The sequence below is a fragment of the Oncorhynchus masou genome, unplaced genomic scaffold (genome assembly GCF_036934945.1).
Source record: "Oncorhynchus masou masou isolate Uvic2021 unplaced genomic scaffold, UVic_Omas_1.1 unplaced_scaffold_808, whole genome shotgun sequence".
Classification (NCBI taxonomy): Eukaryota; Metazoa; Chordata; class Actinopteri; order Salmoniformes; family Salmonidae; genus Oncorhynchus; species Oncorhynchus masou.
The window spans coordinates 220430-292518 of record NW_027014552.1 but is presented as its reverse complement, the minus strand read 5'-3'; the positions used below and the strand labels follow the sequence as shown (position 1 = coordinate 292518).

Sequence of the window (72089 nt, the reverse complement as noted above, 5' to 3'; positions counted from 1 at the left end):
TAACAGCCTTGAGTCTTCTTGGGTATGATGCTACAAGCTTGGCACATTTGTATTTGAGGAGTTTCTCCCATTCTTCTCTGCAGATCCTCTCCAGCTCTCTGTCACATTGGATGGGGAGCATTGCTGCACAGCTATTTACAGGTTTCTCCAGATATGTTCGATCGGGTTCAAGTCCGGTCTCTGGCTGGGCCACTCAAGGACATTCAGAGACTTGTCCCGAAGCCACTCCTGCGTTGCCTTGGCTGTGTGCTTAGGGTCGCTGTCCTGTTGGAAGGTGAACCTTGACCCCAGTCTGAGGTCCGTTGTTCCGTGAGAGAGAGGGGCCAGAGCCCGTTGTCCCCGATAGAGAGGGAGGGGCCAGAGCCCGTTGTCCCCGATAGAGAGGGAGGGGCCAGAGCCCGTTGTCCCCGATAGAGAGGGAGGGGCCAGAGCCCGTTGTCCCCGATAGAGAGGGAGGGGCCAGAGCCCGTTGTCCCCGATAGAGAGGGAGGGGCCAGAGCCCGTTGTCCCCGATAGAGAGGGAGGGGCCAGAGCCCGTTGTCCCCGATAGAGAGGGAGGGGCCAGAGCCCGTTGTCCCCGATAGAGAGGGAGGGGCCAGAGCCCGTTGTCCCCGATAGAGAGGGAGGGGCCAGAGCCCGTTGTCCCCGATAGAGGGGAGGGGCCAGAGCCCGTTGTCCCCGATAGAGAGGGAGGGGCCAGAGCCCGTTGTCCCCGATAGAGAGGGAGGGGCCAGAGCCAGTTGTCCCCGATAGAGAGGGAGGGGCCAGAGCCAGTTGTCCCCGATAGAGAGGGGGGCCAGAGCCCGTTGTTCCCGATAGAGAGAGGGGCCAGAGCCCGTTGTTCCCGATAGAGAGAGAGAGGCCAGAGCCCGTTGTTCCCGATAGAGAGAGAGAGGCCAGAGCCCGTTGTGCCGATAGAGAGAGAGAGGCCAGAGCCCGTTGTTCCGATAGAGAGAGAGAGGCCAGAGCCCGTTGTTCCGATAGAGAGAGAGAGGCCAGAGCCCGTTGTGCCGATAGAGGGGCCAGAACCCGTTGTGCCGATAGAGGGGCCAGAACCCGTTGTGCCGATAGAGGGGCCAGAACCCGTTGTGCCGATAGAGGGGCCAGAACCCGTTGTGCCGATAGAGGGCCAGCACCCGTTGTTGCCGATAGAGGGGCCAGCACCCGTTGTGCCGATAGAGGGGCCAGCACCGTTGTGCCGATAGAGGGCCAGCACCCGTTGTGCCGATAGAGGGGCCAGCACCCGTTGTGCCGATAGAGGGGCCAGCACCCGTTGTGCCGATAGAGGGCCAGCACCCGTTGTGCCGATAGAGGGGCCAGAACCCGTTGTGCCGATAGAGGGGCCAGAACCCGTTGTGCCGATAGAGGGGCCAGAACCCGTTGTGCCGATAGAGGGGCCAGAACCCGTTGTGCCGATAGAGGGGCCAGAACCCGTTGTGCCGATAGAGGGGCCAGAACCCGTTGTGCCGATAGAGGGGCCAGAACCCGTTGTGCCGATAGAGGGGCCAGAACCCGTTGTGCCGATAGAGGGGCCAGAACCCGTTGTGCCGATAGAGGGGCCAGAACCCGTTGTGCCGATAGAGGGGCCAGAACCCGTTGTGCCGATAGAGGGGCCAGAACCCGTTGTGCCGATAGAGGGGCCAGAACCCGTTGTGCCGATAGAGGGGCCAGAACCCGTTGTGCCGATAGAGGGGCCAGAACCCGTTGTGCCGATAGAGGGGCCAGAACCCGTTGTGCCGATAGAGGGGCCAGAACCCGTTGTGCCGATAGAGGGGCCAGAACCCGTTGTGCCGATAGAGGGGCCAGAACCCGTTGTGCCGATAGAGGGGCCAGAACCCGTTGTGCCGATAGAGGGGCCAGAACCCGTTGTGCCGATAGAGGGGCCAGAACCCGTTGTGCCGATAGAGGGGCCAGAACCAGTATTTCTCATGTTCTATAATTGTCCAGCAGTCAAAGACACAATACTACACATATTAACAACCCACAGCAACAACCCATAGCAACAACCCATAGCAACAACCCGTGCTTGTTGTTGCATCTTCAGATCTTCCGTCTTTCTGCATTGGTGAAGGATATTTTCATCTCTTGTCAAATGAACCCCTGGAATTTGCAGTGCACTTTTGAGAACAGTGTTTTCCGGTAATTGAATTTTATAACATTTGCGTTTATAGCCTATTGCCGTGTGCACATCGCTGTGCTTAAGCTCAATGTCATGCTGCATGAATCTCATTGCTTTTAAAAGTTATTTGATATATAGTGGTTGCATTAGTTTGGGGTCTATCGTTACCACAACTCCCTGACTATTTTTGCAATATGTATTTCTCACACAGAAGGACAAGCTGACCAATAGACGAGGTCAACTGTTGTACTCTGATGAATAGTAAATCGACAGTGTTCATTACTCATCTTGTCGGCTGACGAAAAGTAAAATGTGGACAGTTCCAGCTTCCTCAATAGGCGCCTCTGAATTCAATGAGGACGTGTGTGGTCTCCCCGGTGAGTCAGTCTTCACGTGAAACCTACTCCCAAGCTGCAATGCCTGTGACAAGGACCTGATCAAGTGCCGGCATTGGCTAATAAGAATTGCGATATCTGAGCGAGCCTGGTGAGTGAGAGGAGCACGGGCGATTGAGAGCAGGAAATTATTATTATACTCACCCCAAGGGCACAACGGCCACAAGACATGGATTTGTTTATGAGGCATGACGACCAAACGGTTCTATGTGTGTGTGTACCTGGCTGGCCAGTTCCCTGGTGGGAGAGATGACCAGAGCTCTGATGCCGAGGTTAGCAGGCTGTTTCAGGTGTGTGAGGAGAGGGAGACAGAACGCTAGAGTCTTCCCCGATCCTGTCGGAGCACACGCCAACAACTCACGACCCTGGGAGAGGGGTGAGAGAGATGCATACAATGATATTATTTAGGGTTCCATTCTATATATCCACACACTCATCAGTCCCTGTGTTCCATTCTATATATCCACACTCATCAGTCTGTGTTCCATTCTATATATCCACACACTCATCAGTCTGTGTTCCATTCAATATATCCACACACTCATCAGTCTGTGTTCCATTCTATATATCCACACACTCATCAGTCCCTGTGTTCCATTCTATATATCCACACTCATCAGTCTGTGTTCCATTCTATATATCCACACACTCATCAGTCTGTGTTCCATTCTATATATCCACACACTCATCAGTCTGTGTTCCATTCTATATATCCATACACTCATCAGTCTGTGTTCCATTCTATATATCCACACACTCATCAGTCTGTGTTCCATTCTATATATCCACACACTCATCAGTCCCTGTGTTCCATTCTATATATCCACACACTCATCAGTCTGTGTTCCATTCTATATATCCACACACTCATCAGTCCCTGTGTTCCATTCTATATATCCATACACTCATCAGTCCCTGTGTTCCATTCTATATATCCACACTCATCAGTCTGTGTTCCATTCTATATATCCACACTCATCAGTCTGTGTTCCATTCTATATATCCACACACTCATCAGTCTGTGTTCCATTCTATATATCCACACTCATCAGTCTGTGTTCCATTCTATATATCCACACACTCATCAGTCCCTGTGTTCCATTCTATATATCCACACACTCATCAGTCTGTGTTCCATTCTATATATCCACACACTCATCAGTCCCTGTGTTCCATTCTATATATCCATACACTCATCAGTCCCTGTGTTCCATTCTATATATCCACACACTCATCAGTCTGTGTTCCATTCTATATATCCATACACTCATCAGTCCCTGTGTTCCATTCTATATATCCACACACTCATCAGTCTGTGTTCCATTCTATATATCCATACACTCATCAGTCCCTGTGTTCCATTCTATATATCCACACTCAGTCCCTGTGTTCCATTCTATATATCCACACTCATCAGTCTGTGTTCCATTCTATATATCCATACACTCATCAGTCCCTGTGTTCCATTCTATATATCCACACACTCATCAGTCCCTGTGTTCCATTCTATATATCCACACACTCATCAGTCTGTGTTCCATTCTATATATCCACACTCAGTCCCTGTGTTCCATTCTATATATCCACACACTCATCAGTCCCTGTGTTCCATTCTATATATCCACACACTCATCAGTCTGTGTTCCATTCTATATATCCACACTCATCAGTCCCTGTGTTCCATTCTATATATCCACACACTCATCAGTCTGTGTTCCATTCTATATATCCACACACTCATCAGTCTGTGTTCCATTCTATATATCCACACACTCATCAGTCTGTGTTCCATTCTATATATCCACACTCATCAGTCTGTGTTCCATTCTATATATCCACACACTCATCAGTCCCTGTGTTCCATTCTATATATCCACACACTCATCAGTCCCTGTGTTCCATTCTATATATCCACACTCATCAGTCCCTGTGTTCCATTCTATATATCCACACTCATCAGTCTGTGTTCCATTCTATATATCCACACACTCATCAGTCTGTGTTCCATTCTATATATCCACACTCATCAGTCTGTGTTCCATTCTATATATCCACACACTCATCAGTCTGTGTTCCATTCTATATATCCACACACTCATCAGTCCCTGTGTTCCATTCTATATATCCACACACTCATCAGTCTGTGTTCCATTCTATATATCCACACACTCATCAGTCCCTGTGTTCCATTCTATATATCCACACACTCAGTCTGTGTTCCATTCTATATATCCACACACTCATCAGTCTGTGTTCCATTCTATATATCCACACACTCATCAGTCTGTGTTCCATTCTATATATCCACACACTCATCAGTCCCTGTGTTCCATTCTATATATCCACACACTCATCAGTCTGTGTTCCATTCTATATATCCACACACTCATCAGTCTGTGTTCCATTCTATATATCCACACACTCATCAGTCTGTGTTCCATTCTATATATCCACACACTCATCAGTCCCTGTGTTCCATTCTATATATCCACACACTCATCAGTCTGTGTTCCATTCTATATATCCACACACTCATCAGTCTGTGTTCCATTCTATATATCCACACACTCATCAGTCTGTGTTCCATTCTATATATTCATACACTCATCAGTCCCTGTGTTCCATTCTATATATCCACACACTCATCAGTCCCTGTGTTCCATTCTATATATCCACACACTCATCAGTCTGTGTTCCATTCTATATATCCACACACTCATCAGTCTGTGTTCCATTCTATATATCCACACACTCATCAGTCTGTGTTCCATTCTATATATTCATACACTCATCAGTCTGTGTTCCATTCTATATATCCACACACTCATCAGTCTGTGTTCCATTCTATATATCCACACACTCATCAGTCTGTGTTCCATTCTATATATCCACACTCATCAGTCTGTGTTCCATTCTATATATCCATACACTCATCAGTCTGTGTTCCATTCTATATATCCACACACTCATCAGTCTGTGTTCCATTCTATATATCCATACACTCATCAGTCCCTGTGTTCCATTCTATATATCCACACTCATCAGTCCCTATGTTCCATTCTATATATCCACACTCATCAGTCTGTGTTCCATTCTATATATCCATACACTCATCAGTCCCTGTGTTCCATTCTATATATCCACACACTCATCAGTCCCTGTTCCATTCTATATATCCACACACTCATCAGTCTGTGTTCCATTCTATATATCCACACTCATCAGTCCGTGTTCCATTCTATATATCCACACACTCATCAGTCCGTGTTCCATTCTATATATCCACACTCATCAGTCTGTGTTCCATTCTATATATCCACACTCATCAGTCTGTGTTCCATTCTATATATCCACACTCATCAGTCTGTGTTCCATTCTATATATCCACACTCATCAGTCTGTGTTCCATTCTATATATCCACACACTCATCAGTCCCTGTTCCATTCTATATATCCACACACTCATCAGTCCGTGTTCCATTCTATATATCCACACACTCATCAGTCTGTGTTCCATTCTATATATCCACACACTCATCAGTCCCTGTGTTCCATTCTATATATCCACACACTCATCAGTCTGTGTTCCATTCTATATATCCACACACTCATCAGTCTGTGTTCCATTCTACATATCCACACTCATCCATCTCTGCGTACTCACATGCATCATCAGGGGTATAGCCTGCATCTGGATGGGTGTGGGTATGGTGAGTCCAGCTGCGGACAGGTTCTGGAGGACGCGTGGGTTCAGGTCGTACTCGGACTGCAGCTCGGAGAAGGTGCACACTGGGTCAGGCACGTCACAGCCATGCACGTTGATACGATGTTGCATACGGACACGGTTCACCTGACAACACACAGAGATGAGATTCAACAGGTAGACAGAGCGAAGAGCTGTGTGTGTGTGTGTGTGTGTGTGTGTGTGTGTGTGTACCTTCTCTTGGTGGAGGTGTTGGAGTCTCTTCATAGATGTCTTGTCTCTGTCCCTCCCCTCCCTCAAGCCTTTAGACTTCCTGTCTGCAGAGGAGGTCCACAGGATGCCCTCGGTCTCCTCACACGCCACTACAACAAAACGACAGGGACCATCAGAACGCTGAATTCATTCATGGGTCATTTTAAACAACAATAAGCTGCTCCAGTTGAAACACACAGAACACACATACACACCGCTGTGGAAAGATGCCCAAAAAGCAACACATGAAGTTTGGAAATGGCCAAGTCAAAGTCCAGACCTAATCCCAATGGAGATGTTGTGGCAGGACTTGAAACGAACATTTCAAGCTTGAAAAAGCCAAAATGTCACTGAGTTAAAGCATTTCTGCATGGAAGAGTGGGCCAAAATTCCTCCACATCGATGTGAGAGACTGATCAACTACAGGAAGTGGTTGGTTGGAGTCATTGCAGCTAAAGGTGGACTGATCAACTACAGGAAGTGGTTGGTTGGAGTCACTGCAGTTAAAGGTGGACTGATCAACTACAGGAAGTGGTTGGTTGGAGTCACTGCAGCTAAAGGTGGACTGATCAACTACAGGAAGTGGTTGGTTGGAGTCGTTGCAGCTAAAGGTGGACTGATCAACTACAGGAAGTGGTTGGTTGGAGTCACTGCAGCTAAAGGTGGACTGATCAACTACAGGAAGTGGTTGGTTGGGGTCACTGCAGTTAAAGGTGGACTGATCAACTACAGGAAGTGGTTGGTTGGAGTCGTTGCAGCTAAAGGTGGACTGATCAACTACAGGAAGTGGTTGGTTGGAGTCACTGCAGCTAAAGGTGGACTGATCAACTACAGGAAGTGGTTGGTTGGAGTCACTGCAGCTAAAGGTGGACTGATCAACTACAGGAAGTGGTTGGTTGGAGTCACTGCAGCTAAAGGTGGACTGATCAACTACAGGAAGTGGTTGGTTGGAGTCACTGCAGCTAAAGGTGGACTGATCAACTACAGGAAGTGGTTGGTTGGAGTCACTGCAGCTAAAGGTGGACTGATCAACTACAGGAAGTGGTTGGTTGGAGTCATGGCAGCTAAAGGTGGACTGATCAACTACAGAAAGTGGTTGGTTGGAGTCACTGCAGCTAAAGGTGGCACAACCAGTTAGAGTGTAAGTGGACAATTACTCTTACACACAGGGCCATTTGGGTGTTACATAACTTTGTTCATTGAATAAGTACACTTTTTTGCTATTTGTAAACACAGGTTATCTTTATCTAATATTAGGTTTTGGTTGAAGATTTGATAACACTCAGTACCGAAAATAGAGAATCAGAAAGGGGCAAATACTTTTTCACCGCACTGTAGAACACAAGCCTCCAAATACCACCTTCAGCCTGAGAATCTTTCTTTTTCTTCTTTGCAGTCTTCTCCTCATCCTGTCGTTTCCTTTTCCCTGCAGCAGCATCGACCTCTCCCTCCTCGTCTTGCTTCTCCTCCGCTCTCTGCTCCTGGTTGCCGTGGGTTGTTCCGGTCCCGAAGAAGTCGATTCCATAGTGGTCAGATACATCTTTCTCTTGAGATCTCACCACCTGGAACGCACACACGTACCATAAATAAATATAACTATTGTTAATGACAAGAGTATACTACGAAGACAACTACTAGCAATACCCCAGACCGCTAAATCCTAATGTGATATGTCCTGATACATCTCACTACAAACGTTCAGAATAATGTTTGTTTTGGTTAACTATCGAAAGTTACATAGATAATATCATCCGGGACTTCAATTTATGAGAATAAACGAAACATTGAGTTTGAGATGTATTCATTTTAAACCTGAAACTAGCTAACTTAGCTAGACTGTGTCTCTACAGATCGAAGGCAGACACGCTAACGAACCGGTCAAATCTTTGCAGCGTTCAAATACTACTCGCTGAACACGAATAGATAAATATTGGACATCATCCTCTTTACCTTAAATCGTTCGGCATCTTTACCAAACCTCTTGAAATCAAATTTCGCTCCGGCTCCGAGTTTACGAAACAAGTCGAAGGCGTCCATTGAAACAGCGTGGAGACGAGAAAAAAGGCATGACGACTCGATCCCAGTCTAGTTAAACCAACCGGTGATTCGTCGATTGATTATAAAGCCTGGATATGTTTGTGTGGTTGTACCTCATGTGTCCACATGGTGTCGCCATTGTCTCATCAATGGAATATGGAAACCAAAGGAAGACGTATTTCGTTTGCATGGTTACGTTTGGTGTTTTCCATGTCTCAAACGGCAGTATTTGTAGTGAGGACGTTACTATTATTGAACAACACTGTGATGTGTTTACGTCCTCTTCAGATCCTCTCTAATTAACGAGACAGGAGTTGTGAGTTGAGAGAAAAGGAGTTGACAGGAGTTGAGAGAAAACATTCAGGTAGTGTCATGGAGACAGAATACCTAATAATGATTTAGTTTAAATGTTTTACAATTTACTCAAGAAATGAAATGTATTTATAAAGACCCTTTTTACATCAGCCGATGTCACAAAGTGCTCTACAGAAACCCAGCCTAAAACCCCAAACAGCAAGCAATGCAGGTGTAGAAGCACGGTGGCTAGGAAAAACTCCCTAGAAAGGCCAAAACCTAGGAAGAAAACTAGAGAGGAACCAGGCTTTGAGGGGTAGCCAGTCCTCTTCTGGCTGTGCCGGGTGGAGATTATAACAGAACATGGCCAAGATGTTCAAACGTTCATAAATGACCAGCAGGGTCAAATAATAATAATCACAGTGGTTCTAGAGGGTGCAACAGGTCAGCACCTCAAGAGTAAATGTCAGTTGGCTTTACATAGCTGAGCATTCAGAGTTAGAGACAGCAGGTGCAGTAGATCATCAAAAACAGCAGGTCTGGGACAGGTAGCACGTCCGGTGAACAGGTCAGGGTTCCATAGCCGCAGGCAGAACAGTTAACTGGAGCAGCACGACCAGGTGGACTGGGGACAGGCCAAGTAGTCCTGAGGCATGGCTCAGGGCTCAGCGCCTCCGGAAGGGGAGGGAGAGGAAGAATACCTAATTCATATAGGACACCGGAGACAAGGCTGAGTATAGCCCACGAAGATATCCCCCACAGCACGGATATGTGTTCAAATATTTAAAATTAAAATGTAGGTACCGTGATTCTACTGTAGTTAAAAATGGTACCGTGATGCTACTGTAGTTAAAATGGTACCGTGATGCTACTGTGGTTAAAAATGGTACCGTGATGCTACTGTAGTTAATGGTACTGTGATGCTACTGTGGTTAAACATGGTACTGTGATGCTACTGTGGTTAAACATGGTACTGTGATGCTACTGTGGTTAAACATGGTACCGTGATGCTACTGTAGTTAATGGTACTGTGATGCTACTGTAGTTACAATGGTACCGTGATGCTACTGTAGTTAATGGTACTGTGATGCTACTGTGGTTAAAATGGTACCGTGATGCTACTGTAGTTACAATGGTACCGTGATGCTACTGTAGTTAAAATGGTACCGTGATGCTACTGTAGTTAATGGTACTGTGATGCTACTGTGGTTAAAATGGTACCGTGATGCTACTGTGGTTAATGGTACCGTGATGCTACTGTAGTTAAAATGGTACCGTGATGCTACTGTAGTTAATGGTACCGTGATGCTACTGTAGTTAAAATGGTACCGTGATGCTACTGTAGTTAATGGTACCGTGATGCTACTGTGGTTAATGGTACCGTGATGCTACTGTAGTTAATGGTACTGTGATGCTACTGTAGTTAAAATGGTACCGTGATGCTACTGTAGTTAAAATGGTACCGAGATGCTACTGTAGTTAATGGTACCATGATGCTACTGTAGTTAATGGTACCGTGATGCTACTGTAGTTAAAATGGTACTGTGATGCTACTGTAGTTAATGGTACTGTGATGCTACTGTAGTTAATGGTACCGTGATGCTACTGTGGTTAAAATGGTACCGTGATGCTACTGTAGTTAAAATGGTACTGTGATGCTACTGTGATTAAAAATGGTACCGTGATGCTACTGTAGTTAATGGTACTGTGATGCTACTGTAGTTAATGGTACTGTGATTCTACTGTAGTTAATGGTACCGTGATGCTACTGTGGTTAAAATGGTACCGTGATGCTACTGTAGTTAAAAATGGTACCGTGATGCTACTGTAGTTAATGGTACTGTGATGCTACTGTAGCTAATGGTACCGTGATGCTATTGTGGTTAAAATGGTACCGTGATGCTACTGTAGTTAATGGTACTGTGATGCTACTGTAGTTAATGGTACCGTGATGCTACTGTAGTTAATGGTACCGTGATGCTACTGTAGTTAATGGTACCGTGATGCTACTGTAGTTAAAATGGTACCGTGATGCTACTGTAGTTAAAATGGTACCGTGATGCTACTGTAGTTAATGGTACTGTGATGCTACTGTGGTTAAACATGGTACCGTGATGCTACTGTAGTTAAAATGGTACCGTGATGCTACTGTAGTTAAAATGGTACCGTGATGCTACTGTAGTTAATGGTACCGTGATGCTACTGTAGTTAATGGTACCGTGATGCTACTGTAGTTAATGGTACCGTGATGCTACTGTAGTTACAATGGTACCGTGATGCTACTGTAAATAAAATAGTGAATTTCCTTGTTGTTCGCTCATCTTCGACACACAGACAGTTTCAGTCACTGCTGGAAGAGATGGAACAAATCCACAAAGACTTGCCTCTTCACTGCAGTGTTCGGTGGGTTAAGTTGAAGGAAGGTTCTGGAACGGTTCGTGGAGTGTTTGGATACGGTTATAGCCTTTCTGGCTGAAAAGTGCCAAAACTACCCAGAGCTTGGGGTTCCCTTATAAAACTGATATTTCTCACTGACATAACAGGACACCTCAACATGCTCAACCTGCATCTTCAGGGTGCAGGGGAAACAGTCCTGGAACTGTTACATGCATGGAAGGCATTCGTTGCCAAGCTAAAAAAAAAAAGTCTACTCGCAGGATATTCACGGTGGAACGTTCCTCTACTTCAAGCAACTCAAAGGGCTGTCAACTCCACACACGGTCAGCGCTGACGTTATCAGAGAGTACATGGGGGAACTGAAGTCCGAGTTCTCTGTCAGATTTCAAGCAACATGGCCCAATGTTTTCTTTTTGAATCAAGCCAGACAACTTTGAGGACAGTGACTCGGATCTGTCTGTGTTTCAGTGGATGGGGATTGAGGACTTTGAAATGCAGCTAATCGAGAGCTCAAGGCATCCTTCCTTTGGTCATCAAAATCCACAGAGCTGCGGAAGAAAACTAGAAGGGACTGAGAGATCAGGGACCTCCATCATCCACTGTTGGGAGAGCCTTCCAGTGAAATCTGACAGTTTGGATATAAGACAAAAATGTATTCTGGATTGGCTGGAGCCTGTTTTGTTACTCCAAGTGAATGATCTTTCGGTCAGAAACCTCTCTCCATATATCAGTAAGATCAAACTTCTCAATAAAAAGTATTAAACCCAAATTCTGATTGGTTGGACTACCTGGGGGCCAGCGGTCAGTTGAATTATCTATAGTAATGTTCAAGTCCCCTCCTATCAATAATAACAATTTATTCTCAAATGTTGCATACTTGCACAAATCTTATTGAATTTGTCACTACGCTGTCCTGTACAACGTAATAGGTGCGTTGCAGAGCTCAGACATTGCAGATGCCAGACAGATCTTAACGTCTGGATCGGTATTTTACCTATCGGCCAACCACATAACAGCCAATACCGTAGCATGCAACCATTGGTTGATGCAACATCTGAGCAGGGGAACGCCACCAAATACGGACTCCATTCATAACCATTAAACAGAATCTACATGATCAGTCTCTGTGTGTAAAATAAGTGGTTAATGTGACACTAACTCACAGCTAAAAAACAAAAAGCAATCCAATGTTATTTGTTGCCTTGACTTTACTGCAAATGACACTCAAGTCTTCAGAAGAAAAAAAAATACACTAATATTTCAGTTACCATGAAAGCGTTTATAATAGAACGCTTGTGACCACACACACACACCTACATAATTACACTTGGGGGGGGGGGGGGGGGGAAACATCTTAAAGTAGAAATAGAATATGGCCATTATAGACACAAACCAAGTGCACAAGGCTACATGTGAGCAAAAATAAAGTTCACTGAGAAAGACATGTAATAACCCCCCCTCACTCTCACGTATTACTGTCAAGTTCAACACAACAAGAGCAAACTCTGGGGCTACTCTGAACATATTTACACTGTACACGTTCTGCCTGTGGACATCTGTTGTACAATGTGCCAGCAGAGCATGAGACCCGTTGTTGGTATAATTGATCTCTTTCAGGCAGGTCGTCACCTGGCATAGCCCTTTATACCACTGTATTGAAGTAGAGGGAAAGTGCTGTTTCTTTCACCTCTATAGTTGCATCCAGTTTAAGACAGGCCCAACTCCAGCTACACTTAACGGTTTAACAAACAACGCCTCATTTTCACCTAATTCTCTCATTCTGAAAATAAACCAAACATTAGTTCACATTTCACACAGATTGCCAGGGTCCAGTAAGCACCTAACGCGTTATAACTTGAGGAAAGGCAAGCAGTCGTATAACGTTACAAGTTAATATAGCAAATTTGGTTAGGTTACTAACGTTGGCTCATCTGATGTTGTAACGTTAACCGCCTGACAATCAGACAGCTAATTTTTCACACCATAAACTCAATGATTTGATCAGTTAAATTGGCTAATGTTGCTCAACATTTCTCTGGATAAGTTAACGGAGAAACCGATCCAGCTAACCAGATACTTCACGATGCTAATCATACTTGTTCCACCACTTTCTCCTTCAGCTCAAACTCTCCAAAAGCCGGTTGTTTTTCGGTTACAGCTCATGAAGTTCGCTTCATCACCTTCTCACCCCGGTCTCACCTACCCTATACCTCACCCCGGTCTCACCCACCCTAACCTCACCCAGCGTTACCTCACCCCGGACTCACCTACCCTATACCTCACCCCGGTCTCACCCACCCTAACCTCACCCAGCGTTACCTCACCCCGGTCTCACCTACCCTATACCTCACCCCGGACTCACCTAGCGTTACCTCACCCCGGTCTCACCTAGCATTACCTCACCCCGGACTCACCTAGCGTTACCTCACCTCGGTCTCACCTAGCGTTACCTCACCCCGGTCTCACCTAGCGTTACCTCACCCCGGTCTCACCTAGCGTTACCTCACCCCGGTCTCACCCACCCTAACCTCACCCAGCGTTACCTCACCCCGGTCTCACCTAGCGTTACCTCACCCCGGTCTCACCTAGCGTTACCTCACCCCGGTCTCACCTAGCGTTACCTCACCCCGGTCTCACCTAGCGTTACCTCACCCCGGTCTCACCTAGCGTTACCTCACCCCGGTCTCACCTAGCGTTACCTCACCCCGGTCTCACCCACCCTCACCCAGCGTTACCTCACCCCGGTCTCACCTACCCTATACCTCACCCCGGTCTCACCTACCCTATACCTCACCCCGGTCTCACCTACCCTATACCTCACCCCGGTCTCACCTACCCTATACCTCACCCCGGTCTCACCTAGCGTTACCTCAGTTACCGTTCAGGGAGACTCGCTGCTGTAACTGACAAGTCTCTTCTCTCTTCAGTCGTGCGCTGCGTTCTGTTGTCATGTGAACGACTGGCTGAGCCTTGGAAACAGCCGGGATTGGTCCAAACGCACATCACTCATTCACTGACAGCCAATAGTGATTCAAAGACGCCGCCCCCCCCGTTGAAAACGGCACATTTCGCCCGAAAGGTACAGGAACAAGAATCAGAGGCACACAGACTAGCTACTGTAGAAGACACTTTATTGAAGAGGTGCTGAAACATGAAAAGTTACCAACTAGGGAAACAAACGAATCATAAAATCTACTGAGGAAACAATGCAAACCTTAAAAAAAAAACACACCCTCCCTCCAAACAAACGAAACACATTACCCTCCATCCCTTTAATGAACAAACACATTTAACCCCCCCCAGATTATAATTCCCTTCTAGTTACCAATCTCCTTATGTGCGCCTCCCTCCATCCTGAGCCAGACTCCTGGTTTTGCGTTGAGCTCCACTTAAATAATAAAAGAACGCTGGTCAGGATCCTAGAAGGACGCTGTGGAGTCCACACGGGAAAATAAACTAATTTTGGGTGTTTGAGAGCCATTTGAGTGACTTAGGTCTAGTATTTAGGTTCCAGTGGGCTGGGCTGTGGCCTGGGGGCTGGTCCCGATCCTATGCTCCTGTCCCACTCCGCGTTCTCTCTCCATCCTTAATCCTAATCCCTGCTCTGATCCTGAAGGTCTGATTGGCTCCAGGACGGGGAGACAGAGCCCTCCTCCAATCACAGCCTTCCTTGAGACAGATCCCGTACCCAACAGAGAGAAGGAAGGAGCAACAGGTTAGAATCACTCACAGCCTGCTACAGCCAAACTATCACAACCTGCTATAGTTTGGGCTTGGCGATATGGCCAAAATATTATATCACGGGTTACAAACAATATAAAAAAAATGGTATGCCAGTATTTAATGTTTTTTAATAAAAGTCCTTAATTTCCTTTTAGTATTGTTACATATGTGATTTCAATGAGTCTTTCTCCTTTCTGTTTTATACTGTTCAATTCAACCAAAACCATTTTTTATACATTTCTGCATTTCCTGCACTGGGGATCATTTCCACACTGCCGTAAGACTGGCCACAAATACTAGGGCTTATTTATAACCAAATGTTGCAATTGGACTTGCGATTAAGAGCAAAACACTTATAATAGTGGGCACTTTGAATACTGTGTTGTTTGAGATGAAAATGCCAGGAGGAGTTATTGTGACAGGGTAGGAACCAAAGTGATGGTCAGTGTTTCCTATGGGACTCTAATCTTTGGCTACATTGAAGGTTCTCTTAGTTACTTAATGTAACTAACATTCACATGTTCCTCTGATTTCGAAAATACTGTTGTACCAACATGCCGATTTAGTTCTACACCATCACTGGTATTATCAGGCTGCATAGCTAGTTACATTTGCTCTGACTCGGTACATTTATTAGCGAGCTAGCAGTTAGCATTAGTGGCTAACAAGATTAAGGCCCAACTTGTTATGAAAATACGAATTTGCAGATGTAAGAAACAAACTAATAGTGGAATTATAGAACGCTAGTGGATTTATATTAAGAAGCAAAGTGAAAACAGCATTGTTGTCATCAACATTGTTGCACGTGTTACATTGACCATGCAAACCGAACGCAAGCGTCTCCTTGTCAAGCAACAACAATTATGCTCCTTGAGTGACAGGGGGGCGGGGCTAGAAAGTGGCATGGCGAGAGATGACCCAAGTAGCCAAGTCAACTATAAAAACGGACGTCACACACAGCGTATCACATTTAACAAACCAAACGTTCAAATATCGTTCTAGAAGGTAGAGTAAACACCCAACCCGGTCCCTGCATCAATATCTGTGTATAGTAAAATACGGTATACCGCCCAGGTCTAGCTACAGCCAATCAGCCATCACAACCTGCTGGCTCTGAAAGCTGCGTTTAAGAGAAGACATTTACAGAAGAACACTCACCTCACCATTAGAACTAAAGTTCTCTGCAGCAAGACTAACCAACCACTAATAACAATGCCAGACACACACACTAGCCTATTGATACTGCCACCACAGATGCACTACCCCACAGATGCACTGCACTACCCTACCGACGCACAGTACTGCACTACCCTACCCTACCGACGCACAGCACTGCCCTACCGACGCACTGCCCTACCCTACCGACCCACTGCCCTACCGACCCACTGCCCTACCCTACCGACCCACTGCCCTACCGACCCACTGCCCTACCCTACCGACCCACTGCCCTACCCTACCGACCCACTGCCCTACCGACCCACTGCACTACCGACCCACTGCACTACCCTACCCTACCGACCCACTACCCTACAGACCCACCGACCCACCGCACTACCCTACCGACCCACCGCACTACCCTACCGACCCACCGCACTACCCTACCGACCCACCGCACTACCCTACCGACCCCACAAACACACACCGCCCCCACAGACACACTGCCATGCATGCTACTCTAACCAGAAACCGTGAATAGAAAACCAGGGGAGGATTGAGGGAAGGAGAGGTGACAAAGCACTCTAATATGTGAGAGTTGAGAGTAGAAAGTTAAAACCAGTTCAATAATATTACTGGTCACTAAAACATCAGGTCTGACAGCTGATTGGATGAGAGACTACTGCCGTCATACCATTGGCTGGTTATTTGACTCCTCCTGCTCCTCCTGTTAATCCTAATATGAACAGTTTCCTGTTTCCCAGCAGCCTATCAGCTTGCTCCTGTGATCTCTACAGAGAGACACGACAGACAGGTCAGAGGTCAGCACAACAACACATCACAGACACCACAACAGGCCAAAGAAAATACCATCCCGCCCCACAAACAAAATTAAATCTCACCCCCCCAGTCAAAACTAACAGAAACAGAACAATTAAAGCCCTTTACACAGATGAGAGAGAGAGCGGGGGAAGATGAGGGGTCAGCAGATACAAAGAGAACAGAGGTCATAAGCCAAACCACAGCCGAGGCAAACTAGACCAGGAAACGGGGATGAAAGAACAAGAGGTAGCCGAGGCAAGAGAACATTAGGTGTAATTCATTAGAATGTCCACCGGGCGGCGTCTGTCCGTCTCCTGGTCTGATGTATCCTCTCCCTGGGGGCCGCTGGGCTGGAGGTGTGTGTATGTGGTTTGTGTCTAGCTGCGGGAGCGTGATCGGGAGTGTCGTGGCGAGTAGCGTGGCGAGGGACGGCTGCGTCGCGGCGGTGAGAAGCTGCGCGAGCGGCTGTTGCTACGCCCGTTGCTACGCCCGTTGCTACGGCTACGAGAGCGGGAGCGTCCGTAACTGGGGCTGCGAGGTCCGTCCACCTTCACACGCACATACGCAGTCTCTCCCTAAACACACAGGAGAGAGAGAAGGCTGCCTGATGAGAGACACATAGAGTATAGGGTGTGGACTCCAACCAACAGTGTTCCACCCTGGAGTCCAGACCACCCTCTGACCTCTGACCTACCTCGTGGGAGCGGAACTTAGTGTTGTCCAGCTTGCGGACAGCGTAGGTCATGTCCTCCTTGCGTACGAACTCCACCACGCCGGTACCGTCCCGGAACACGTCAGCGTAACATACATCACCTGCCTCGCGCATGTGATCCTTTAGGTCCTGCCAGCTACCACTAGAGGGGAGACCTGGAGAGGGAGGAGGAGGTGGTAGAGTGGCAACAGTGTAAAGACAGGAGGAGACCTGGAGAAGGAGGAGGAGGAGCAACAGTGTAAAGACAGGAGGAGACCTGGAGAGGGAGGAGGAGGAGCAACAGTGTAAAGACAGGAGGAGACCTGGAGAGGGAGGAGGAGGAGCAACAGTGTAAAGACAGGAGGAGACCTGGAGAGGGAGCGGAGGGGTAAAGACAGACCTGAGACGATGACTCTGTACTCTGAGCGCCGTGAGGGAGGTCCGTATCGTCCTCTTGGGGCTCCTCCTCCATCGCCGCCGCCACCCCTGCCACCGCCACCACCCCCTCTCCCTCCCCCACGCCCACTACGGGGGAACTCCACCCGGAGACGGTAACCATCATAGTCGTAACCATCACGACCATGCACCGCATCATCAGCATCCCTGGGAGACAGACACCGAGAGAGTGAGAGAGAAAGATGTACCACAGAGTTTGAGAGGGCCAATAGTTAATTAGCGAGCTACTTCACTCTGCTGCCTACGCATTGTGAAAAGCACATTCCACAGCCTACCTGTTTTCACTGAGTTGTTTAATGTCTGCACAGTTGCCATGAAACCAACCAGACCAAATACATAAAATGTAACAGTCTGATTGGCTGTTCCGTGAAAAATGTGTGAAAACACCCCCAGTGAACCCGAGCAGCACATGTTATTTAACCTTTATTGAACTAGGCAAATCAGTTATAATGATGGCCTAGGAACAGTGGGTTAACTGCCTCGTTCAGGGGTAGAAGGACAGATTTGTACCTTGTCAGCTCTGGGATTCGATATTACAACCTTTCGGTCACAAGATGGCGGCGCAGTAGGACATGTATATCGGTGTCAATAGCCGGTCTTTTTTCATTACATTTAATCTCACTTCGATCTACGAACTAAATATACTTTCCTGCAACTCACCCAATGTGGTACAGATATTTTTTTTGCCATTTTATTACTTATAACTGGAACGTCCATCAAGAGCTAGCCCGCTAACTAGCTACTAGTCTTTGTTAGCCATGGCTAGCGGTCCTCTAGCCCGCGAATTAGCTACTAGTCTTTGTTAGCCACAGCTAGCGGTCCTCTAGCCCGCGAATTAGCTACTAGTCTTTGTTAGTCACGGCTAGCGGTCCTCGCCTTTCCCCCCCTGGAATCAGTCAGCCTTAGCTCGGACATTCACCTACCAGTCTTGCACAGCGCGATATCAACCCAGAGCATATCGGACTGCTTCTCTCTACCACAGCACCGGATTCCTGCCGCTCTGGATCATTACACTGGATCATCGCAGCTAGCTAGCTGCAAACGAGCAAGCACCAGCTAGCCTTGACCTAGCCTCGGGCTAGGCCCATATACCAACTAATTATAGGGCTACAAATACCTCCTTCGCCAATTGGCTTGGACCCTTTACTGTCGGCACGGAGCCCTGCAAACCCATGACAACTGGACTGCCTACATGATCGCCCGATGTGGTCTCAACAGGCTATTCTGTTACGACGCCACCACAGAACCGTCGACTAGCAGCGGCCTGCTAGCCTTTTCTGAATGTTGTGTCCCCAGTGAGAGAGAAAGATAAAAACAGATTACATAGCGGAGAAGTGAAAACCGTACCGCACCCTGACTCACCTATTGCTACTCTTTAAACCCTATTATCACTCGGCAACACAGCTGATGCCCCCCGGACTGTTACAATAGCACGGCTCCTCATTTTGTTGAGATCCCCAAAGATTTAGAAAGCTGCCGCGGTCATCCCACTCTTCGAAGGGGGACACTGGAGACCCAAACTGCTACAGACCTATATCTATCCTACCCTGCCTTTCTAAGGTCTTTGAAAGCCATGACCATTTCGAATGCCACCATACCTTCTCCGCTATGCAATCTGGTTTCCGAAGCTGGTCATGGATTCACCTCAGCCGTGCTTAAGGTCCTAAACGTCATCATAACCGCCATCGATAAGATGACACCATTCTGTATACTTCTGGCCATTCTTTGGACACTGTTACGCACTTCAATGCCACTCCTTCCGTTGCCCCCAACTGCTCTTAAATGCAAGTAAAACTAAATGCCTGCTCTTTAACCAATCACTGCCCGCCTGCCCAGCATCAATACACTGGATGGTTCTGGTTTAGATATTTGTAGTTGTCAACATATTCTAGGTGTCTGGTTAGACTGTAAACTCTCCTTCCAGACTCACATTAAGCATCTCCAATCCAAAACTAAATTAGACCCGACTTCCTATTTCACAACATAGCATCCTTCACTCATGCTGCCAAACATACCCTCGTAAAACTTTGGCGATGTCATTTACAAAATAGCCTCCAACACTCTACTCAGCAAATTAGATGCAGTCTATCACAGTGCAATCCGTTTTGTCACCAAAACCCCATATACTACCCACCACTACAACCTGTATGCTCTCGTTGGCTGGCCCTCACTTCATAAATCGTCATCAAACCAACTGGCCCCAAGTCATCTATAAGTCTTTGCAAGGTAAAGCCTTACCTCCCTAATCTCACCTCATTTGCACACACTGTAGACTTTTCTATTGACTGTACTTTTGTTTATTCTTTGTGTAACTGTTTTTTTCACACTGTTTTGAATTATCTTGGCCAGGTCGCTGTTGTAAATGAGAACTTGTTCAACTGACCTATCTGTCTAAATAAAGGAGAAAAAAAGATTTAAAAAAACAGGTCCAACACTAACCACTGGGTTGGTAAATAACAATGCGATGACTCAGATTATTTGCATGAAGTTCAGCTTTTACCCAACTTTGGTCCCACCCACTTTGCTTCCTTCATTCAAAATGAATGGGCTTCCATTGTTTCATCTCCCCAACATATTAAATGTGTCTCTCGTGTTACAGATGTCAACGCAAATCAAATTACCCCGCAGCCAGTTAAAAACAATGATTCCTAATAAAAATGTAAAATAAAATAATTTCTTCAAGCCAAAAATGTGCTTTAAAATTGGCCACATCTTGAAAAAGACTGGGACAATTGTTAGGTTTTACACCCTGAACAATTGTTAACCACGAGAAGAATATAATGTTTCACTTTTGATTTACACACGCCAGCAATCTGTCACCGTAGGCCATCAAGGTGTACCCATGCGAACAGCGGACGCTCTCACATAGTAGTAACCTTATTAATATCTTCGGTAAACAGACGGTTTGGGTGGGTTAACAGGCTGGCACTCACGCAGAACAATGGGGCTGAGCATAGAAAGTTAAAAAGGAGAGTTGGTGCAACGGTGCTCAATAAAACGAGTAGGAGCTGGCAGGGTGAAAAAACACCGTGAAATATGTTTCCGCGATTACTTCTAAAAGTACGGCAGGCAGTTGGGCCAAACTAATGCAACTGGACTACCATGGCAGATGCATTTAACTAATTAAAAAAGGGAAGCGTTAAATAAAGTCATGTGTCCGGCCCATCGCCATCTTGCGCAGCTCTCCGTTTAGCCATAATTATGGACTGTGGAAACTAGTGACAACCACCTCAATAACTTGGCTCTTGACCATAGTTGAAAAAGCAAAATAACCTATATATAGTATATATTTTTTAAACTCTGGTAAAAAAAAACTGTCTGGCAACAAAACACCAACCAATATCTCCGCCTCAACACGAGGTAGCTAAGGGGTTGCTAGTCGTTCCCTTTCCGCGGCTAGCTACTTAGCTATCGGTTTTGTTCTGAAAGCGGATTATTAATTATGTTTTTAGCATAGTCAGCTAACTACCTGGGGTCCTCGAATTCCACAAAAGCGAACGGAGGTCCTCCTCTCCGGTTCTTCAGATCGATATCTCGGATCGCCCCGTACTTATAAAACACATCCTCCACGTCTTTAGTGCGAATATCAGGCGGCAGGTTACCCACGTAGATCCGACAGTCGTTGTTTCCCGCTGGGCCACGAACCACGCTCCCGCCGCCCGACATATTATCTCCAGACATCCGTAGACTGATAACTAACTTTCGTGTTTTAAAAGTTAGGAGACCACTTTTAACGTTAATTTAGCTAATTGCTATTGTAAAAAATATATATATATAAAAAAAAATTAGCAAGCTATGTTTGGTCAGTCGTTAACAGTTCACACCAAGTTTTGCTAGCTCACTAGCAACAAAATACAAATATTCCCACCACAACTCTCGCAGGCTTGAGTGGCTTCACAAAATGGTGCCGAGATCTCGCCACAGAGTTTTTAAACCCAGAGGCGCAACATCGCAAGACTTCCGGGAACACTTGCTAAGCAGGCCGTGGTTTGGCGTTAAGAGAAGCGAAACGTTCTTCCTTTGTTTTGTTTTTATCTAAAAGGCACAAGATAGATACGAAACAATGTTAAGTATTTTAACATGTTATTACTCAAACCTCGGGAAGGTGACACGTTTTCATTTTCGTCAAAAACGACTATATCAAAGGCATGCGTTTGGATTTTTGACGGCCTGCACCTGCGCAGTTCGCCGCGAGACGACCGTTAGACCCGATGACGTATTTCTACGCAAGCGCTTAGCCAGCCAACGTCGCCATGACACCTACACGCGTGATCGGGGATCTGCATATCTTCATACTGCAATGTCTTTGGTCTCGCGTTCATTTGGTCGTCACTAGCTACCACAGCCACAAATTCAGAAGGCCCGCCTACTTGACCAATCAGAGGGAGTGTGATGACGCATAGTGTTAGGTTCGTGCGAAACGACCAATCAGACGATGGAGATGTAAGACGCGAATGCCAGCGGTCCTGTTAGGTGCAGAGGAGAAACAAGCACTTACCTAGATTTCAGTTTTTTTTATTTTTTTTATTTCACCTTTATTTAACCAGGTAGGCCAGGTAAGTTGAGAACAAGTTCTCATTTACAATTGCGACCTGGCCAAGATAAAGAAAAGCAGTTCGACACATACAACGACACAGAGTTACACATGGAGTAAAACAAACATACAGTCAATAATACCGTATAAACAAGTCTATATACGATGTGAGCAAATGAGGTGAGATAAGGGAGGTAAAGGCAAAAAAGGCCATGGTGGCAAAGTAAATACAATATAGCAAGTAAAACACTGGAATGGTAGATTTGCAATGGAAGAAAGTGCAAAGTATAAATAATATTATTGGGGTGCAAAGGATCAAAATTAATTAATTAAATACAGTAGGGATAGAGGTAGTTGTTTGAGCTAAATTATAGGTGGGGTATGTACAGGTGCAGTAATCTGTGAGCTGCTCTGACAGTTGGTGCTTAAAGCTAGTGAGGGAGATAAGTGTTGCCAGTTTCAGAGATTTTTGTAGTTCGTTCCAGTCATTGGCAGCAGAGAACTGGAAGGAGAGGCGGCCAAAGACAGATTTGGTTTTGGGGGTGACCAGAGATATACCTGCTGGAGCGTGTGCTACAGGTGGGAGATGCTATGGTGACCAGCGAGCTGAGATAAGGGGGGGACTTTACCTAGCGTTCAAGAGTTATAGAAAGGAATTCGGCAAGGTTGTCCTATCTCACCGTATCCATTTTTATTAATTACTCAACTTCTTACAAATTATTTAAGTAATAGTCCTGTACAAGGTCTTTCCATAGCTGGTAAATAAATTATTATATGCCAGCTGGCTGACGATACTACACTTTTTCTGAAAGACGCTGGTCAGATTCCCATATCGATCAATGTGATATAGAATCAATTTTCAAAGCATCTGGTCTATATCTTAACATTAATAAATGTGAACTCATGGCTGTCAAAGATTGTGTGACACCTTCATATTATGGTATTCCAGTAAAAGAAGAACTTACATATTTAGGCATAACCATTACAAAGGATCAGAAGTCTAGAGGCTTACTAAATTTTAACCCTCAAATAAATAAAAAACCCAGAAGAAGCTAAATCAATGGCTGCAGAGGGATGTATCTGTAAAAGGAAGAGTCCTAATTACCAAGGCTAAAGGTATCTCTAGACTAACATATGGTGCTCTATCTTTATATCTTGACAGTAAAATAAGCAAGGAGATAGACCAGATGCTTTTCAACTTTCTTTGGAGAAACCATACCCATTACATTAGGAAAACTGTTGTAATGAACACTTATGAGAATGGTGGGCTGAATTTTCTAGACTTCACTACCATAAAATATGATTTAAGATCAATTGGATAAAACAATTCCTAAGAAGACCCACTTCTATGTGGAACTTTATTCCTCGGTTCTCTCTACTTTTGGTGAACTTAACTTCATGTTGGTTTGCAATTTTAATATTGACAGTTCAAGCGAAACTTTCTTGTCATGGTCCTTAATTTATAAGCATAATTTTTCTCCACGCAGATATTATACATGGAATAATCGGGACATGTTGAATAAAAATACTTGTTTGTTTTTAGAATATTGGTTCTGAAATAATATCCTATTGGTGTGACAACTGGTAAATGCAGAGGGTTAATTACTTCCTTATAAGGATAATTTTACAAGATCCCTGTAACACTTAAAGATGTTGTTTTAGACGACTGTTCCTCAGGCTTTATTATTCGGGAACGTGACCCTCAGACCTACGATTAACCCTGTTGACTCATCAGTAGGAAATATTTGGTTCATTCAACAACAATAGAGCTATAGAAGCCTTGTTTCAACAGGATGTTGTATCAATACCTTATGTCATGTTGGTCCATTCAACAACAATAGAGCTATAGGAGCCTCGTTTCAACAGGATGTTGTCATGTTGGTCCATTCAACAACAATAGAGCTATAGAAGCCTTGTTTCAAACAGGATGTTGTATCAATACCTTACGTCATGCCTTACTGGAATGGATTTATTGATAATGTTTGTTGGAAAAAAGTTTGGATGTTGCCACATACATACCTACTTTTTAAAATGATTCATAAATATTATCCTGACAACCACTAGATGAAGTTTTTTTTAAATATATTCTCCAAATTGTACCCAGAAACAGTGTTGCATCTTTTTCGGCATTGTGTTCATGTAAGGCATCTGTGGTAAGACATCAGTAGATTTATAATCAAACACATTTATGAAGATTTTACACTATTATGGAGAGATGTTATTGACTGTACGTTTGTTTGTTCCATGTGTAACTGTGTTGTTTTTGTCACACTGCTTTGCTTTATCTTGGCCAGGTTGCAGTTGTAAATGACTGGCCTACCTGGTTAAATAAAGGTGAAATTTAAAAAAAACACTACAAGCTTGGCACACCTGTATTTGGGGAGTTTCTCTCATTCTTCTCTGTAGATCCTCTCAGGCTCTGTTTCTGCTTTGTCATTATGGGGTATTGTGTGTAGATTGATGAGGAGAAAAAACTATATAATCAATTTTAGAAAAAGGCTGTAACCCAACAAAATGTGGAAAAAGTCAAGGGGTCTGAATACTTTCCAAAGGCACTGTATACAAAAGTATATTTAACGGACTAACCTGGGTTTGGCGGATGCCATGAGAACGCTACCTGCTCCAATGCATAGTGGCAACTGTAAAGTTTGGTGGATGAGAAATAATGGTCTGGGGTTGTTTTTCATGGTTCGGGCCCCTTAGTTCCAGTGAAGGAAATCTTAACACTACAGCACACAATGACATTCTAGGCGATTCTGTGCTTCCAACTTTGTGGCAACAGTTTGGCTTAGGCCCTTTCCTTTTCATCATGACAATGCCCCCATGCACAAAGCGAGGTACATGCAGAAATGGTTTGTCAAGATCTGTGTGGAAGAACTTGACTGGCCTGCACAGAACCCTGACCTCAACCCCATAAAACACCTTTGGGATGAATTGGAACGCGACTACGAACCAGGCCTTATCACCCAACATCAGTGCCCAACCTCACTAATGCTCTTGTGGCTGAATGGAATCAAGTCCCTGCAGCAATGTTCCAACAGGTGCACCTTGTGCTGGGAACAATAAAATGCCACTCAAAATTGTGCAGTTTTGTTACACAACACAATGCCACGAATGTCTCAAGTTGAGGGAGGGTGCAATTGGCACACTGCCTGCAGGAATGTCCACCAGAGCTGTTGCCAAATAATTTCATGTTAATTTCTCTACCATAAGCCGCCTCAATGTCATTCTAGAGCATTTGCCAGAACGTCCAGCCAGGTTCACAACCACAGACTACGTGCAACCAGCCCAGGACCTCCAAATCCGGCTCCTTCACTTTTTGGAATCGTCTGAGACCAGCCACCCAGACAGTTGATGAAACTGAGGAGTATTTCTGTCTGTAATTAAGTCCTTTTGTGGGGAAGAACTCACTGATTGGCTGAGCCTGCCTCCCCATTGGGTGGGCCTCTGCCCTCCAAAGCCCACCCATGGCTGCTCCCCTACCCAGTCATGTGAAATCCATAGATTAGGGCCAAATATATTTATTAAAATTGGAACTCAGAAAACTCATTTAAATTGTTGCATTTATATCTTTGTTCAGTATATTTATCAACAAACATAGATTTTTTTATTATTGTCATAAACATGTACAAAGCATAAAACAAACAAAAAGATAGACAAAGTCCTTCCCCAAATCAATGAATTCCCAGTTGATCGTACGAGTCCCTCTCGTACAATAATCGACAGAGCGTAAGTAAAGCATCATTCCCAACACAAATAAAACAATCTAAACCTTGTTGCTACAGCAAAAGACAGACCTGTTGCTTCCAGATCAGACATCAGGCAAATAAAAGCCAACTAAAAACATTTCAACATCGCCACGGTGATGGCATCAACCCTCTGCCACCAGTGGTTTCAGACTACAGCAAACGCCTGGTTGTCAGGGGCCGCATATGTATCAAGTATCTCAGTCAGAGGTTGGAACCGGTTCAGGGAACAGAACTGAAAAACAACGTTTTCCGAGGAACGAAATCAGAACCGGGAACGAAAGGGATCTCTCGTGTTCTGGGAACAGAACCGTTATTTTCAAATCTTGATTACCGGTTAATAACGTTTTTCCCCAAAAATATTCCTTATGTCTAGTATATAAGTAGGTGAAGTTATAATGCTCGTAAAAGCCTAAACACATTGGTGCTAATTGGGGGCATACATTTATTTAACTGTAAATGTTAAAACAATATTGATTTCACAGTTTTTTTAAAGTAACGAAAAGCCACTATATAAAACAGTAACTTTCTTATGCTCGGAACACCGGAATGGAACATAAAGAACAGGGTTCTGCTCGGAACACCGGAATGGAACATAAAGAACAGGGTTCTGCTCGGAACGGAACGATTGGAAAATAATTTTGGTTCCAACCACTGCTCAGAGTAGGAGTGTTGATCTAGGATCAGGTCCCCCTGTCCATGTAATCAGTGTTGATCTAGGATCAGGTCCCCCTGTCCATGTAATCAGTGTTGATCTAGGATCAGGTCCCCCTGTCCATATAATTAGAGGAGTGTTGATCTAGGATCAGGTCCCCCTGTCCATATAATTAGAGGAGTGTTGATCTAGGATCAGGTCCCCCTGTCCATATAATCAGTGTTGATCTAGGATCAGGTCCCCCTGTCCATGTAATCAGTGTTGATCTAGGATCAGGTCCCCCTGTCCATATAATCAGTGTTGATCTAGGATCAGGTCCCCCTGTCCATGTAATTAGAGGAGTGCTGATCTAGGATCAGGTCCCCCTGTCCATATAATTAGAGGAGTGCTGATCTAGGATCAGGTCCCCCTGTCCATATAATCAGTGTTGATCTAGGATCAGGTCCCCCTGTCCATGAAATCAGTGCTGATCTAGGATCAGGTCCCCTGTCCATGTAATTAGAGGAGTGCTGATCTAGGATCAGGTCCCCTGTCCATGTAATTAGAGGAGTGCTGATCTAGGATCAGGTCCCCCTGTCCATATAATCAGTGTTGATCTAGGATCAGGTCCCCCTGTCCATGTAATCAGTGTTGATCTAGGATCAGGTCCCCCTGTCCATATAATTAGAGGAGTGCTGATCTAGGATCAGGTCCCCCTGTCCATGTAATCAGAGGAGTGTTGATCTAGGATCAGGTCCCCCTGTCCATATAATTAGAGGAGTGCTGATCTAGGATCAGGTCCCCCTGTCCATGTAATCTGTGTTGATCTAGGATCAGGTCCCCCTGTCCATGTAATCAGTGCTGATCTAGGATCAGGTCCCCCTGTCCATGTAATCTTATTCATTGTGTTCTGAAAGGCAAAACTGATCCTAAATAAACACTCCTACTGTGAGAAGTTTGATCAATACGGCCCCATGTATTTCTAATGGTCTTAACATAATTTCTGAGTCCAGACAGTTTCCTTTAAACACTTTGTTGATCAGTGAACCAACTGTGCGTGTGCCCGTTCATCGGTCGATCTTTCCATCTTAATAACTTCCATCTCACTCCTTCTTGTCCTGTCTCTCCCTTCGCCTCTGGCGGACCTCGCGGCCATCTTGAGCAGTGAGAGCAGGATGGGGACACACATGGGCAGAAAGAGAGGGATGTAGATGGCAAACTTCTGATCGTCAGGGAAATAGAGGAGGTGGAGGAGGAGGGGTCGAAGAAGGCTCGTTCTGAATGGAGGATAGCTTCCTTACTGTACTGCAGGGCCAGGCCCAGGTTCCCCGCCTCCAACTGACCCACAGCCAACTGGAGAGAGGCAACTGCTGCTGACACCTGACGGACAGGAACAACAGCCAATCACCAGTTAGAGACCATGACGATAGCAAGACAAGACTACTATTTCTCTCACACACACACATACACACACACCTGTTCTGCGATGTTGTCGTTGATGACGATGTTTCCTATCTGGTCCAGCAGCTGGGCCAATGAGGTGATGGTTGTCGTTGCCGTGGCAACGTTCTCTACACTGCGACTCCACAGGAGGCGATCCAACTCCCAGTCAGCCAATCCCGCTGGGCCACACGGGCCAACCAGGAAGCCAGGGGGAGGGGTTGACGACTGGACACCCAGCATCAGCCTGAGGGAGAGACAGAGGGGAGGGGGGCAATGGACACCAAGTTGGAACGGATTCATTTTGGTCCAACGTTTTGTCAGTGGATGGAAACTGTATGGATGCGTCATCTCCACTGACCGCCAACGTCCGTCTCCCAATAAAGACTGGAAAACACAGATCAAATCAACACGCCACTTGGACGTGGCCTTACTCCAACACGCCACTTGGACGTGGCCTTACTCCAACACGCCACCTGGACGTGGCCTTACTCCAACACGCCACCTGGACGTGGCCTTACTCCAACACGCCACCTGGACGTGGCCTTACTCCAACACGTCACTTGGACGTGGCCTTACTCCAACACGCCACTTGGACGTGGCCTTACTCCAACACGCCACTTGGACGTGGCCTTACTCCAACACGCCACTTGGACGTGGCCTTACTCCAACACGCCAGTACTGACCGTAGCTGTGCTAGGAAGACTCCCATCACTCTGGTCATGTCTATGTTGATGTGAACAGGAAGCTCTGTCCCATTGACATTATACACCTAGAGAGAGGGAGAATACACACCTTCTTCACAAGACATTCTGTGTTGAGTACGTGATGTACACTCCCTTCACAGTATTCACACCCTTCCACATGTTGTGTTACAGCCTGAATTTAACATGGATTAAATACCCCATAATGAATTTAACATGGATTAAATGCCCCATAATAAATTTAACATGGATTAAATACCCCATAATGAATTTAACATGGATTAAATACCCCATAATGAATTTAACATGGATTAAATGCCCCATAATGAATTTAACATGGATTAAATGCCCCATAATGAATTTAACATGGATTAAATGCCCCATAATGAATTTAACATGGATTAAATGCCCCATAATGAATTTAACATGGATTAAATACCCCATAATGAATTTAACATGGATTAAATGCCCCATAATGAATTTAACATGGATTAAATACCCCATAATGAATTTAACATGGATTAAATACCCCATAATGAATTTAACATGGATTAAATACCCCATAATGAATTTAACATGGATTAAATACCCCATAATGAATTTAACATGGATTAAATGCCCCATAATGAATTTAACATGGATTACATTGAGATGTTGTCACTGGTCGACACACACAATACCCCATAATGACAAAGTGGAAATTAAAAATGAAAAGCTGAGATCTGCTGAGTCAATAAGTATTCAACCTCTTGGTTATGACATGCATAAATAAATTCTGGAGTGAAAATGTGCTTAACAATCACATAAATTGCATGGACTAAATAGTGTTTAACATGATTTTTGAATGACTACAGATCATTTCTAGGTAAGGCTCAGTTGAGCTATGAATTTCAAGCATGGATTCGACCACAAAGACCAGGGAGGTTTTCCAACACCAATTGGTAGATGGCAACAACGAAAGCAGACATTTAATATCCCTTTGAGCAGGGTGAAGTCATTCATTACACTTTGGATGGTGTATCAATACACCCAGTCACTACAAAGACACAGGTGTCCTTCCTAACTCAGTTGCCGGAGAGGAAGGAAACTGCTCAGGGATTTCACCATGAGGCCAATGGTGACTTTAAAACAGTTACAGAGTTTAATGGCTGTGATAGGAGACAACTGAGGATGGATCAACAACATTATAGTTACTCCACAATACTAACCTAAATGACAGAGTGAAAAGAAGGAAGCCTGTACAGAATACAAATATTCCAAAATATAAATATTGCAATAAAGAACTAAAGTAATAGTGCAGAAAATGTGGTAAAGCACTTCACTTTTTTATCCTGAATACCGAGTGTTATGTCTGGGGACAATCCAATACAACACATCACTGAGTACCACTCTCTATATTTTCAAGCATAGTGGTGGCTGCATCATGTTATGGGTATGCTCGTCACCGTTAAGAACTGGGGAGTTTTTCCTGGATAAAAAAATTAATGGAATGGAGCTAATCACAGGCAGAATTCTTAGAAGAAAACCTGGTTCAGTCTGCTTTCCACCAGGCACCGGGAGATGAATTCACCTTTCAACAGGACAATAACCTAAAACACAAGGCCAAATCTACACTGGAGTTGCTTACCAAGAAGAAAAATACAGAGTGGCAGAGTTACAGTTTTGACTTAAATCTGCTTGAAAATCTATGGTAAATTGAAAATGGTTGTCTAGCCATGACCAACAACCAATTTGACAGAGCTGGAATAATATTTTTTTAAAGAATATATGGGCAAATGTTATACAATCCAGGAGTGGAACGCTCTTAGGGCCTTACCCAGAAAGACTCACAGCTCTTAGGGCCTTACCCAGAAAGACTCACAGCTCTTAGGGCCTTACCCAGAAAGACTCACAGCTCTTAGGGCCTTACCCAGAAAGACTCACAGCTCTTAGGGCCTTACCCAGAAAGACTCACAGCTCTTAGGGCCTTACCCAGAAAGACTCACAGCTCTTAGGGCCTTACCCAGAAAGACTCATCAGCTCTTAGGGCCTTACCCAGAAAGACTCACAGCTCTTAGGGCCTTACCCAGAAAGACTCATCAGCTCTTAGGGCCTTACCCAGAAAGACTCACAGCTCTTAGGGCCTTACCCAGAAAGACTCACAGCTCTTAGGGCCTTACCCAGAAAGACTCACAGCTCTTAGGGCCTTACCCAGAAAGACTCACAGCTCTTAGGGCCTTACCCAGAAAGACTCACAGCTCTTAGGGCCTTACCCAGAAAGACTCACAGCTCTTAGGGCCTAACCCAGAAAGACTCACAGCTCTTAGGGCCTTACCCAGAAAGACTCACAGCTCTTAGGGCCTAACCCAGAAAGACTCACAGCTCTTAGGGCCTAACCCAGAAAGACTCACAGCTCTTAGGGCCTAACCCAGAAAGACTCACAGCTCTAAGGGCCTAACCCAGAAAGACTCACAGCTCTTAGGGCCTAACCCAGAAAGACTCACAGCTCTTAGGGCCTAACCCAGAAAGACTCACAGCTCTTAGGGCCTAACCCAGAAAGACTCACAGCTCTTAGGGCCTTACCCAGAACAACTCACAGCTCTTAGGGCCTAACCCAGAAAGACTCACAGCTCTTAGGGCCTTACCCAGAACGACTCACAGCTCTTAGAGCCTTACCCAGAAATACTCACAGCTGTAATCGCTGCCAAAGGTGATTCTAACATGTATTCACTCAGAGTATGTGTGTGTGTGTGTGTGTGTGTGTGTGTGTGTGTGTGTGTGTGTGTGTGTGTGTGTGTGTGTGTGTGTGTGAGAGAGAGTAGGTGTGTGTGTGTGTGTGTGTGTGTGTGTGTGTGTGTGTGTGTGTGTGTGTGTGTGTGTGAGAGAGAGAGTATGTGTGTGTCTGTGTGTGTGTGTGTGTCTGACTGACTGTGTGTGTGTGTGTGTGTTACCATGATGCCACCCCAGCGCGGGGAGCTGAAGGCGTTGGAGACAACAGTGTATTTGTGGTGGTCGGTGATGTAGAGGGGGGAGTGACGTGCGTCTGGAACATACAGCAGGAAGTTCAGGACAGGGTTGGATGACGCAGCGCTGGAGCCTGGACACACACACACACACACACACCAGTGAAATTACTGTAACCGTTCAGTATTGGGACCTCGGTTCGGTCCGCACTGTGAACCCCAATTAATTCTATATAACATTTATAAAATGCTATGCCAACACTGCGATGTATGCCTTGAGTAAAACTGAGCTGAAAAAAAACCCATTTAATTTCTGTTAAAATAACTAGAACCTCGTATTCAACATCCTAATCTTAACGGGTGGATTTCAAACTGTTGTGAGGCACAGCCGGGAACTAGTTCTGTACGACGGGGGGGCGATAAACGATGGCGCCGTTTTAAAACTCCAGTTTGGAAACATTTTAGTAGGAAATCAACTAAATGTATTGAATTGATTAGAAAATCAAGATGTGATAAGACAAAATGCAGCAGTGATTTACTTCCCATCAACTTTCTGAAGAGGCGACAGGCATGTCTGTGTCTGTGTGAGCGTGTGTCTGCCACTATGTAGCCGTTAGCGATGATGCTAATGACAACCGTCTTCTGGTCGATGGAAAAAAAGTTTACCTACCGTGCAGAATGACGACATGATTATTGAACGTCAATCCAGTGGTGATTTATTCTGCAAACTCAGCAATCACGTGTGCTACATAAACATCACTTACCAAGCAAGGCTCTTGCTGGTGTGCACCTAATTAAATGGTAACGACACACAAAAACATGTACATTTCTTAGATTTTTCCCAGACCTTTAAAAATGTTCTCCTGATGGTGTTAAAGCATGGTGGTGGACTTAACTCCAATTTAGTTGTTTTTCTATTTTAAAAAATGTGACGCGGAATTAGGCAAAAAATAAAAACTGAGAACCACTGTGTGTTGTCAGACATTATATCATCTATTCCTGGGGTAGTGATTTCCTAGGGCCCTGCATTATATAATCCCGTGACCCCAAAACCACAATAGTTGCCGAACCGTGACCCCAAAACCACAATAGGTACCGAACCGTGACCCCAAAAGCACAGGTACCGAACAGTGGTGTTTGGTGAACCATTACACCCCTAGAAATGTCACTATCCCACCAGACCAGTACTTACACACGGACACCCCGACACACACGCTGCTGCTACTGTATATAGCCATGTTATTTTCTACTTCCTGTATATAGCCATGTTATTTTCTACTTCCTGTATATAGCCATGTTATTTTCTACTTCCTGTATATAGCCATGTTATTTTCTACTTCCTGTATATAACCATGCTATTTTCTACTTCCTGTATATAGCCATATAACCATGTTATTTTCTACTTCCTGTATACAGCCATGTTATTTTCTACTTCCTGTATATAGCCATATTATTTTCTACTTCCTGTATATAGCCATGTTATTTTCTACTTCCTGTATACAGCCATGTTATTTTCTACTTCCTGTATACAGCCATGTTATTTTCTACTTCCTGTATGTGTATACAGCCATGTTATTTTCTACTTCCTGTATGTATATAAAACCATGTTATTTTCTACTTCCTGTATATAGCCATGTTATTTTCTACTTCCTGTATATAGCCATGTTATTTTCTACTTCCTGTATGTATATAAAACCATGTTATTTTCTACTTCCTGTATGTATATAAAACCATGTTATTTTCTACTTCCTGTATGTATATAAAACCATGTTATTTTCTACTTCCTGTATGTATATAAAACCATGTTATTTTCTACTTCCTGTATGTATATAAAACCATGTTATTTTCTACTTCCTGTATGTATATAAAACCATGTTATTTTCTACTTCCGGTATATAACCATGCTATTTTCTACTTCCTGTATATAGCCATGTTATTTTCTACTCCCTGTATATAGCCATGTTATTTTCTACTTCCTGTATATAGCCATGTTATTTTCTACTTCCTGTATGTATATAGCCATGTTATTTTCTACTTCCTGTATATAGCCATGTTATTTTCTACTTCCTGTATATAAAACCATGTTATTTTCTGGTTATTCACTGTGTATTTATTCCTTGTGGTTTCTATTTATATATATTTTTATCTCAGTTGGAAAAGGACCCGCAAGTATTTTACTGTTAGTCTACACCTGTCGTCTACGAAGCATGTGAGAAACACAACAGGATTTGATTTTGATGACACACCATCGATCCCACCAGACCAGTGAAATGACACACCACCCCACCAGACCAGTGAAATGACACCACCATCCATCGATCCCACCAGGCCAGTGAAATGACACACCATCCCACCAGACCAGTGAAATGACACCACCATCCATCGATCCCACCAGGCCAGTGAAATGACACCATCCATCCCACCAGACCAGTGAAATGACACCACCATCCATCCACCCCACCAGACCAGTGAAATGACACACCACCCCACCAGACCAGTGAAATGACACACCACCCCACCAGACCAGTGAAATGACACACCATCCCACCAGACCAGTGAAATGACACACCATCCCACCAGACCAGTGAAATGACACCACCATCCATCCCACCAGGCCAGTGAAATGACACCATCCATCCCACCAGGCCAGTGAATTGACACCACCATCCATCCCACCAGACCAGTGAAATGACACACCATCCATCCATCCCACCAGACCAGTGAAATGACACCACCATCCATCCATCCCACCAGGCCAGTGAAATGAATCCATCCCACCAGACCACCACCATCCATCCCACCAGACCAGTGAAATGACACCACCATCCATCCATCCCACCAGGCCAGTGAAATGACACCACCATCCATCCCACCAGACCAGTGAAATGACACCACCATCCATCCATCCCACCAGACCAGTGAAATGACACCACCATCCATCCATCCCACCAGGCCAGTGAAATGACACCACCATCCATCCCACCAGACCAGTGAAATGACACCATCCATCCATCCCACCAGACCAGTGAAATGACACCACCATCCATCCCACCAGGCCAGTGAAATGACACCATCCATCCATCCCACCAGGCCAGTGAAATGACACCACCATCCATCCATCCATCCCACCAGGCCAGTGAAATGACACCATCCATCCATCCCACCAGACCAGTGAAATGACACCACCATCCATCCATCCCACCAGACCAGTGAAATGACACCACCATCCATCCCACCAGACCAGTGAAATGACACCACCATCCATCCCACCAGACCAGTGAAATGACACCATCCATCCCACCAGGCCAGTGAAATGACACCACCATCCATCCCACCAGACCAGTGAAATGACACCACCATCCATCCATCCCACCAGACCAGTGAAATGACACCACCATCCATCCATCCCACCAGACCAGTGAAATGACACCACCATCCATCCCACCAGACCAGTGAAATGACACCACCATCCATCCCACCAGACCAGTGAAATGACACCACCATCCATCCCACCAGACCAGTGAAATGACACCACCATCCATCCCACCAGACCAGTGAAATGACACCACCATCCATCCATCCCACCAGACCAGTGAAATGACACCACCATCCATCCATCCCACCAGACCAGTGAAATGACACACCACCATCCACACCACCATCCATCCCACCAGACCAGTGAAATGACACCATCCATCCATCCCACCAGACCAGTGAAATGACACCACCATCCATCCCACCAGACCAGTGAAATGACACCACCATCCATCCATCCCCCCAGACCAGTGAAATGACACCACCATCCATCCCACCAGACCAGTGAAATGACACCACCATCCATCCCACCAGACCAGTGAAATGACACCATCCATCCATCCATCCATCCCACCAGGCCAGTGAAATGACACCACCATCCACCACCATCCATCCATCCCACATCCCACCAGACCAGTGAAATGACACACCATCCATCCCACCAGACCAGTGAAATGACACCACCATCCATCCATCCCACCAGACCAGTGAAATGACACCATCCATCCCACCAGACCAGTGAAATGACACCACCACCATCCATCCCACCAGACCAGTGAAATGACACCACCATCCATCCATCCCACCAGACCAGTGAAATGACACCATCCATCCCACCAGACCAGTGAAATGACACCACCATCCATCCATCCCACCAGGCCAGTGAAATGACACCATCCATCCATCCCACCAGACCAGTGAAATGACACCACCATCCATCCATCCCACCAGACCAGTGAAATGACACCATCCATCCATCCCACCAGACCAGTGAAATGACACCATCCATCCATCCATCCCACCAGACCAGTGAAATGACACCATCCATCCCACCAGACCAGTGAAATGATACCATCCATCCATCCCACCAGGCCAGTGAAATGACACCATCCATCCCACCAGACCAGTGAAATGACACCATCCATCCATCCCACCAGGCCAGTGAAATGACACCACCATCCATCCCACCAGGCCAGTGAAATGACACCATCCATCCATCCCACCAGGCCAGTGAAATGACACCATCCATCCCACCAGACCAGTGAAATGACACCACCATCCATCCATCCCACCAGGCCAGTGAAATGACACCATCCATCCCACCAGACCAGTGAAATGACACCACCATCCATCCATCCCACCAGACCAGTGAAATGACACCACCACCATCCATCCCACCAGACCAGTGAAATGACACCACCATCCATCCAGTGAAATGACACCACCAGACCAGTGAAATGACACCATCACCATCCATCCCACCAGACCAGTGAAATGACACCACCATCCATCCATCCCACCAGACCAGTGAAATGACACCACCATCCATCCATCCCACCAGACCAGTGAAATGACACCACCATCCATCCCACCAGACCAGTGAAATGACACCACCATCCATCCATCCCACCAGACCAGTGAAATGACACCATCCATCCCACCAGACCAGTGAAATGACACCACCACCATCCATCCCACCAGACCAGTGAAATGACACCATCCATCCATCCCACCAGGCCAGTGAAATCATCCATCCCACCAGACCAGTGAAATGACACCACCATGATCCCACCAGACCAGTCCATCCATCCCACCAGACCAGTGAAATGACACCATCCATCCATCCATCCCACCAGACCAGTGAAATGACACCATCCATCCATCCCACCAGACCAGTGAAATGACACCACCATCCATCCCACCAGACCAGTGAAATGACACCACCATCCATCCCACCAGGCCAGTGAAATGACACCACCATCCATCCCACCAGACCAGTGAAATGACACCACCATCCATCCATCCCACCAGACCAGTGAAATGACACCATCCATCCATCCCACCAGACCAGTGAAATGACACACCATCCATCCATCCCACCAGACCAGTGAAATGACACCACCATCCATCCCACCAGACCAGTGAAATGACACCACCATCCATCCCACCAGGCCAGTGAAATGACACCATCCATCCCACCAGACCAGTGAAATGACACCATCCATCCATCCATCCCACCAGACCAGTGAAATGACACCACCATCCATCCATCCCACCAGACCAGTGAAATATCACCACCATCCATAGATGGGCGAGATGTTATTTGTGTTTCCATTTTCGATTCACACTATGAATACATTATGAAGGCGCTGTACATGTGTGCGTACCATTATATACACAGTACATTCACAAAGTATTCAGACCACTTGACTTTTTCCACATTTTGTTACGTTACAGCCTTATTCTACAATGGATTCAATACATCGGTTTTCCTCATCAGTCTACACACAATTCCCCATAGTGACAAAGCAAAAACACGTTAAATTCAGCAAATGTATTTAAAAAAATATATAGTAAAAAATACCTTATTCACATAAGTATTCAGACCTTTTGCTATGAGACTCGAAATTGATCATCCTTGAGATGTTTCTACAATTTGATTGGAGTCCACCTGTGGTCAATTCAATTGATTGGACATGATTTGGAAAGGAACACACCTGTCTATTTAAGGTCCCACAGAGTATGTCAGAGCAAAAGCCAAGCAATGAGGTTGAAGGAATTGTCCATATAACTCCGAGACAGGATTGTGTCGAGGCACAGATCTGGGGAAGGGTACCCAAAAAATGTCTGCAGCTGTCAGAGGAAGAAGTTTGGAACCACCAAGACCCCTCCAAGAGCTGGCCTCCCGGCCAAACTGAGCAATCGGAAGAGAAGGGCCTTGGTGAGGGAGGTGACCAAGAACCCGATGGTCACTCTGACAGAGCTCCGGAGTTCCTCTGTGGAGATGGGAGAACCTTCTAGAAAGATAACCATCTCTAAAGTACTCTACCAATCAGACCTTTATGGTAGACTGGCCAGACGGATACCCATCCTCAGTATAAGGCACATGACAGCCCACTTGGAGTTTGCCAAAAGGCACCTAAAGACTCTCAGACCATGAGAAACCAGATTCAATCTGATGAAACCAAGATTGAACCCTTTGGCCTAAATGCCAAGCGTCACGTCTGGATGAAACCTGGCACCATCCCTACGGTGTGGCATGGTGTTGGCAGCATCATACTGTAGGGATGTTTTTCAGCGCCAGGGACTGGGAGACTAGTCAGGAGAGGCAAATATGAACTGGGATAGAGAGATCCTTGATGAAAACCTGCTCCAGAGCACTCAGGACCTCAGACTGGGGGCGAAGGTTCACCTTCCAACAGGACAACGACCCTAAGCACACAGACAAGACAACGCAGGAGTGGCTTCGGGACAAGTCTCTGAATATCCTTGAGTGGCCCAGCCAGAGACCGGACTTGAGCCCGATCGAACATATCTGGAGAAACCTGTAAATAGCTGTGCATCAACAGTCCCCATCCAACCTGACAGAGCTGGAGAAGATCTGCAGAGAAGAATGGGAGAAACTCCCCAAATACAGGTGTGACAAGCTTGTAGCGTCATACCCAAGACAAGGCGGTACTTACTGCCAAAGGTGCTTCAATAAAGTACTGAGTAAAGGGTCTGAATACTTATGTAAATATGATATTTCATTTTTTTTTTTTATTAAGAAAAAAATGATTTAATCCATTTTAAAATAAGGCTGTAACACAACAACATGTGGAATAAGTGAAGGGGTCTGAATACTTTACGAATGCACCGTACATAGGATTACCTGAATGTGTGCGTATATACAAATGGGTGTGTGTTCTCACCCAGCCTGGCCTCTACGGGGTTAATGACGTGAGACAGGCTGTCAGCGTTGAGTGTGTAGGCGTTGAGTGAGGGATCGAAACGTGGGTTGACCCCTAGGACGGCGTAGTAGAGGATCTGTGAGTCCAGACTGAAGTCAGCCACGGGGGCCAGCTTCGACAGGAGAGGCTGGATATAACTCTGGACTGCTGCCTCTATGTCCCAGTGCAGATGGTGAGACTTAGGGTCAGGGTTCAACAGGCTGAAGGTTATTTCATAACCTGCAGGGGGGGTAGAAGAGAGAGAAAATGGAGAATCATTGTACCATCTACACCACTGAGAATCAGACCATCTACACCATCTCATCTACACCACTGAGGTACCATCTACACCACTGAGAATCATTGTACCATCTACACCACTGAGAATCATTGTACCATCTACACCACTGGGTTATGATTGTACCATCTACACCACTGAGACTAGGGGTTAGGACTAACCTGGACTAGGGGTTAGGACTAACCTGGACTAGGGGTTAGGGTTAGGACTAACCTAGGGGTTGGACTAACCTCAACTAGGGTTTAACCTGGACTAGGGGTTAGGGTTAGGACTAACCTAGGACTAACCTGGACTAGGGTTAGACTAACCTGGACTAGGACTCATGATAACTGGACTAGGGGTTAGGACTAACCTGGACTAGGGGTTAGGACTAACCTGGACTAGGGGTTAGGACTAACCTGGACTAACCTGGACTGGGGGTTAGGACTAACCTGGACTAGGGGTTAGGACTAACCTGGGGGGCTGGACTAGGGGTTAACTAACCTGGACTAGGGGTTAGGACTAACCTGGACTGGGGGTTAGACTAACCTGGACTGGGGGTTAGGACTAACTGGGGGTTAGGACTAACCTGGACTGGGGGGACTAACCTGGACTGGGGGGGACTGGGGTTAGGACTAACCTGGACTGGGGTTAGGACTAACCTGGACTGGGGGTTAGGACTAACCTGGACTAGGGTTAACTAGGGTTAGGACTAACCTGGGCTGGAGAGGCTCTCATGCTCGGCCAGACCCCCTGCTACTGTAGTCGAGGCGGACACGGGACGCGGTCGCTCAGGGCAGCGGTGATGTCACTGTGGCTGAATGACATGACCTTGAGAACCTGTTGTACCTGGGTCTCCAGGTGGGCTAGCACCTCCTTCAGGCCGACGCCCACTCTCATTGGCCTCCCCGCACGCAACAGCGCCGTCCGCCGCTGACCCACGTACACACTCACACCCTGGAACAAGAATGATAAGAATGTGTTCTTAACTGACTTGCCTAGTTAAATAAAGGTAAAACACTATTTATTTATTTATTTTTAAACACATCATATAATATGTACAGTACCAGTCAAAAGTATGGACACACGTCATTCTAGGGTTTTTCTTTATTTTTTACATTGTAGAATAATAGTGGAGACATCAAAACTATGAAATAACACATATGGAATCATGTAGTAACCAAAAAAAAAAAGTGTTAAACAAATCAAAATAACAATTTATATTTTAGATTCTTCATATTAGCCACCCTTTGCCTTGATGACAGCTTTACACTCTCAACCAGCTTCATGAGGAATGCTTTTCCAACAGTCTTGAAGGAGTTCCCAAATCTGCTGAGCCCTTATTGGCTGCTTTTCCACAAAGACACAGAGGTTGGAACCAAAAATCTCAAATTTGGACTCGTCAGACCAAAGGACAGATTTCCACCCGTCTAATGTCCATTGCTCGTGTTTCTTCGCCCAAGCAAGTCTCTTCTTCTTATTGGTGTCCTTTAGTAGTGGTTTCTTTGCAGCAATTCGACCATGAAGATCTGATTAACACAGTCCTCTGAAAGTTAAGGTATCTTCTGTATACCACCCCTACCTTGTAACAACAGAGGTAACTCTGGGTCTTCCATTCCTGTCGCGGTCCTCATGAGAGCCAGTTTCATCACAGCGCTTGATGGTTTTTGCAACTGTACTTGAAGAAACATTCAAAGTTATTGAAATGTTCTATATTGACTGGCCTTCGTATCTTAAATTATTAATGGACTGTCGTTTCTCTTTGCTTATTTGAGCTGTTCTTGCCATAATATGGACTGGGTCTTTCACCAAATAGGGCTGTCTTCATTATACCACCGCCACCTTCTCACAACACAACTGATTGGCTGAAATTCACTAACGAAAGAAATTCCACAAATTAACTTTTAAGAAGGCACACCTGTTTATTGAAATGCATTCCAGGGGAGAGAATTCCAAGAGTGTGCAAAGCTGTCATCAAGGCAAAGGGTGGATACTTTGAAGAATCTCAAATGTAAAATAAATGTTGATTTGTTTAACACTTTTTTGGTTACTACATGGTTCCATATGTGTTATTTCATAGTTTTGATGTCTTCACTATCATGTGTTATTTCAAGTGTTGATTCTACATACAATGTAGAAAATAGTACAAATCAAGAAAACCCTTAGAATGAGTAGGTAACTTTTGACTGGTAGTGTATATAAAAAAACACACTTACACACGCAATATTATAGACAAACACACATTCAAGATAATCAAATAGTACGTGTATTTGTGTTCTCACCTCAGGTAGCAGTGTGGAGGATTCTGGGACCACATAGATGACCACGGAGCCACAGGGGCTCTCACTGAGCAGATGAAGAGACAGATCCGTCTCTGTGGGCGGGGGGGGAGAGAGAGCGAGATGAGTGTGAGGAGGGAGAGAGAGATGATAAATAATGACAGTTTTTATTCTTGATCGGACGAAACGCCACCCAGCTGATTGGCTGAGGCAGCCACTGACCTGCTGCAGTGGGCTGGTTCAGGGCATCTTCCTCCATGATGGTAGCTGTCCTGTATCTAGTCTCATACCTGTAACTCAACAATGTGGTCTCTGGAGGGAGGCGGATATGGGAAAGAGGGGAGGAGGGAGAGCAAGGGAGAGGGAGGGACAGAGGGAGGGAGGGAGGGAGGGAGGGAGAGGGAGGGAGGAGGGAGAGAGAAACAGAGAAAGGAGGGAGAGAGGGAGGGAGGCGGATATGGGAAAGAGGGGAGGCAAGGGAGAGAGAGACAGAGAGAAAGGAGGGAGGGAGGGAGGGAAGGGAGAGAGAGAGAGAGAGAGAAAGGGAGAAAGGGAGGGAGAGAGAGAGGGAGGGACAGAGAGAGGGAGAGAGAGAGGGAGGGACAGAGGGAGGGAGGCAAGGGAGAGAGAAACCGAGAGAAAGGAGGGAGGGAGGGACAGAGAGAAAGGAGGGAGGGAGAGAGAGAGCGGGGGAGAGACAGAGAGATGTTAATATTTAGTAGGGCTGACCCCATATTGATTGTTTGGTTGTGCGGCTGTTGGTTGACTGAGATTTCTTTAGTCAGGCAGTAGCAAAACAAATAATGGTGTACAAGACTCCTGTCTGAGTGGACTAATCCATTGTGGAGGCCGTGGGGATGGCACAGTCCATCAGTCTAAGACACCTGTCTGATTGGCTCCTGTCTGAGTGGACTTCTCCATTCTGGAGGCCGTTGGGATGGCACAGTCCATCAGTCTAAGACGTGCTATTGAAATGGTATATGGTTATATTAACATGTTATGTTATATTACGTAACAACAATGGTGAATCATTAATAAATATTATTTTATCCAGCGTTGGATAGTGGTCGCTGTCCATGGTTCTGAAATACATCAGTGCACTGTTGAATTGGTACCTTTTCCTAGACCCCTCAAACTCAAATCTGGACCTCGAAGCCAGTTCCACTGCATTTTTTAATTGTGCATTTATCAGGTATAACAGAAAAGCAGCAGGCTCTGGACCTCGAAGGGTAAGACTTGAGTACCCCTGTCCTAGACCATGTTGCTATGTGCATAATAGTGAACCAGCAGACCATGTTGCTATGTTCATAATAGTGAACCAGCATATTGGTGTTGAGAACAATGAGGCAGCAGTGGAGTTAGGAGACGAGGAAACAGCCATTTCCTTAAATTGTCTAAGAAAAGTGATGAGAGAGGAAACCATAACTTAATTAGGTCTAGAATCAATAGTCTAACTGTTAAAATGTGCCTGGCTTTATAAATCATCTGTATTTTTCTACAGAAATAAGACAGACCTGCTTCTGTTGCCTGTTTGAGTGTTTGTTTAATAGCCTACTGATTCCCTGAGCACCAAGACTCACACAACCACAACATGTTGGATAAACAAGTTCACAAATGTGGCTGTTTTTAGTCTTTGCTGAAATAAAGGCTTTAGGTTTTGTTTTGTCAGAGCAGCTTCTCTGGTATTATTTATCATTTATTTAGTGTTGGTTACACTGTTTCAAATGGTCATAAATATAATATTTATAATAATAATAATCTCCTTTTTCTTGATCTCCTTCAGATTGTTAGTTTTACAATAATTAATAGTAGTCTTAGTATCCCCATACAGTGTTTATTTTATTTACTTTTCTGCTCTTTTGCACACCAGTATCTCTACTTACACATCATCTGCTCATTTATCACTCCAGTGTTAATCTGCTAAATTGTAATTATTCTCTCCTATTGGCCTATTTATTGCCTACCTCCTCATGCCTTTTGCACACACTGTATATAGACTTTCTTTTCTCTACTGTGTCATTGACTTGTTTATTGTGTTATTGGCTTGTTTATTGTTTATTCCATGTGTAACTCTGTGTTGTTGTATGTGTCACACTGTTTGCTTAATCTTGGCCAGGTCGCAGCTGTAAATGAGAACTTGTTCTCAACTAGCCTACCTGGTTAAATAAAGGGTTAGGGTTATATATATAAATACCTGGTTAAATAAAGGGTTAGGGTAATATATATAAATACCTGGCTAAATAAAGGGTTATATATATATAAATACCTGGTTAAATAAAGGGTTAGGGCTATATATATATAAATACCTGGTTAAATAAAGGGTTAGGGTTATATATATATAAATACCTGGTTAAATAAAGGGTTAGGGTAATATATATAAATACCTGGTTAAATAAAGGGTTAGGGTTATATATATATATATATAAATACCTGGTTATATAAAGGGTTAGGGTTATATATATATATATATAAATACCTGGTTAAATAAAGGGTTAGGGTTATATATATATATATATATTAATATAAAGGGTTAGGGTTATATATATATAAATACCTGGTTAAATAAAGGGTTAGGGTATATATATATATAAATACCTGGTTAAATAAAGGGTTAGGGTTATATATATATAAATACCTGGTTAAATAAAGGATTAGGGTTATATATATAAATACCTGGTTAAATAAAGGGTTAGGGGTATATATATATATAAATACCTGGTTAAATAAAGGGTTAGGGTTATATATATATATAAATACCTGGTTAAATAAAGGGTTAGGGTTATATATATATATAAATACCTGGTTAAATAAAGGGTTAGGGTTATATATATATATATAAATACCTGGTTAAATAAAGGGTTAGGGTTATATATATATATAAATACCTGGTTAAATAAAGGGTTAGGGTTATATATATATATAAATACCTGGTTAAATAAAGGTGATTTTTTTGTTTCTTTTTTAAATTAACAATAATAATAATAACAGCCTTGTAGATCTACCTCTCGTGGTATCTCCAGAACCACCCTCCCCCTCGTGGTATCTCCAGAACCACCCCCTCCCCTCGTGGTATCTCCAGAACCACCCCCTCCCCTCGTGGTATCTCCAGAACCATCGTGGTATCTCCAGAACCATCTCCAGAACCCCTCCCCTCGTGGTATCTCCAGAACCACCCCCTCCCCTCGTGGTATCTCCAGAACCACCCCCTCCCCCTCGTGGTATCTCCAGAACCACCCCCCCTCCTCTCGTGGTATCTCCAGAACCACCCCCTCCCCTCGTGGTATCTCCAGAACTCCCCTCGTGGTATCTCCAGAACCACCCCCTCCCCTCGTGGTATCTCCAGAACCACCCCCTCCCCTCGTGGTATCTCCAGAACCACCCCCCTCCCCTCGTGGTATCTCCAGAACCACCCCCTCCCCTCATGGTATCTCCAGAACCACCCCACCCCTCTCACCGTCCACAGGGTGCTCCTCCAGGCGTGTGTGTGTGGGATCAATCTTCTTCTGGTGTTCAGCAGTCAGAGTTCCTCTAGAGAACACCACCTCCACTTCCACACTCAACTGTAGCTGTAACACACACAGCTCTGTTAACCTGCACACACACACACACAGCTCTGTTAACCTGCACACACACACACACAGCTCTGTTAACCTGCACACACACACACACAGCTCTGTTAACCTGCACACACAGACACACAGCTCTGTTAACCTGCACACACACACACACACACACACACAGCTCTGTTAACTGCACACACACACACACACACACAGCTCTGTTAACCTGCACACACACACACACACACAGCTCTGTTAACCTGCACACACACACAGCTCTGTTAACCTGCACACACACACACACACACACACAGCTCTGTTAACCTGCACACACACACACACAGCTCTGTTAACCTGCACACACACACACAGCTCTGTTAACCACACACACACACACACAGCTCTGTTAACCTGCACACACACACACACACACACACAGCTCTGTTAACCTGCACACACACACACACACACACACACACACACAGCTCTGTTAACCTGCACACACACACAGCTCTGTTAACCTGCACACACACACACACACAGCTCTGTTAACCTGCACACACACACAGCTCTGTCAACCTGCACACACACACACAGCTCTGTTAACCTGCACACACACACACAGCTCTGTTAACCTGCACACACACACACACACACAGCTCTGTTAACCTGCACACACACACACAGCTCTGTTAACCTGCACACACACACAGCTCTGTTAACCTGCACACACACACACACACACAGCTCTGTTAACCACACACACACACACACACACAGCTCTGTTAACCTGCACACACACACACAGCTCTGTCAACCTGCACACACACACACACACAGCTCTGTTAACCTGCACACACACACACAGCTCTGTTAACTCTCTCTCTCTGTTATCTCTCTCGCACACCACACCACACAGAGCTGTGTTACCTGCAGCTGAGCTAGCTGGTTGATCTGGGTGACAGGTAGCCATGCCCTGTATGTCTCAGTGGTCTTCCACCACAAGGGAACTCCCACAGCGATCACCACCACTGCTCTGGTTAGGGCCGCCAGACGCCCTCGGTCAACTCTGCAACACACACATTATATTAGACTACGAGGGAATCAGAGAGTGATCCACACTCAGTGATCCACGGCCTGTGGGTCATCTACAACCATCTACTGACAGGCCATCTACTGACAGGCCATCTACTGACAGGCCATCTACTGACAGGCCATCTACTGACAGGACATTACAGTCATCTACTGACAGGCCATCTACTGACAGGCCATCTACTGACAGGACATTACAGTCATCTACTGACAGGCCATCTACTGACAGGCCATCTACTGACAGGACATTACAGTCATCTACTGACGGGACATCTACTGACGGGACATCTACTGACAGGACATTACAGTCATCTACTGACAGGTCATCTACTGACAGGCCATCTACTGACAGGACATTACAGTCATCTACTGACAGGACATCTACTGACGGGACATCTACTGACAGGACATTACAGTCATCTACTGACAGGCCATCTACTGACAGGCCATCTACTGACAGGCCATCTACTGACAGGTCATCTACTGACAGGCCATCTACTGACAGGCCATCTACTGACAGGCCATCTACTGACAGGTCATCTACTGACAGGTCATCTACTGACAGGTCATCTACTGACAGGCCATCTACTGACGGGACATTACAGTCATCTACTGACGGGTCATCTACTGACAGGTCATCTACTGACAGGTCATCTACTGACAGGCCATCTACTGACAGGTCATCTACTGACAGGACATTACAGTCATCTACTGACGGGACATCTACTGACAGGTCATCTACTGACAGGTCATCTACTGACAGGCCATCTACTGACCGGACATTACAGTCATCTACTGACGGGTCATCTACTGACAGGACATCTACTGACAGGTCATCTACTGACAGGTCATCTACTGACAGGCCATCTACTGACAGGACATTACAGTCATCTACTGACAGGTCATCTACTGACAGGCCATCTACTGACGGGTCATCTACTGACAGGACATCTACTGACGGGACATCTACTGACGGGACATCTACTGACAGGACATCTACTGACGGACCATCTACTGACGGGACATCTACTGACGGGACATCTACTGACAGGACATCTACTGACGGACATCTACTGACGGACCATCTACTGACGGACCATCTACTGACGGACCATCTACTGACGGGACATCTACTGACGGGACATCTACTGACGGACATCTACTGACGGACATCTACTGACAGGACATCTACTGACGGGACATCTACTGACGGGACATCTACTGACGGGACATCTACTGACGGGCCATCTACTGACGGGACATCTACTGACGGGACATCTACTGACGGGACATCTACTGACGGGACATCTACTGACAGGACATCTACTGACGGGACATCTACTGACGGGACATCTACTGACAGGACATCTACTGACAGGACATCTACTGACAGGACATCTACTGACAGGTCATCTACTGACAGGCCATCTACTGACAGGCCATCTACTGACAGGACATCTACTGACAGGACATCTACTGACAGGACATCTACTGACGGGACATCTACTGACGGGACATCTACTGACGGACCATCTACTGACGGGACATCTACTGACGGGACATCTACTGACGGGACATCTACTGACAGGACATTACAGTCATCTACTGACAGGACATCTACTGACGGACCATCTACTGACGGGCCATCTACTGACGGGACATCTACTGACGGGACATCTACTGACAGGACATCTACTGACGGGACATCTACTGACGGGACATCTACTGACAGGACATCTACTGACAGGACATTACAGTCATCTACTGACAGGCCATCTACTGACAGGCCATCTACTGACAGGCCATCTACTGACAGGCCATCTACTGACAGGCCATCTACTGACAGGACATCTACTGACAGGCCATCTACTGACAGGCCATCTACTGACAGGACATCTACTGACAGGCCATCTACTGACAGGCCATCTACTGACAGGCCATCTACTGACAGGACATCTACTGACAGGCCATCTACTGACAGGACATTACAGTCATCTACTGACAGGACATCTACTGACAGGACATTACAGTCATCTACTGACAGGACATCTACTGACAGGACATTACAGTCATCTACTGACGGGACAACTACTGACAGGTCATCTACTGACGGGACATTACAGTCATCTACTGACAGGCCATCTACTGACAGGACATTACAGTCATCTACTGACGGGACATCTACTGACGGGACATCTACTGACGGGACATTACAGTCATCTACTGACAGGTCATCTACTGACAGGCCATCTACTGACGGGACATTACAGTCATCTACTGACAGGTCATCTACTGACAGACCATCTACTGACAGGACATCTACTGACAGGCCATCTACTGACAGGACATCTACTGACAGGACATCTACTGACAGGACATCTACTGACAGGCCATCTACTGACAGGCCATCTACTGACAGGCCATCTACTGACAGGACATCTACTGACAGGCCATCTACTGACGGGACATCTACTGACAGGCCATCTACTGACAGGCCATCTACTGACAGGCCATCTACTGACAGGACATCTACTGACAGGCCATCTACTGACAGGCCATCTACTGACAGGCCATCTACTGACGGGACAACTACTGACAGGTCATCTACTGACGGGACATTACAGTCATCTACTGACAGGCCATCTACTGACAGGACATTACAGTCATCTACTGACGGGACATCTACTGACGGGACATCTACTGACGGGACATCTACTGACGGGACATCTACTGACGGGCCATCTACTGACAGGACATCTACTGACGGGACATCTACTGACAGGTCATCTACTGACGGGACATCTACTGACGGACAACTACTGACGGGACATCTACTGACAGGCCATCTACTGACAGGACATCTACTGACGGGTCATCTACTGACAGGTCATCTACTGACAGGACATCTACTGACGGGACATCTACTGACGGGCCATCTACTGACGGGACATCTACTGACGGGTCATCTACTGACAGGTCATCTACTGACAGGTCATCTACTGACGGGCCATCTACTGACGGGCCATCTAAGGCTGTGGGCATCCAGCCGAGGAACTACACTTCCTCCCTAGTTAACGTTACCTTTACATAGATGTTCGGAGCACACTAGATAATTAGCTCGATAATTAGCACTGTGGTCAACTCTGTCTTCCGTAAACAAGCGCAGTAACATGGACATATGGCCGTATGGGAGAACTAACCCGAATGAAAAAAGGTGTAGTAATTTAACTTTTTGTTTTTTGAAAATGATTATTTCTCGCTGATATGAAAAGGTACGTTCCTTATGTTTCCAAACCTGTAACTCGAGTTAACGTTCAGACTGAGCGTCGGGTCGGTTAATAGAAAGGCCCCGGTAGTTATCGGATATGACAGGGAAAGCTAGACAGACAACTCTCTGGGCACAACACTACAACTATGAAACAAAAAAATATTTACAGATATTCAAGAAACGCTGCCTAATTCATTCTCTTCTGAATATACTGTTCTAAATGTGTGTATTTTATAGCGCTAAAACTGCGGTAATTTAAAGAAAACGACGCATTATTGTGCCAGACGCTTCACTCACCCACTTCTATCGCCGCCATCTCTGTCCATGCAACTGGGCAGGGCTAGAAGGGCAGGACAGCTGTCCAATCGAAAACTCGCTATTCCCCCTACATCCTACCCAATCACGAATCAAAAGGCGGGCTTTAAATATCTAGGGGAGATTCTCGTCTGTCTTCTTTTATTTAACCTTTATTTAACTAGGCAGGTCAGTTAAATAAGAACAAATTATTATTTTTTACAATGACGGCCTACACGGAGTCATTGGCAACTGCACACCCCATACAATTACAATCAGTCGATAAAATCGACAACTATCATCAGAAATCAAACGATATGAATCAGACAGTGGAGTGCCGCCTGACACCTATTCGTAGTTGATCAGAAGGTTCAAAATCAACGTTTCATATCGTGATGTAAATGTACTGTACTGATAATAACGCGAGACTCCGACTACTCGTGGCCCAGCTGGCTTGCTTAAGTGGCATTGCTAGACCGTGGTTGCGTTCCAGGATGCAGGTCGTTTCGGGTGCGTTCCAGGATGCAGGTCGACTCGGGTGGGTTCATTGCTAGGCTGCGGTTGAGTTGCTTTCCCGTTGGCGCGTCGCAGGTTTACACGGGTACTTTCCAGGTGGTCTTCATCACTTCATAATTTCTGGGGGTATTAAAACGGATTGTTAATTTAACAGATTAGCATAATTGGTTCAGATTATTTGATGATTTACTGTTCTCTACTTTTATTTATTTTGTACAAATCCCAAATCACGATTGCAAGGATGACCACCTTTGTTCCTGGAGAGCTACCATCCTTTAGGTTTTCGCTCCAAACCTCGTAGTTACCAACGTGATTCAACGTATCAACAAGTTAGTTACGTAGCAAGACAAAGGTTTGAACAAAAACCAACTCCCATTCAAACCCAGAATCCTATACTGGATTTCTCCAGACTTCCAAGACCATATTTGGAAGGATGGCTACGATTGTCTAGTGTTGGAACATATCCAGTGACAATTTTAGCTTGTAAATCTTAGTGGGGCAAACTAACATTTTGTTGTTGTTGAGATGCATACTAGCAAAGTCACTACATAACATAACACTAAACAATACATTAATCGCACTATAACGACGACAAACGGCGCCCACAAATGTTTAGGGCCGACATAAAGCTGTTCCAACAGCAGAGCTTTCTGTTCAGCACCATGGAGTGAATCCTTACCACAGCTACACCTGGTTATCAGCGGAGCCTTGTCTGGCAGCCAAACAGTTCATTCAGACTCATTTACTGCCTTTTAAATAAACATATCTGATATAGCTGACCACATCTCCCTGGCATATTGCATCATTTATACAGCAGCATATAAGACATTTTTGGACTCACCTTGTTGTGCATGGCGGTCCTTCGTTGGCAAATTTTGTCGTCAAAGAAAAAGATTTACAATTCCGAGTTGGATGACCGTTCAAAACGTATTTTCCCAGTCTGACTTCCCAGCTGCAATGCCTGCGGTTAGACACTGTCACCGATTCCTTCCAAACAACTCCTTGTTGAATTTGCGAATTCCAACTTGTTGTGATGTTAATGTCCAATGGCCGATAAGCACAGATACGTTTTATCTATATTTTTTCTTCATTATTTCTCTTCATATGACAAGGATTAAAAAAATATTTGCCAGTAGACTTGATTCATGATGATGACTGCTAGCTAAGATTGTGAACAGTGTAATCTAGATGTCATTTTTATTCAGACATTTGGAACTACACAAATAAATATTCATTTAAAACTATATAAATATAAAAATAGAAACAAAAATAAGACTCATAAATATCAAAAAGAAGTAACAAAGACTAATAGAAACAAATGTGTGTTGATTTGGCACTCGAGCATCAATACATTACCCGTCCCGCAAAACTGTCAACCAAGAGTCAAGACTACATTACCCATCCCCCAACACTGTCAACCAAGAGTCAAGACTACATTACCCATCCCCCAACACTATCAACCAAGAGTCAAGACTACATTACCCATCCCCCCAACACTGTCAACCAAGAGTCAAGACTACATTACCCATCCCCCAACACTGTCAACCAAGAGTCAAGACTACATTACCCATCCCCCCAATACTGTCAACCAAGAGTCAAGACTAAACCACTTCACCTTGGTGCTATGCAGACTGGCATCATATTATTCTTAATGATTTCGCACAAACCAGAAGAAAATGCAACAATCTGTCTGTGAAACTATATATTCACAGTGTTATGAATGAATTGTGGTTTATTTGGTAGCATTTCGTAGTGTTACTGATTTTATTAATTGCATTAGTACTGTACAAAGTTAGAGGTGTGCTATTTGATAGATTCCCCCGCTCCCCCTACCTCTGGCTTCCAGAGGGGAGACCTGAGGTCAACCTACCCCCGCTCTCCCTACCTCTGGCTTCCAGAGGGGAGACCTGAGGTCAACCTACCCCCGCTCTCCCCTACCTCTGGCTTCCAGAGGGGAGACCTGAGGTCAACCTACCCCCGCTCCCCTACCTCTGGCTTCCAGAGGGGAGACCTGAGGTCAACCTACCCCGGCTCCCCCTACCTCTGGCTTCCAGAGGTGAGACCTGAGGTCAACCTACCCCCGCTCCCCCTCCTCATCTCGTAAAACTTGTTTTTCAACCACTCCACAAATTTCTTGTTAACAAACTATAGTTTTGGCAAGTCGGTTAGGACATCTACTTTGTGCATGAAGACCACAAACAATTTTATAGATTATTTAACTTATAATTCACTGAATCACAATTCCAGTGGGTCAGAAGTTTACATACACTAAATTGACTGTGCCTTAAAACAGCTTGGACAATTCCAGAAAATGATGTCATGGCTTTAGAAGCTTCTGATAGGCTAATTGACATAATTTGAGTCAATTGGAAGTATACATGTGGACGTATTTCAAGGCCTAGCTTCAAACAAAATGCCTCCTTGCTTGACATCATGGGAAAATGAAAAGAAATCAGCCAAGACCTCAGAAAGAAAATTGTAGACCTCCACAATTCTGGTTCATCCTTGGGAGCAATTTCCAAACGCCTGAAGGGACCACGTTAATCTGTACAAATAATAGTACGCAAGTATAAACACCATGGGACCACGCCGTCATAACACTCAGGAAGGAGACTCGTTCTGTCTCATAGAGATGAACGTACTTTAGTGCGAAAAGCGCAAATCAATCACAGAACAGCAGCAAAGGACCTTGTGAAGATGCTGGAGGAAACAGGTACAAAAGTATCTACATCCACAGTAAAACGATTCCTATATCGACATAACCTGAAAGGCCGCTCAGCAAGGAAGAAGCCACTGCTCCAAATCCGCCATAAAAAAGCCAGACTACGGTTTGCAACTGCACATGGGGACAAAGATTGTACTTTTTGGAGAAATGTCCTCTGGTCTGATGAAACAAAAATAGAACTGTTTGGCCATAATGACCATCGTTATGTTTGGAGGGAAAAAGGGGGAGGCTTGCAGGCCGAAGAACACCATCCCAACCATGAAGCACGGGGGTGGCAGCATCATGTTGTGGGGGTGCTTTGCTGCAGGAGGGCCTGGTGCACTTCACAAAATAGATAGCATCATGAGGTAGAAAAATGATGTGGATATATTGAAGCAACATCTCAAGACATCAGTCAGGAAGTTAAAGCTTGGTAGCAAATGGGTCTTCCAAATGGACAATGACCCCAAGCATACTTCCAAAGATGTGGCAAAATGGCTTAAGGACAACAAAGTCAACGTATTGGAGTGGCCATCACAAAGCCCTGTCCTCCATCCTATAGAAAATGTGTTGGCAGAACTGAAAAAGAATGTGCGAGCAAGGAGGCCTATAAACCTTACTCAGTTACACCAGCTCTGTCAGGAGGAATGGGCCAACATTCACACAACTTATTGTGGGAAGCTTGTGGAAGGCTACCCAAAATGTTTTTCCCAAGTGAAACAATTTAAAGACAATGCTACCAAATACTAATTGAGTGTATGCAAACTTCTGACCTACTGGGAAAGTGCTGAAATAAATAAAAGCTGAAATAAATCATTCTCTCTACTATCATTCTGACATTTCACATTCTTAAAATAAAGTGGTAATCCTAACTGACCTAGAACAGAGAATGATTACGAATTAAATGTCAGGAATTGTGAAAAACTGAGTTTAAATGTATTTGGTTAAGGTGTATGTAAACCTGTAAACTGTATATCCAAATCTTAGAACGCCAAACTTAACAAACAGATCACTGACCATTTTGTATCTCACCATACCTTCTCTACGATGCAATCTGGTTTCCGAGCTGGTTATGGGTGCACCTCAGCCACGCTCAACGTCCTAAATGATATCATAACCGCCATCGATGAAAGACAGTGCAGCCATCTTCATCGACTTGGCCAAGGCTTTCCGACTCTGTCAATCACCGCCTTAGATTTCTATGGCTTGCAGTTCCTATTGCTTCCACTAGATGTCAACAGTCTTTAGAAATTGGTTGATGTTTTTCCTTTGAGAAATGAAGAAGTAGCCATTTCCTTTCTGGGAGTCGAGCCAAGTGTACTGTTGTAGTTGGGGCACGTGACCTGAAAGCTCGCTCCACTTTTCGTCCGGTATTGAACACAGTTAATTCCGTCTTAAATTTGATAGTTTATTTACGTTTAAAAAATACCTAAAGTTGGAATAGGAAAGTTGTTTGAAATGTTTACAGGTAACTTTTATTAGATACTTTGTAGTCATTGGAACCGGTGTATTTTCTGAATCAAACGCGCCAAATAAATGGACATTTTGGGGATATAACGACGGAATTTATCGAACAACAAGGACCATTTGTGATGTTTATGGGACATATTGGAGTGCCAACAGAAGATGATCTTCAAAGGTAAGGCAGGAATTATATAGTTATTTCTGAGGTTGATATATGACTGTCGTGTGTTTGTTTGATGGGGTGCTGTCCTCAGATAATCGCATGGTCTGCTTTTGCCGTAAAGCCTTTTTGAAATCTGACACTGCGGCTGGATTAACAAGAAGTTCATCTTTAAGCCAATGTTTAACACTTATATGATTTATGAATTCTTATTATGAGTATTTCTGTTTTTGAATTTGGCGCTCTGCTATTTCACTGGGTGTTGTCAAATCAATCCCATCACTAAGAAGTTAAAACGTCTGATGGCCTTGAGATAGAAGCTGTTTTTCAGTCTCTCGGTCCCAGCTTTGATGCACCTGTACTGACCTCGCCTTCTGGATGATAGCGGGGTGAACAGGCAGTGGCTCGGGTGGTTGTTGTCCTTGATGGTCTTTTTGGCCTTCCTGTGACATCGGGTGGTGTAGGTGTCCTGGAGGGCAGGTAGTTTTCCCCCGGTGATGCGTTGTGCAGACCTCACTACCCTCTGGAGAGCCTTACAGTTGTGGGTGGAGCAGTTGCCATACCAGGCGGTGATAAAGTTTGTGAGTGTTTTTGGTGACAAGCCAAATTTATGCAGCGTCCTGAGGTTGAAGAGGTGCTGTTGCGCGTTCTTCACCACGCTGTCTGTGTGGGTGGACCAATTCAGTTTGTCTGTGATGTGTACGCCGAGGAACTTAAAACTTTCCACCTTCTCCACTACTGTTCCGTCAATGTGGATAGGGGGGTGCTCCCTCTGCTGTTTCCTGAAGACCACAATCATCTCCTTTATTTTGTTGACGTTGAGTGTGAGGTTATGTTCCTGACACCACACTTCGAGGGCCTTCACCTCCCAGTAGGCTGCCTTGTCATTGTTGGTAATCAAGCCTACCACTGTAGTGTCATCTGCAAACTTGATGATTGAGTTGGAGGCGTGCATGGCCACGCAGTCATGGGTGAACAGGGAGTAGTGTTGAAGATCAGCGGGGTTGAGATGTTGTTTCCTACCCTCACCACCTGGGGGCGGCCCGTCAAAGTCCAGGACCCAGTTGCACAGGGTGAGGTCGAGACCCAGCTTGATGACGAGTTTGGAGGGTACTATGGTGTTGAATGCCGAGCTGTAGTCAATGAACAGCATTCTTACATAGGTAAGAATGCAGATGAGTCCAGATGGGTTAGGGCAGTGTGCTGTGTGATTGCGTTGTCTGTGGACCTATTGGGGCGGTAAGCAAATTGGAGAGGGTCTAGGTGTCAGGTAGGGTGGAGGTGATATGATCTTTGACTTGTCTCTCAAAGCACTTCATGATGATGGAAGTGAATGCTAGATAGTTGTTGAGCTCAATTACCTTCGCTTTCTTGGGAACAGGAACAATGGTGGCCCTGGGAACAGCGGACTGGGATAGGGAGAGATTGAAAATGTCAGTAAACACACCAGCCAGCTGGTCTGCGCATGCTCTGAGGACGCAGCTAGAAATGCTGTCTGGGCCGGCAGGCTTGCAAGGGTTAACATGTTTAAATGTTTTACTCACGTTGGCTGTGGTGAAGGAGAGCCCGCAGATTTTGGTAGTGGGCCGTGTTAGTGGCACTGTATTGTCCTCAAAGTGAGCAAAAAAAGTTGTTTAGTTTGTCTGGGAGCAAGATGTCGGTGTCCTCAACAGGGCTGGTTTTCTTTTTGTAATCGTGGTCATGTGGTCATGTCGCTGGTCGGTAGCTAACGTGGTCATGTCGCTGGTCCGTTGCTAACGTGGTCATGTCACTGGTCCATTGCTAACGTAGTCATGTCGCTGGTCGGTAGCTAACGTGGTCATTTCGCTGGTCCGTTGCTAACATGGTCATGTCGCTGGTCCGTTGCTAACGTGGTCATGTCGCTGGTCGGTAGCTAACGTGGTCATGTCGCTGGTCTGTTGCTAATGTGGTCATGTCGCTGGTGGTAGCTAACGTGGTCATGTCGCTGATGGTAGCTAACGTGGTCATGTCGCTGGTGGTAGCTAACGTGGTCATGTCGCTGGTCTGTTGCTAACGTGGTCATGTCGCTGGTGGTAGCTAACGTGGTCATGTCGCTGGTCTGTTGCTAACGTGGTCATGTCGCTGGTCCGTTGCTAACGTGGTCATGTCGCTGGTCGGTAGCTAACGTGGTCATGTCGCTGGTCTGTTGCTAACGTGGTCATGTCGCTGGTGGTAGATAACGTGGTCATGTCGCTGGTGGTTGCTAACGTGGTCATGTCGCTGGTCTGGTGGTAGCTAACGTGGTCATGTCGCTGGTCGGTAGCTAACGTGGTCATGTCGCTGGTCTGTTGCTAACGTGGTCATGTCGCTGGTGGTAGATAACGTGGTCATGTCGCTGGTGGTTGCTAACGTGGTCATGTCGCTGGTCGGTAGCTAACGTAGTCATGTCGCTGGTCGGTAGCTAACGTGGTCATGTCGCTGGTCTGTTGCTAACGTGGTCATGTCGCTGGTGGTAGATAACGTGGTCATGTCGCTGGTGGTTGCTAACGTGGTCATGTCGCTGGTCTGTTGCTAACGTGGTCATGTCGCTGGTCACTGGTCCGTAGCTAACGTGGTCATGTCGCTGGTGGTAGCTAACGTGGTCATGTCGCTGGTGGTAGCTAATGTGGTCATGACGCTGGTCGGTAGCTAACGTGGTCATGTCGCTGGTCGGGTTGCTAACGTGGTCATGTCGCTGGTGGTAGCTAACGTGGTCATGTCGCTGGTCCGTTGCTAACGTGGTCATGTCGCTGGTCCGTTGCTAACGTGGTCATGTCACTGGTCCGTTGCTAACGTGGTCATGTCGCTGGTCGGTAGCTAACGTGGTCATTTCGCTGGTCCGTTGCTAACGTGGTCATGTCGCTGGTCCGTTGCTAACGTGGTCATGTCGCTGGTCGGTTGCTAACGTGGTCATGTCGCTGGTCCGTTGCTAACGTGGTCATGTCGCTGGTCCGTTGCTAACGTGGTCATGTCACTGGTCCGTTGCTAACGTGGTCATGTCGCTGGTCGGTAGCTAACGTGGTCATTTCGCTGGTCCGTTGCTAACGTGGTCATGTCGCTGGTCCGTTGCTAACGTGGTCATGTCGCTGGTCCGTTGCTAACGTGGTCATGTCACTGGTCCATTGCTAATGTGGTCATGTCGCTGGTCTGTTGCTAATGTGGTCATGTCGCTGGTGGTAGCTAACGTGGTCATGTCGCTGATGGTAGCTAACGTGGTCATGTCGCTGGTGGTAGCTAACATGGTCATGTCGTTGGTCCGTTGCTAACGTGGTCATGTCGCTGGTCGGGTTGCTAACGTGGTCATGTCGCTGGTGGTAGCTAACGTGGTCATGTCGCTGGTCCGTTGCTAACGTGGTCATGTCGCTGGTGGTAGCTAACGTGGTCATGTCGTGGTCTAACGTGGTCGTCGCTGGTCCGTTGCTAACGTGGTCATGTCGCTGGTCGGGTTGCTAACGTGGTCATGTCGCTGGTGGTAGCTAACGTGGTCATGTCGCTGGTCCGTTGCTAACGTGGTCATGTCGCTGGTCCGTTGCTAACGTGGTCATGTCACTGGTCCGTTGCTAACGTAGTCATGTCGCTGGTCGGTAGCTAACGTGGTCATTTCGCTGGTCCGTTGCTAACGTGGTCATGTCGCTGGTCCGTTGCTAACGTGGTCATGTCGCTGGTCGGTTGCTAACGTGGTCATGTCGCTGGTCCGTTGCTAACGTGGTCATGTCGCTGGTCCGTTGCTAACGTGGTCATGTCACTGGTCCGTTGCTAACGTGGTCATGTGGCTGTTGTCGTGGTAGCTAACGTGGTCATGTCGCTGGTCCGTTGCTAACGTGGTCATGTCGCTGGTCCGTTGCTAACGTGGTCATGTCGCTGGTCCGTTGCTAACGTGGTCATGTCACTGGTCCATTGCTAATGTGGTCATGTCGCTGGTCTGTTGCTAATGTGGTCATGTCGCTGGTGGTAGCTAACGTGGTCATGTCGCTGATGGTAGCTAACGTGGTCATGTCGCTGGTGGTAGCTAACGTGGTCATGTCGTTGGTCCGTTGCTAACGTGGTCATGTCGCTGGTCGGGTTGCTAACGTGGTCATGTCGCTGGTGGTAGCTAACGTGGTCATGTCGCTGGTCCGTTGCTAACGTGGTCATGTCGCTGGTCCGTTGCTAACGTGGTCATGTCACTGGTCCGTTGCTAACGTAGTCATGTAGCTAACTGGTCTGGTCCGTTGCTAACGTGGTCATGTCGCTGGTCCGTTGCTAACGTGGTCATGTCACTGGTCCATTGCTAATGTGGTCATGTCGCTGGTCGGTAGCTAACGTGGTCATGTCACTGGTGGTAGCTAACGTGGTCATGTCGCTGGTCTGTTGCTAACGTGCTCATGTCACTGGTCGGTAGCTAACGTGGTCATGTCTCTGGTCGGTAGCTAACGTGGTCATGTCGCTGGTCGGGTTGCTAACGTGGTCATGTCGCTGGTGGTAGCTAATGTGGTCATGTCGCTGGTCGGTAGCTAACGAGGTCATGTCTCTGGTCGGGTTGCTAACGTGGTCATGTCGCTGGTGGTAGCTAACGTGGTCATGTCGCTGGTCGGTAGCTAACATGGTCATGTCGCTGGTCCGTTGCTAACGTGGTCATGTCACTGGTCCGTTGCTAACGTAGTCATGTCGCTGGTCGGTAGCTAACGTGGTCATGTCGCTGGTCTGTTGCTAACGTGGTCATGTCGCTGGTCCGTTGCTAACGTGGTCATGTCGCTGGTCCGTTGCTAACGTGGTCATGTCACTGGTCCGTTGCTAACGTAGTCATGTCGCTGGTCGGTAGCTAACGTGGTCATTTCGCTGGTCCGTTGCTAACGTGGTCATGTCACTGGTCCGTTGCTAACGTAGTCATGTCGCTGGTCGGTAGCTAACGTGGTCATGTCGCTGGTCCGTTGCTAACGTGGTCATGTCACTGGTCCGTTGCTAACGTAGTCATGTCGCTGGTCGGTAGCTAACGTGGTCATTTCGCTGGTCCGTTGCTAACGTGGTCATGTCGCTGGTCCGTTGCTAACGTGGTCATGTCGCTGGTCCGTTGCTAACGTGGTCATGTCGCTGGTCCGTTGCTAATGTGGTCATGTCGCTGGTCGGTAGCTAACGTGGTCATGTCGCTGGTCTGTTGCTAACGTGCTCATGTCGCTGGTCGGTAGCTAACGTGGTCATGTCGCTGGTCGGCTAACGTGGTCAACGTGGTCATGTCGCTGGTCTGTTGCTAACGTGGTCATGTCGCTGGTCCGTTGCTAACGTGGTCATGTCACTGGTCCGTTGCTAACGTAGTCATGTCGCTGGTCGGTAGCTAACGTGGTCATTTCGCTGGTCCGTTGCTAACGTGGTCATGTCGCTGGTCCGTTGCTAACGTGGTCATGTCGCTGGTCCGTTGCTAACGTGGTCATGTCGCTGGTCCGTTGCTAATGTGGTCATGTCGCTGGTCGGTAGCTAACGTGGTCATGTCGCTGGTCTGTTGCTAACGTGCTCACTGGTGTCGTGGTCATGTCTCTGGCTGGTCGTGGGTAGCTAACGTGGTCATGTCGCTGGTCGGTAGCTAACGTGGTCATGTCGCTGGTCTGTTGCTAACGTGGTCATGTCGCTGGTGGTAGCTAACGTGGTCATGTCGCTGGTGGTAGCTAACGTGGTCATGTCGCTGGTCTGTTGCTAACGTGGTCATGTCGCTGGTCGGTAGCTAACGTGGTCATGTCGCTGGTCTGTTGCTAACGTGGTCATGGTCCGCTGGTGGTAGCTAACGTGGTCATGTCCGCTTGGTGTCACTGGTCCGTTGCTAACGTGGTCATGTCGCTGGTCGGTAGCTAACGTGGTCATGTCGCTGGTCTGTTGCTAACGTGGTCATGTCGCTGGTCGGTAGCTAACGTGGTCATGTTGCTGGTGGTAGCTAACGTGGTCATGTCGCTGGTGGTAGCTAATGTGGTCATGTCGCTGGTCGGTAGCTAACGTGGTCATGTCGCTGGTCGGTTGCTAACGTGGTCATGTCGCTGGTGGTAGCTAACGTGGTCATGTGCTGTCGCTGGTCGTAGGTAGCTAACGTGGTCATGTGGTCATGTCATGTCTGGTCCATTGCTAACGTAGTCATGTCGCTGGTCCGTTGCTAACGTGGTCATGTCGCTGGTCCATTGCTAACGTAGTCATGTCGCTGGTTGGTAGCTAACGTGGTCATGTGGTCATGTCGCTGGTGGTAGCTAACGTGGTCATGTCGCTGGTGGTAGCTAATGTGGTCATGTCGCTGGTCCGTTGCTAATGTGGTCATGTCGCTGGTCGGTAGCTAACGTGGTCATGTCGCTGGTCTGTTGCTAACGTGCTCATGTCGCTGGTCGGTAGCTAACGTGGTCATGTCGCTGGTCGGTAGCTAACGTGGTCATGTCGCTGGTCTGTTGCTAACGTGGTCATGTCGCTGGTCCGTGGTAGCTAACGTGGTCATGTCGCTGGTGGTAAGCTAACGTGGTCATGTCGCTGGTCCGTTGCTAACGTGGTCATGTCGCTGGTCGGTAGCTAACGTGGTCATGTCGCTGGTCTGTTGCTAACGTGGTCATGTGGTAGCTAACGTGGCTGGTGGTAGCTAACGTGGTCATGTCGCTGGTCTGTTGTAGTCTAACGTGGTCATGTCGCTGGTCGGTTGCTAACGTGGCTAACGTGGTCATGTCGCTGGTCTGTTGCTAACGTGGTCATGTCACTGGTCGGTAGCTAACGTGGTCATGTTGCTGGTGGTAGCTAACGTGGTCATGTCGCTGGTGGTAGCTAATGTGGTCATGTCGCTGGTCGGTAGCTAACGTGGTCATGTCGCTGGTCGGTTGCTAACGTGGTCATGTCGCTGGTGGTAGCTAACGTGGTCATGTCGCTGGTCGGTAGCTAACGTGGTCATGTGGTCATGTCGCTGGTCCATTGCTAACGTAGTCATGTCGCTGGTCGGTAGCTAACGTGGTCATGTCGCTGGTACATTGCTAACGTAGTCATGTCGCTGGTTGGTAGCTAACGTGGTCATGTGGTCATGTCGCTGGTGGTAGCTACCGTGGTCATGTCGCTGGGGGTAGCTAGCGTGGTCATGTCGCTGGTTGGTAGCTAACGTGGTCATGTCGCTGGTGGTAGCTAACGTGGCCATTTTTTTTCTCTCACTCAATTTGATTTTAAATAGGATAGCAGCCTACACAATAAATCGTAAGGGGGCGCGGGTCTGTTGCATCCCACAGTGAGTGTGGCTTTTGTTTTTAATTTGTACACTTTGTTTGTCAACCATCTGTCAACAGTGGTGGGGTGTTGGACTGATCTTGTTGATGGTGTACATACCCGCTACAAACGGACTAAATGATGAAAACGCTGCTGGCAGCGGAATCCAATACGGCAGGGAGTTCAATGCAACTCAAACACAAACGCGATGGATATCCCAATGGCACATCTAATCCCTGATTGTCTGTGAGGGGATTACAAACCCAAATGAAAACGTGGAAAACGTGGGGGAATCAGACAAAGACAAAATTAAAGAACGAATTTCTAGGATCTAGAATCTTGTTTCTCATGGTCAGAGTCCTTTAGGTGTCTTTTGGCAAACTCCAAGCGGGCTGTCATGTATTTTACTGAGGAGTGGCTTCCTTCTGGCCACTCTACCATAAAGGCCTGATTGGTGGAGTGCTGCAGAGATGGTTGTCCTTCTGGAAGGTTCTCCCATCTCCACAGAGGAACTCTGTCAGAGTGACCATCGGGTTCTTGGTCACCTCCCTGACCATGGCCCTTCTCCCTCGATTGCTCAGTTTGGCCGGGTGGCCAGCTCTAGGAAGAGTCTTGATGGTTCCAAAGTTCGTCCATTTAAGAATGACAGAGGTCACTGTGTTCTCTGGGACCTTCAATGCTACAGACATTTTTGGTACCCTTCGCCAGATCTGTACCTCGACACAATCCTGCCTCAGAGCTCTACAGACAATTCCTTCAACAATATGGCTTGGTTTTTGCTCTGACATGCACTGTCAACTGTGGAACCTTATAAAGACAGGTGTGTGCCTTTCCAAATCATGTCCAATCAATTGCAATTTTCCACAGGTGGACTCCAATCAAGTTGTAGAAACATCTCAAGAATGATCAATGGAAACAGGATGCACCTGAGCTCAATGTTGAGTCTCATAGCGAAGGGTCTGAATAATTCATCATTTTTTAAAAACATTTGTTAACATTTCCAAAAAACTGGTTTTGCTTTGCATTATGGGGTATTGTGATGTCCTTATGGGGTATTGTGATGTCATTATGGGGTATTGTGATGTCATTATGGGGTATTGTGTGAAGATTGATCTGGATTTTTATTTAATGCATTGTAGAATAAGGTTGTAACGTAACAAAACGTGGAAAGAGTGAAGGGGTCTGAATACTCTCCGATGCACCGTAGAAGTAACGCAGATTCGTCCGTCAGAACGCGTTTCCACAGCTCCAGAGTCCAATGGCAGTGAGCTTTACACCACTCCAGCCGACACTTGGCATTGCTCATTGTGATCTTAGCCTTGTGTGCGGCTGCTCTGCCATGGAAACCCATTTCATGATGCTCCCGACGAACAGTTCTTGTGCTGCTGTTGCTTCCAGAGGCAGTTTAGAACTCAATAGTGAGTGTTGCAACTGAGGACAGGCGATTTTACGTGCTCTGTGAGCTTGTGCGGCCTACCATTTTGCGGCTGAGCCCTTGTTGCTCCTAGACCTTTCCACTTCCACTAGAGTATCTAATTAATGATAATTGATCTGGTACCGTACTGTTCCTACCATGGACTTTCTACCTTAACCAGGACTCTAATGACTGGTACCATACTGGTAATAGATGGATCAGTCTTGCTGACTGCCTCAATTTCAATATAAACCTACTGGATAAGAGACTATTGTGATTGACAGGCTGGTATAAACCTACTGTATAACAGACTATTGTGATTGACAGGCTGTTTGTTGACTGCAGAGTAGGAGGAAGAAGAAAGCGATTCACATCAAATGTTTCTAACTATTTTGTAATATTTATTGTAGATTTTCTGTTAATTTTTTCCCCCACTATTCATCACAGCAAGCGCTTTAGAGAACAACAAACAAACAAAGGAACATCAACAAACGTCACAGTATTCCAACACAGTCGTGACTGACTTACTGGCCCCCCCTACAAACCCCACACTCCACCCAGACCAGCCAATAGGATTCACCCTCACCTCCGGACTGTTCCACCGGTGGGGGTAAGGGGGTGAGTAAGACACAGAAGCATCACATAATAACTACAAGGTCGCTCTCACAACACAACACATAATAACACATTGATTGTGTACTTTAAAGCTATTATTATAATCAGAGAAGTGCAGTAGTCCTAGACAACACACTGGCCATTCCCAGCAACTGTTTTAGATGGCAAGTAATAAAGTTATTATCAGTAGTTTATTGATCGATTGATTGACTGATTGATAGCTAGATAGTTAGGTGTGTGAGAAAAAGACAGAGGTTAGAGGATGAGACTTGGTGGTCAGTGGTTAGCTGTTTGTCTGTCTGTCCTTCTACCCTTTGTGTTCAGTCTCTAGCTGACATTGGTACCTCTTTCTCTCCCTCTTCTCTCCCTCTTCTCTCTCTCTCTCGCTCTCCCTCCTCTCCCTCTCCTCTCTCACTCTCCCTCCCTCTCCCTCCTCTCACTCTCTCTATCTCTCTCTCCTCCTTGTCCTCTTTCTCCCTCCTCTCTCACTCTCCCTCCCTCTCCCTCTCCTCTCACTCTCTCTCCTCCTTGTCCTCTTTCTCCCTCCTCTCTCACTCTCCCTCTCTTCTCTCACTCTCCCTCTCCTCCCTCACTCTCCCTCCTCTCACTCTGTCTCTCACTCTCCCTCCTCTCACTCTCTCCCTCCTCTCTCTCTCTCCCTATCTCTCTCTCCTCCTTGTCCTCTTTCTCCCTCCTCTCTCATCCCTCTCTTCTTACTCATTCCTAACTGGAACTCAACACGTCACACCCTGGTGTCTGTCAGATGTAATCTAGTATCTGATTGGTCCCTATCTGATGTTATCTTCTCTCTGGTTGGTCACTGTTTGATGTAATCTAGTATCTGATTGGTCCCTATCTGATGTTATCTTCTCTCTGGTTGGTCACTGTTTGATGTAATCTAGTATCTGATTGGTCCCTATCTGATGTTATCTTCTCTCTGGTTGGTCACTGTTTGATGTAATCTAGTATCTGATTGGTCCATATCTGATGTTATCCTCTCTCTGGTTGGTCACTACTTTAGACCAGAGCCCTATGGCACCCTATTCCCTATATAGTGCACTACTTTAGACCAGGTCTATACACCCTATTCCCTATATAGTGCACTACTTCAGACCAGGTCTATACACCCTATTCCCTATATAGTGCACTACTTTAGACCAGGTCTATATAAGGAATAGGATTCCATTTGGGACTTAATAAAGCTTCTTCATGATACCGCCCTCTCTCCCTTCACCATCTTCTTCATCATCAACTCCCCATACTAATTAATACTCATATTAACCACATCGTTATGTTGCCACGACAACGATGCTGTTTCTAAAATACGGTAGACAACGCAGGTCTGTGGTTGGTGGGTGAGGGGAGGGGCTGCAGCGGTGGGTTGTGATGTAGGCGTGGCCTGGGTTGTTCAGTACGCGTGATTGGCCACGTAGAGAGACTGTCCAGCCGCTCCACTGTCTCCTGTTGACTCATACTTCCCCTGGGCAGCCAGACCGTTCACCTGGAGGAGAGGAGGGGAGGGGGGAGAGGAGAGGGGGAGAGGGTGGAGAAGAGGGGGAGGGAGAAGAGGAGGAGGGGGAGGGAGAGGTGGAGAGGGAGGAGAGGGAGGGGGGTTGAGAGGGAGGAGAGGAGGAGGAGGGTGGGAGAGGGGAGGGTGGAGGAAGGGGAGGGGAGGGTGGAGAGGAGGAGGAGGGGAGAGGGTGGAGAGGAGGGGAGGGGGAGGTGGAGAGGGGGGAGGGGAGAGGTGGGGAGGAGAGGAGGGGAGAGAGGTGGAGAGGGAGGGGGGGTGGAGGAGGAGGGGGAGAGGGTGGAGAGGAGGGGGGAGGGAGAGGTGGAGAGGGAGGAGAGGAGGGGGTGGAGAGGAGGGGGGTGAGTGGAGAGGAGGGAGACGAGGGGGGAGGGAGAGGTGGAGAGGGAGGAGAGGAGGGGGGAGGGAGGACAGGAGGGGGGAGGGAGAAGCGTTACATTGAAAGATAGAGGAGATGGATAAGTGGTAGAAGACCGATGTAGAGTTAGATAGAAGGTCCTGTATTGAAAAGTTATTTTGTACCCACACCCCCTCTCCTCCACTCACCTCAGCCCGTTTAAGGAACTCCTCGGCAGCAGCCTTTTCGTTGTCTCTCTCTCCTCTCCAGGCGTTGAGGGCTGAGGCCTGCAGGGCACGACCATAGGAGAAGGTCAAGGCCCAGGGTTTACCCAGAGGACAGGTGTTGATAGCATTCAGGTTAATACTGGCCTCCTCCTCTGACTGGCCCCCTGACAGGAACGTCACACCTGAGGAGGGAGGGAGGGGGGGGGGTGGGAGGGAGGGTGGGTGGGAGGGAGGGTGGGTGGGAGAGAGAGAAGAGGGAGGGAGGGAGGGAGGAAGGGTGGGTGGGAGGGTGGGTGGGAGGGAGGGAGGGGGGGGGGTGGGAGGGAGGGAAGGGTGGGTGGGAGGGAGGGAGGGGGTGGGAGGGAGGGAGGGAGGAAGGGTGGGTGGGAGGGAGGGGGTGGGAGGGAGGGAGGGAGGAAGGGTGGGTGGGAGGAGAGAAGGGGAGGGAGGGAGGGAGGAAGGGTGGGTGGGAGGGGAGGGAGGGGGTGGGAGGGAGGGAGGAAGGGTGGGTGGGAGGGAGGGAGGGGGTGGGAGGGAGGGAGGAAGGGTGGGTGGGAGAGAGAGAAGAGGGAGGGAGGGAGGGATAGACGCACATTCAGTTAGATATTGACAGAATGTAAAACAATCACACAAATATAAAGTGTCTATGTGAGCATGCATGCCAGTCTGTGTGTCTGTGTGTGTGTCTGTGTGTACCTGTGACGGCAGGGGGTACGGTGCGGCGGAGGGCAGTGACCGTAGCCATGGCGATCTCCTCGTTAGTGTATTTTTGGGGGCAGGAGTGTCCAGGAGTCACCATGTTGGGCTTCAGCAGGGTCCCCTCCAGATAGACATGATGGTCTGATAGGGCCTTGTACACTGCAGACAGAACCTACAGACAGACAGATAGACATGATGGTCTGATAGGGCCTTGTACACCGCAGACAGAACCTAATCGTTGTCTCTAAATGGGGATCATATTTAAGTAGTTATTTTTCCCACTGGTGTTTGTGGGATATTGTTTAGAGTTAGTGCACGTAGCACCTTTGTAGTCACGGTTCGTTGTTTGTTTATTGTTTCGTTTTGCTAAGTTTCACTTTTAATAAATTATGTGGAACTCAACAACGTGACAGAACCACCACACCAGGACCAAGCAGCCCGGGAGGAGATGGCATCCTGGTCTTTGGAGGAGGTTGAGGAGAGAATATCCTGGACTTGGGAGGAAGTCTTGGCAAGACACAAAAGCCTGCCGTGGAAATAGACGACAGGAGAAAAAGGAGGACAGCGACAACGCCAGGGTTCGCGGCCACAGAGGAAGCCCAAAAGACAGCCTGAACACATGGTGTGGTCGGCGGAACCGGGGAGTGATGGAGAGTCGATGGAGTTGATGGAGGAAGGTAATGAGAGATTCCGGAGAGAGGTTGTGGAAAGGAGTATGCTGCAGTGCACCATCTGTGGCAGCTCTACGCACCAGGTCTCCAGTACGCCTTCTCAGCCCGGCACCATCTGTGGCAGCTCTACGCACCAGGTCTCCAGTACTCCTTCTCAGCCCGGCACCATCTGTGGCAGCTCTACGCACCAGGTCTCCAGTACTCCTTCTCAGCTCGGCACCATCTGTGTCAGCTCTACGCACCAGGTCTCCAGTACGCCTTCTCAGCCCGGCACCATCTGTGGCAGCTCTACGCACCAGGTCTCCAGTACGCCTTCTCAGCCCGGCACCATCTGTGGCAGCTCTACGCACCAGGTCTCCAGTACTCCTTCTCAGCCCGGCACCATCTGTGACAGCTCTACGCACCAGGTCTCCAGTACGCCTTCTCAGCCCGGCACCATCTGTGGCAGCTCTACGCACCAGGTCTCCAGTACGCCTTCTCAGCCCGGCACCATCTGTGGCAGCTCTACGCACCAGGTCTCCAGTACGCCTTCTCAGCCCGGCACCATCTGTGGCAGCTCTACGCACCAGGTCTACTGGTGAATGTACGCCTTCTCCAGCCCGGCACCATCTGTGGCAGCTCTACTGGTGAATGTAGGTCTCCAGTACGCCTTCTCAGCCCGGCACCATCTGTGACAGCTCTACGCACCAGGTCTCCAGTGAACGCCTTCTCAGCCCGGCACCATCTGTGACAGCTCTACGGTGAACCAGGTCTCCAGTACGCCTCCACAGCCCGGCACCATCTGTGACAGCTCTACGCACCAGGTCTACTATGTACGCTACCTTCTCAGCCCGGCACCATCTGTGACAGCTCTACGCACCAGGTCTCCAGTGAACGCCTTCTCAGCCCGGCACCATCTGTGGCAGCTCTACGCACCAGGTCTCCAGTGAACGCCTTCTCAGCCCGGCACCATCTGTGGCAGCTCTACGCACCAGGTCTCCAGTACTCCTTCTCAGCTCGGCACCATCTGTGGCAGCTCTACGCACCAGGTCTCCAGTGAACGCCTTCTCAGCCCGGCACCATCTGTGGCAGCTCTACGCACCAGGTCTCCAGTACTCCTTCTCAGCCCGGCACCATCTGTGGCAGCTCTACGCACCAGGTCTCCAGTACGCCTTCTCAGCCCGGCACCATCTGTGACAGCTCTACGCACCAGGTCTCCAGTACGCCTTCTCAGCCCGGCACCATCTGTGACAGCTCTGGTGAACGCACCAGGTCTCCAGTACGCCTCCACAGCCCGGCACCATCTGTGACAGCTCTACGCACCAGGTCTCTGAATGTACGCCTTCTCAGCCCGGCACCATCTGTGACAGCTCTACGTGCAGCACCAGGTCTCCAGTGAACGCCTTCTCAGCCCGGCACCATCTGTGGCAGCTCTACGCACCAGGTCTCCAGTGAACGCCTTCTCAGCCCGGCACCATCTGTGGCAGCTCTACGCACCAGGTCTCCAGTACTCCTTCTCAGCCCGGCACCATCTGTGACAGCTCTACGCACCAGGTCTCCAGTACTCCTTCTCAGCTCGGCACCATCTGTGGCAGCTCTACGCACCAGGTCTCCAGTGAACGCCTTCTCAGCCCGGCACCATCTGTGGCAGCTCTACGCACCAGGTCTCCAGTGAACTCCTTCTCAGCCCGGCACCATCTGTGGCAGCTCTACGCACCAGGTCTCCAGTACGCCTTCTCAGCCCGGCACCATCTGTGACAGCTCTACGCACCAGGTCTCCAGTACGCCTTCTCAGCCCGGCACCATCTGTGACAGCTCTACGCTACCAGGTCTCCAGTACGCCTCCACAGCCCGGCACCATCTGTGACAGCTCTACGCACCAGGTCTCTGCTACTAGTACGCCTTCTCAGCCCGGCACCATCTGTGACAGCTCTACGCACCAGGTCTCTGGTGAATGTCGCCTTCTCAGCCCGGCACCATCTGTGACAGCTCTACGCACCAGGTCTCCAGTACGCCTTCTCAGCCCGGCACCATCTGTGGCAGCTCTACGCACCAGGTCTCCAGTACGCCTCCACAGCCCCGGCACCATCTGTGACAGCTCTACGCACCAGGTCTCCAGTACGCCTTCTCAGCCCGGCACCATCTGTGGCAGCTCTACGCACCAGGTCTCCAGTACTCCTTCTCAGCTCGGCACCATCTGTGAATGCAGCTCTACGCACCAGGTCTCCAGTGAACGCCTTCTCAGCCCGGCACCATCTGTGGCAGCTCTACGCACCAGGTCTCCAGTACTCCTTCTCAGCTCGGCACCATCTGTGGCAGCTCTACGCACCAGGTCTCCAGTACGCCTCCACAGCCCGGCACCATCTGTGACAGCTCTACGCACCAGGTCTCCAGTACGCCTTCTCAGCCCGGCACCATCTGTGACAGCTCTACGCACCAGGTCTCTGGTGAAGTACGCCTTCTCAGCCCGGCACCATCTGTGGCAGCTCTACGCACCAGGTCTCCAGTACGCCTTCTCAGCCCGGCACCATCTGTGGCAGCTCTACGCACCAGGTCTCCAGTACGCCTTCTCAGCCCGGCACCATCTGTGACAGCTCTACGCACCAGGTCTCCAGTACGCCTTCTCAGCCCAGTACGTCCTGTGCCAGCTATGTAGGTTACTACTGGTGAATGTGGGCTACTACTGGTGAATGTAGGTTACTACTGGTGAATGTAGGCTACTACTGGTGAATGTAGGTTACTACTGGTGAATGTAGGTTACTACTGGTGAATGTAGGTTACTACTGGTGAATGTAGGTTACTACTGGTGAATGTAGACTACTACTGGTGAATGTGGGTTACTACTGGTGAATGTAGGTTACTACTGGTGAATGTGGGTTACTACTGGTGAATGTGGGTTACTACTGGTGAATGTGGGTTACTACTGGTGAATGTGGGTTACTACTGGTGAATGTGGGCTACTACTGGTGAATGTAGGCTACTACTGGTGAATGTGGGCTACTACTGGTGAATTTGGGCTACTACTGGTGAATGTGGGCTACTACTGGTGAATGTGGGCTACTACTGGTGAATGTGGGCTACTACTGGTGAATTTGGGCTAGTACTGGTGAATTTGGGCTACTACTGGTGAATTTGGGCTACTACTGGTGAATTTGGGCTACTACTGGTGAATGTAGGCTACTACTGGTACTACTGGTGAATGTAGACTACTATTGTCCTCCTCTCACTCTCCCTGAAGAACGCCTTCCCAGTCCTTTACTTCCTGTGCCTGCTCCTCGCACTCTTCGAGTCCGGTGTCACCTGTGCCGGCTCCACGCACTAGGCCTCCAGTGCGCCTCCCCAGTCCAGAGCTTCCGGCGACGGTTCCCAGTCCAGAGCTTCCGGCGACGTTTCCCAGTCCGGAACCTCCGGCGACGTTTCCCAGTCTGGAACCTCCGGAGACGTTTCCCAGTCCGGAGCCTCCTGATACGGCCCACGGTCCAGAACTTCCAGCTCCAAGACAGGAGCCTTCCTCTGAGCCTTCCTCTGCGCCGATGTCCAGTCCAGACACGGTGTCCAGTCCAGACACGGTGTCCAGTCCAGACACGGTGTCCAGTCCAGACACGGTGCCCAGTCCAGACACGGTGCCCAGTCCAGACACGGTGCCCAGTCCAGACACGGTGTCCAGTCCAGACACGGTGTCCAGTCCAGACACGGTGCCCAGTCCAGACACGGTGCCCAGTCCAGACAGGGTGCCCAGTCCAGACACGGTGTCCAGTCCAGACACGGCGTCCAGTCCAGACACGGCGTCCAGTCCAGACACGGCGTCCAGTCCAGACACGGCGTCCAGTCCAGACACGGCGTCCAGTCCAGACACGGCGCCCAGTCCAGACACGGCGTCCAGTCCAGACACGGCGCCCAGTCCAGACACGGCGCCCAGTCCAGACACGGCGTCCAGTCCAGACACGGCGTCCAGTCCAGACACGGCGTCCAGTCCAGACACGGCGTCCAGTCCAGACACGGCGTCCAGTCCAGACACGATGCCCAGTCCAGACACGGTGTCCAGTCCAGACACGGTGTCCAGTCCAGACACGGTGCCCAGTCCAGACAGGGTGTCCAGTCCAGACACGGCGTCCAGTCCCGCTCCATGGCAGGAGTCTTCCTCTGCACCTAGGTCCAGCCCGGGTACAGTGTTCAGCCTGGGTCAATGGCTGGATCTGCGGGTTTTCCGTCCCGCACCAGAGCCGCCCCCGATGCTGGTGGATCCGCGGGATGAGAGGGTTCTTCGGCCCGCACCAGAGCCTCCACCGACACCCCCCCTAACCCTCCCTTTTGGTTTCAGGTTTTGCGGCCAGAGTCCTACTGTCACGGTACTGTCACGCCCTGACCATAGAGAGCCTTTATTTTCTATGGTGGAGTAGGTCAGGGCGTGACTGGGGTGTCAGTCTCTGAAGTTTATTATTTCTATGTGGGGTTCTATTTTTCCCACTGGTGTTTGTGGGATATTGTTTTGAGTGTGTGTACATAGCACCACTGTTGTCACGGTTCAT

General features: G+C 47.2%; 4 protein-coding genes across 8 annotated transcripts in view; all 4 read right to left on the bottom strand.

Annotated features, from left to right (window-relative positions):
• The window catches only part of LOC135537536 (probable ATP-dependent RNA helicase DDX52), a 42486-nt gene extending 33948 nt beyond the window's left edge, over nt 1–8538 (bottom strand). The window contains exons 1-5 of the mRNA XM_064963671.1: nt 8420–8538; nt 7830–8031; nt 6452–6579; nt 6179–6364; nt 2736–2879 (exon numbers count right to left, since the gene is read on the bottom strand). Of these exons, the coding sequence (XP_064819743.1) occupies nt 2736–2879; nt 6179–6364; nt 6452–6579; nt 7830–8031; nt 8420–8506 (747 nt within the window). The 5' untranslated portion in view covers nt 8507–8538. The remainder of the gene's footprint in view (nt 1–2735; nt 2880–6178; nt 6365–6451; nt 6580–7829; nt 8032–8419) is intronic.
• Nucleotides 8539–14311: 5773 nt separating this feature from the next.
• Nucleotides 14312–21947, bottom strand: LOC135537528 (serine/arginine-rich splicing factor 1B-like). Of its 4 annotated transcripts, none has more exons than XR_010455241.1 (5): nt 21514–21947; nt 17989–18191; nt 17592–17764; nt 16770–17472; nt 14312–14866 (listed from the first exon to the last, which is right to left on the bottom strand). XR_010455241.1 is itself a non-coding variant. In XM_064963665.1 (4 exons), the coding sequence occupies exons 1-4, from the start codon at nt 21723–21725 to the stop codon at nt 17275–17277; spliced, it is 786 nt and encodes a 261-aa protein (XP_064819737.1). In that variant the 5' UTR covers nt 21726–21785; the 3' UTR covers nt 16502–17274. The 4 variants fall into 4 exon arrangements, 1 of the variants encoding a protein (XP_064819737.1); XR_010455242.1 differs by having other exon boundaries at nt 14312–14862; XR_010455243.1 differs by lacking the exon at nt 14312–14866 and having other exon boundaries at nt 16504–16866; nt 17191–17472.
• A 4213-nt stretch (nt 21948–26160) lies between these two features.
• Nucleotides 26161–56055, bottom strand: LOC135537526 (GPI transamidase component PIG-S-like). The gene is given in 14 exon segments (XM_064963662.1): nt 26161–28108; nt 28111–28215; nt 28218–28338; nt 28435–28645; nt 29085–29170; nt 32033–32178; nt 39271–39613; nt 40349–40522; nt 41848–41939; nt 42067–42156; nt 45299–45410; nt 46335–46473; nt 46571–47537; nt 55926–56055. Coding segments are annotated over 14 exon segments (2763 nt in total). The 3' UTR covers nt 26161–28061.
• Nucleotides 56056–63882: 7827 nt separating this feature from the next.
• Nucleotides 63883–72089, bottom strand: part of LOC135537533 (fructose-bisphosphate aldolase C-B) — a 30623-nt gene continuing 22416 nt past the window's right edge. For both annotated transcript variants that reach the window (XM_064963669.1, XM_064963668.1), the window contains 3 exons: nt 66908–67082; nt 66194–66393; nt 63883–65620 (listed from right to left, as the gene is read on the bottom strand). In XM_064963669.1, coding sequence (XP_064819741.1) covers nt 65528–65620; nt 66194–66393; nt 66908–67082 — 468 coding nt within the window. In that variant the 3' untranslated portion in view covers nt 63883–65527. The remainder of the gene's footprint in view (nt 65621–66193; nt 66394–66907; nt 67083–72089) is intronic.

Coding starts and splice junctions, on each gene's coding strand:
- LOC135537528 (XM_064963665.1), bottom strand. CDS start 21,725: ATGTCTGGAGATAATATGTCGGGCGGCGGGAGCGTGGTTCGTGGCCCA. Junction 18,192..21,513: donor GTGGAATTCGAGGACCCCAG/GTAGTTAGCTGA, acceptor TCTGTCTCCCAG/GGATGCTGATGATGCGGTGC. Junction 17,765..17,988: donor GTACAGAGTCATCGTCTCAG/GTCTGTCTTTAC, acceptor CTCCCTCTCCAG/GTCTCCCCTCTAGTGGTAGC.